The sequence below is a fragment of the Diospyros lotus genome, chromosome 10 (genome assembly GCF_014633365.1).
Source record: "Diospyros lotus cultivar Yz01 chromosome 10, ASM1463336v1, whole genome shotgun sequence".
NCBI classification, from domain to species: Eukaryota; Viridiplantae; Streptophyta; class Magnoliopsida; order Ericales; family Ebenaceae; genus Diospyros; species Diospyros lotus.
In genome coordinates, this window is record NC_068347.1 from 303,027 (window position 1) to 375,115 (window position 72,089).

Genomic DNA, 72,089 nt, shown 5'->3' on the forward strand with positions numbered 1-72,089 from the left:
GTTGGAAGGATGTGCAGGCCCCATTCTCTAATGTTCTGTTTTAGGAGCTTACCAGCTGAGATGTTCCATGGTCTTGTTTGATCTTCTCATCGTAATCATCTACCTACATTATTGTTGCATCCATGGTTTCCTTGGCATAACCCTTGCCACCAAGTTAGAGTACTCATTGTGTTATCTTTATTTCCTCTTTTGTTTTGGTTTTTGTCATAATTATAATGGGTCATCAATAAATGAACACGTTGATACTTTCCTGTTGATACTTTCCTTAAGTACAATCTACTATCTAAAAACTAACCATATTACTCCCGTGAGGACGCACGCTCATACTTTCCTACATATACATAGAAATAAAAGAGAGAGAGCTATACTGTATAAAGTTCATTTTTAAAGACAGATTAGATTATAGAAGACAAATAAAGTTGTCTCTAAAGTTTTAAAAAGCAAATAATAGTTTTTTGCCACTAAGAAGTCACCAAGTAAATACATGACTACTTATTATTAGGTTGTGATACCATGTCATTACAATAATATATTTTCTAAAATTAAGCATTTATAAAGATTTTAATATATTTACATCAACTAAAAATATATTTCAGAAAACATATTTTCTAAAAGTATAAACATAATACAAAATTTTTAGTTTAAATAAATATATTAAAAATAAAAAAATATCGCTCTTGAAGCCAACTAGTATATCATTCTGGTGATAAAAAATCTAGCAGCCACTAGCTTAAGTCGTCTCTGTTTAAACACTAGCAAGCTCATGTACTGTTATTTCCATGTCCTCCTGTTTGAAGTTAGTTAAAAATATACTTAGGACAATGCGTGTTAGTTGCACAATCTGGAGTTCATTTTCTTTGATTTCTTCTTTCTTCTTCGTTCTCTGTTCAATTCTTAGTTTCGTTTACATTCTCGACCCCTTTAAACATATTTCACGATATATACAGCTTCCTCTCTTAATATACATGCATCGTTGTTGTATTACACTTGATAACCCAGTTTTGGGTCGTTCCCATTGCAATCTGGCTGCTAGGCACCCAGAAGCCAGAATTGAAGCTATAATTAAGTTCTGCTATTGCTTAATACCGACTTGCTGCTATTGTGTGTGTATAATGAACGCATCAATTCACCCGCCAGTAAAAAGCTTCCCCATGGCACGTGAAAAGTTTACCCTTGATGAATTGCAAAGGGCAGATGATCCAGAGACAGCAAAATGGAAGGAACACAACTACTAATCAATAAGGGAAGAAAATTAACTAGAACAACAGTTGTCAACTCTTCCCTGGAGGGAGAATTGCAACTTGCAAAGGTACATGAATGGTTGAAAATATATGTATGTTGTGCCTTTGGTCAATGTCTTGAGCTGTAGCAGCATTTCAATCTAGATGCAGCTCCAATGTCTGATAACAAGGTCAGGAGGGAAAGCATACTAACAGTAGCAACAAGAAGTGTCTTTCAGAGGAATTCTCATCACGGGAATGGTGCCAAATAGGAGAAAAGAGAGAATCATGGAGTCTGTTGTTCCTTTTTTGTTGTTTCCTTGAACGCGCCCTTCTTCCTCATCACCCAAAATGCAGTATAGTAACGGTTCTGCAATTGGAAGAACAAACTTTAAAATCAATGATAAAAGAGTTGCCGCTAAAAGCACAAACCTATAACTTACACCTGCTGGCGCTAGCTTGGCTACAGGGCCAAGCAGGAATAAAAATGGAGGGAGAAACTTCCTCCGTCCAAACAGTATGAATGTTCTATGAAGTCCTCCACACCACTAAATAATCAATCAGCTGATTTAAATTCAAGAATAGGTTGTTTCCAGGTCCAGCCTCAATCTCGTATGAAGCCAATCCTTTCTTTTCTCCAAGGAATGCCAGACAGCCTACTAAAGCTCAAGAAGACCTCCGAGATACCCAGTAGAGTAGGCCAGCCCAGCTATAGAGTCCATCAGCGATTGTTCTCAGGTGCTGGAACTGCTCACAAACCAAGCCTTCCACAACGTCCCAGTATAGGAGACCATAATAGCCAAGGTACAAAAGAGGCAAAATGAAAAGATGCCCACACATTGATTGTCAAGCTCTTCTAGGAAGACTTATAAAGAGTAATGATAAAACGTAGAAGATACTAGGTAATGATAAACGTCTGCTGGGAGAAGGCATCAGAATTTAGTGATTTCTGGAGAACAAATTGAAGCCAACCTAAGGAAGAAGTCAATCGGAGGCCGATGACTGTTTGAGTGGGTCAGCACACTGGTTAGGTATAAAGTTGAATATGCCCTTTTAAGTATGGAAAGCTGTCTGGATAAAGAAAGCATGTTAGCTGATGTAGTAGGTAAAAAGCTAAATTTGGCTCTCCCACCTACCTAGCCTGCTGCTATACAAGGGAAGCTTATCTAATGAACTAAGACAACAAAGTTATGCTCCACATTTCTGTCTTTTGCTACATGTTCATATTAAATGTTACAGGAGGTCTCTTCTTAAGGGCCCGTGGAAAAGACCTTGAGTGATTTCAGAAAGTTAAGGAATTTTTCTTCAAAATTTCAGACTTCATTCCCATGGCAACAACAGTGTCATTGCCTACATCACCTTTTTTCACAGGTGAAAATTGTGATTTCTGGGCAACCCGTGTGAAAGCTTTTTTTATAGCCTATGACTCATTGGAATCAGTTGAAAAAGGTTATAAAGCCACCTTTTCCCGAGAATCCTACCTTGCAGGAGATCAAGCAGCATACTTAAGTCTATACCAAGAATTTTAGAACTTTATCTTTCCTTCATTCTGCTGTGTCTAGGACAATCTTTTTAAGGCTGGTTGGTGCTCAGACAGAAAAAGAAGCATGGGATAAGCTAAATGAAGAGTTTGAAGGTGGTGTCAGGGTTAGATCTGGGAAATTAAAAACTCTCAAGGGAGAGTTTGAGATGTTAAAGACGAGAGATGGAAGTCTATTAAAGATTATTCTGCAAAGTTGGAGTTAGTCAATCAAATGAGATTGTATGGAGAGGACTTTCAGGACAGCAGGGTTGTTGAAAAGATGTTGATTAGTTTGCCTGAGAGGTTTGAAGAAAAAGTTTCTGCAATTGAGGAATCATGTGATCTGAAGAAGATCAGTTAGTTGCAAGCCCACGAACAAAGGGTCTCCATGAGGTCTGATGAGGTTACAAAAGTAGAATTTTAGACCAAACGTTAAGGAAAGAATCATCAAGATGCTAAAGTAAAAGGTTGTATTTGACAAGCCTGGAAAGGTAAAGCTCTTCAGAATTCCAAAGAATTTTTTTAAAAAAGGCAAATTTCCTCCTTGTGGCACCTGCCAAAGGATTAACCACTTGGAGAAAGATTTCTCGTACAAAGGAAAATCCCTGTACCAGTGTATATACTGCAAAAGGCATGGACACACTGAGAGATTCTGCAAAGTGAAAAAAAAAAAAGTCAAAATCAACCAGCACAAGAAGCTAATTTTTCCCAAGATTTGCCAAGTGAAGACTATTTGTCTGCAGCAACTAAAGGCTCTCAATTTGTTAATTAAATTGAGAAATACTCATGGTTTCTGGATGGTGACTGTACCAGCCACATGGCCAGGAGAGTTTGTTCAGAAGCCGAGGAATGGAGCCATTGTGAAATCAGAAGGCAAAGGGAGTGTTGCAATTCAAACTAAAAAAGGTATGAAGCTCATTTCTGATGTTTAATAAATCCCTAACCTTGACCAAAATTTATTGGGTTGCCTAAATTCTCAACAAAGGTCATTTAAGGATAAATTATGTACCATTTATTATCCTTATGATCTTGAGATAGCTAACGTTAAAATGGTATATAATAGTTTTCCTTTGCAATGGGATTCAACTAATCATCATGTCTATAGCCCAAAGACTAATGACACATGGACATGCCATAGGAGATTTGGGCACTGCAACTTGATTTCTCTTAACATTTATGGAAGCAAATGGTATGGTGAAGTATATGTCAGAAATTTCAGTAAAAAAGGAAATTTATGAAATGTTGTCAGTTGGGAAAGCAACACAGTGACTTTTCACGCTCTAAATGAAGACTCACCTCCTGATTATGAAAGGTGAAATGTTTCCATATTTTATCCTGCTAGTAATGAAGAAGCATCCAAGTTCAAAGAACAGAAAGCTGCTATGAAGAACCAGACCTGAGAGCACGCTGGCAGGCCACAAGCTAAAAATGTAATTGGAGTTAGATGGCCTTGCAGGACAAAACTGAGTCCTGATGGTACCATCTTCAAAAATAAGCTAGACTAGTGGTCAAGGGATATGCTCACCAGCCTGGTCTTGAAGTGGAAGGTGTATCATATGGATGCAAGATCGGCATTCCTTAATGCTTGCTTCAAGAAGAGATTTATGTACAGTATGCATAAGGTTTTATTGTGCCAAGACATGAGGATAAGGCTTATAGGTTGAAAAGCACTTTATGGGCTTAAAGAGGTTTCCAAAACCTGGTACACTAGGATAGAGTCCAACCTAATCCATGAAAGATTTAGGAGGAGCAAGAATGAGGCAACTTTATATGTTAAATCATGTCATGATGGGAGGAACTAACAGTTTCTCTCTACATCGATGACTTGCTGGTCACCGGAAGTGATTCTCACCTTCTAAATCAGTTTAAACGTCAAATCCAGCAAGTTTTTGTAATGTCAGACTTCGGTTTGATTAAGTATTTTCTTGGCATGGAGGTTTGGCAATTCAGTTCTGGCATTTTCTTATCTCACAAGAAATATGCATTGTGCAAGTTAAGGAAATTTCATATGGAGCAATGCAAATCTGTTGCTACACCACTTGTTCAGAATGAAAAATTGTCCAGATAATGGAGCTGACAAAGTGGATGCAATCTTATACAGAAGTTTGATAGGAAGTTTGTTACAGTTGGCAGCTACAAGGCCTGACCTAATGTTCTCAGCAAGCTTTTCTATCAGATTAAAGCATATGTCATTTGAAGCAAGAAGGTTTGCAAGTTGAAAGGCTATGTGGATAGTGAATGGGCAGGATGCCTTGAAGACATTAAGAGTACATCTGGCTATGTTTTTTTCTTTTATTCTTTCTTTTTTTTCATTTGGATTAGGTCCATTTTCTTGAAACTCCAAGAAAGAAGTAGTAGCACAGTCAACAGCTGAAGCAGAATACATTTCTGCTGCTGCAGCTGCCAACAAAGTGATACGGCTTAGAAAATTGTTGTCTGATCAGGGGCAGGAGCAAGAAGAGGCTACAAAGATTAGGTGTGATAATAAATCAGCCATTGCCATAACTGAGAATCCTGTCCAGCATGGGAGAATAAAACATATAAATGTTAAGCTTCATGCTATTCGAGAAGCTGAGAAGAAGCGGCATGGGAAATTGATTCATCATAAATTAGAAGATCAAATTGTTGATGTGGACTAAAGCTCTTCTAAAGAGCAAGTTTGAGCTTTTAGAGTCTCCAATTAAAATCTTGAGTGTTAATGTGCTGAGATTTTTCTTAGGTACTCCAAGATGGACCGTGCTATTGGTACTCCATGAGCTACACCATGAGCTGCATAATGCATCATAAATGACAAAAATACCCCACACCTCACCGCCTCATACTGCCTTGGGTGAGGGGTATTTTAGTCATGCGCCTCACCGTTTCATGTCGCCTCACCACTTCACGTCACCTCATCGCCTCACTTCATCATCTTAGATGAAGGGTATTTTGGACATTTTAGCTACATTATGTAGCCCATGGTGTAACCCATGATGTACTAATAGCATTTTCCCTCCAAGGTATGTTGTGTATCTTTTGTCTCGTGTAATCTTTGTATGTAACTTTGTAGTCAATGTTAGGTAAAAAGTATAACACATGCTGAGATTTTTCTTAGGTACTCCAAGATATGTTATCTTGTAACCTTTGAATGCAACTTTGTAGGCAATGTTAGGTACAAAATTGTGTATGCCCTTAAAATATAGGAAGTTGTCTAGACAAATAAAGCATGTTAGCTGATGTAGTAGGTAATAAGCTAAATTTGGATTTCTCTCCCATGTGCGTAGCTTGTTGCTGTATAAAGGCAGCTTATTTATTGAAATCAGATGTAAGGAAGTTTTGTTCTAAATTTCTGTCTATGTTTTTCTTCCCATTCATTTTTCATTTACAATCTACATGGATACTGCAAGGATAGTTCTTCAACACCCACATGACAGGCATCTTTCGAGAGATTAACTTGAACAGACTTGTATCTCTCTCTTATATTCCAGTTAAGCATGAAGAATAGACATTTCTTTATGCTAACCACTCCAGAATTTATTGTAACCGTAAGAAATTTCATAGAAAGTTAAGGTGAGTAAATGAGAAACACAATATGTTTGAACCACAAGAAACATAAATTTAGAATGTTTCCCCTAAAAATGCAAGCAAATAAATATTTTACTCCATATTCTTGGAAATCCCGTTGTATGTGCCCAAGCATGCATGACCAGTTAAAAGTTCAGTCTAAGATGGATATCACGATTTGGCAGGGAGAGATGATGGGTTCCAATTGATTAATATTGAACATAGAAAAAAAAAAAAAGGGTGTAATGGTACATATCCATGTAAGGGTAGAAACTTACTTGCATCATGGATTGAGGGTTTGTGGTATAGGTTGTCTCAATGCTCTCCTCTTTCTGTTGTCCAAAATTGAAGAGTTAGGACACAGTAGTAAGTAATGCCATATAATAATGCAAAGACACCAGAACAGTACCTCCAACTCAAATCCATAATGGAAAGAAATTCTTTTTACATCTTCTAAACTTAATTCAATTGACATCTCCTACAAAGTAGTAACAGAAACCAGTATATCAGCCCATTAATCCAGCCAACAGAGCAGGACAGAATATCTTGAGCAACAAGGAATAGAATCTTACATCTCCTTGTCCATACATGTCAGCAAAGTGGTAAAGGAGAGGCCCCAAGTTTATCCAAACCTATAAACCAACCAAATAAGGATACATTTGAATGATAGGAGAAACTTTGAAGAAGCTCATTTAAAGATCTTACCCCATCATATTTGAGAACTCTTGAAATTATCTCAATGTATTCAACGATGTTGTGTGCTGTATCAAGGAAGAAACAGGTCACAACTGCATCCCACACTCCTGCAACATAGGGTCATAATTATATCCTTGCAAAAAATATTGTATATAGCTAGCATATCAACACCTTGGACAGCAAATCAGGCACCTCCATGGTATTTGGAAGTAGAGGGTGTTCAAATTCCGATCTAGACTGGAAGACCGTTTCGGACCAGTCTGTGGTCCACATCTTTGGAAAAATCAGTCCCAGTATGGTCCCAATCTTGGAAAGAAGACCAAATTAATTCAAATTCAAATTCCTATGCTAAATTTAATTTGCTTAATTGACTAAATGAGCCCAACCCAATACCCACTAACCCTACCCATATCTGTCAAGAGATTGCCATCTCCATACCTCCATCAACAGTCCATCCCTCTCTTCCCTACCATCATGACAGTAGCCACCATCAGCACAGTTGGCCTCACCCTACCATTGTGCTACCAATCCATCATCAACCGACACCGTCTTCTCTTCATCTACCACCGTGGAGCCATTGTCGAGTCAGATTCACCCCCTCCCCGCCATCATGCCACCATCATCGATTCACACCATTGCCCCATCATTGAGCTGTCATCTCCACTCCACCAACTCCAACCGTCATCAAGCCACCATCTCCATCACACCTCTCATCTCTGCTCTCTCTTTCCCTGACGTCCCCTCATCTCTGCTCTCTTGCTCAGTCAAGTGTGAATGGTGCAGACTGACAATTGCCACAATCACAGCCACTATTCGGCTGCTGTAGCACCACCACCTCCAACCACTAGCTCCTACCGACGACCATCAAAACTGGTAAACTTAAAACTCATTTAAAGGTGGGACCGAATTGGACCAAACCAATCTAGTCCAGTCCAGTCTTTGGTCAAAGATTTTTTAAAAATCCAGTCCTAGTCCGGTCTAGACCAAATGAACACCCCTATTTAGAAGGGCATAAAAACTTTTGACTAACATATATATGTTACTTGTTAAGGTTTGCCTAGAGTTTTCTGATTAGAAGATCAGTGGAGCGTTGATGGCTTTCGGCTGGAAGCTATTAAACAGTTAGGGTTTTTTAAGCAAAAGTGTAATTAATGTATCTTTGGGGGTCTAACTGTAAATTCCCTATAGTTATTAGTTATATGGGGGGTTCTACCTCCTCTATAAATAAGAGGGCAAGGCGGCAGTCTAGGATATCTTCTCTCTTGTCAAGTTCTCGGTTACTATTGTGAGTATTTTTTGTTCTAGAGAAAGTGAGGCATGTGTATTGTGTTCTTGAGCTTTCTTGGAGTGAACAAGGGTTGTCCTTGAGCGATAGGATTGAGAGAGGGCTTGGGTTTTGTACTTATCAGTTTCTTCTCAATAAAAGCTGCTCGATTAGGATGTTGGACTGCAGGATGTAGAGCCAATTAAATTGGCTTGAACCAGGATAAATCTATTGTATCTCCTTTATGGTTTGATCTTTTCAATTCTGTTAATTTCTTTTCTGTTGTTCATTTTTCTGTTCTTATATTTACACTGCATCCGAGAGTGTTGGAGAGGGTTTTCTAGCCTAAGGGTATAATCTAAGAGTCTAAGGTTAACATTACTAACTCAAAATGTTAGTTTATTGGTTGTGATGAAGGATAAAGTAGAAGAAAAATAGAGAAGAGAGAGAAAGAGAGATTACAGGGAAAAAAGGGGGAAGAGGTTTCTTTGAGAATTTTAAGCTTGGAAAATACCCCCAAAACACAAAAATTTACAAGAAGCACAAAGGCTCCTCTAGGAATTTACAGTGTGGAACTTAAGGAAAATTCTAATTCCAATGGCTAGCGGAGGCCCATATTCTACTTCTTCATCTACACTTGAGAAAGGCACAATGAGCACATCTCTAATGCACAAGTCACTAGAGGGTCAGACCAGGAACCATGCTCCATTCTCAAGCCTAAGAGAAAAGGTGGCTTGACCAGGCCAAAGGCCCGAAAGTGTAGACAATACTTTTGGGGGAACAAAGGTAACCAAATGTGGATCAGTTTCAAGTTAATCCTGTGTTGATAAGATGGCTACTATAATTTGAAACATGGAAAAGTCTATTTTAAAAGAGTCAAAAGGAAAAGACCCATATCAAAAGGAGTTATAGTGGTGAAGTGAGCAAGTACAACAAAAATAAGACCAAGAGAGTGTCAAGCCCCGTAATTGAGGGTTGGACAAATCTGGTATTTTGGTTCTCAATTAGAAACAGAGAGTGAGAAAAGAGAGAGATAAGGGAGAAGGAGGGTTTGAGAGAAAGATCTTTCTGTTATTACTCAACATAACCACATCCACATACCTGCAGGCCTTATATAGTGCCTGCCTTCTAACCAAATCATAACCATCATAACCAAAAGGGAGTGATCTGTTGTACAGTTAGCTAACTGACATCCTAACCAATTAACCACCCAGCTAACTGACCTCCTAACCAATTAACCCCCCAGCTAACTGCTAATACAAGTGGTTATAACTTTCTAACAAAATACTTGCTTGCCCTTAGGGTCGTGACAGATAGCTTGCTACAAGACTTACATGCATGCCTGAGAGAAGAAAATTTGAAGACGTATATTTTGACTTTGGAAAAAAAAGAAGCAAAAAAGGCAGTTATTACAGTAAAAGAGGGGAAAGAGATATATACAAGTTGGCAAAAGCAAGAGGAGGAGAAATGAGGGATTTGAGTCAATTAAGGTGCACAAAAGACAAAGACCAAAAGTTGTTGGTAAATGAGATAGTGATCAAGGAAAGATGAGATGAATATTTCTCGAAGCCATTCAATGGATGCAAAGAAAAACATTATGTTATGATAACAAGTTAATTATGAATAAGATAGGAATTACATATTTGTAAACATATTTTCCCAAAAGAAATAGAGAAAGCCATTAAAAAGATGAAAAATGATAACGGGTTGGACAAAACAATGGTGCAAAAAAATCATATGAATGCATGCAAGAAGGAATTTTAAGATGATCGTGCCCAGTTACAAAAACAAAGGTAATGTTCCAAATTGTGAAAATTACGTAGAAAACAAGCTAATAAGCCATGCTAGAAAATTTTGGGAGAGATTGATTAAGCAAAGGTAAAAAAAACAAGGCTATTGAAAGGTAATTAGTTTGATTCTTAGTATGTCAGCAATGAAAGCTATCTACTTGCTTTAGGTCTCTGATGAAAGGATCTAAAAATAAACATAAGGATTTACAGTGTTTATCGCCTTGGAAAAAGTCTATGACAGAGTTCTTAAAGAAATACTTTGAAGGGTTTTAGAGAAAAAAGGGGGAGTAATTGTGTATATGCAAATTATAAAAGACATTTATTACAAAAATCGTGTATTAGGACTTCCAGGAGAGATATTAGGCCTTTCTAATTATAACTATATTACATAAAAATCTGCATTGAGCCCTTATCTTATTGTTCTAATGGTAGACACTCATTAACCACATCTAAGAAGAGATATATTGGCATGTGTTATTTGTAGAAGAACATTATCTTAGAGGATGAGACAAAAGAAATGGTGAAGGCTAAGCCATACAGGGACAACTTAAAATTCAAAAGGTTTGAAGTTGAGCAAGTCAAAAACTGAATATGTGGAAAGTATGTTTAGAAAGAATAGAAGTATGCATGATATCATAATGAGAGTTGAAGATCAAGTCATTTCAAGAAAAGATTGAGTTTAGATATCACAAAGCAATTGTTTAAGGAGATAAAAAAAAACAGAAAAGAAAAATTGAGGATGTTACAAACAAAATTAAGGTAAGATAATTGAAGTAATTAAGAGCTTCTAGTTTCCTATGCAATTGTAAAATCTCTTTAAAGTTAAAGAAGTTTTTATCATACGAATGTGAGATCAGCTTTGTATAAGGCATGAAAAGTTGGGCAATTAACACACTAATCCATGTAAATATGAGCATAATTAAGATGACAATATCATGGTAGATGTGCAACCATGTAAGTAAAAATAGAATTAAAAATGATATTATATTTAATAAGGTCAAAATGAGATCGATTGAAGATAAGATACACAAGACACATTTAAGATAGCTTAGACATGAAAGCAAAAGACTAATAGATGCACCTATAAAGAGAGTAGATGGAATAAAAGTAATTTGTATCAAAACACAGAGAAATTCTTAGGCATAATATAGGATGTAACAGCCTTACTGAAGATATAGTTATAGATAGAGATGATTACCAAGCTAGAATAAATATGCCCACTCATTTAGAACAAGTTAGTTATAGATACCAAGCAAATTAACATGATAAGACCTCTTCAAGAAACATGAGCATTGTTAGGCCAACTAAAAGCCTAAATTAAAGCATTAACTTTTGAAAATAGTAAATACATAAGATGAGAAGAGTTTCTTAAGTGATCGAAACAATAGATAATGTGGTACTAATAATTTAAAATTTGATAACTTTACAAGAGACTTTCATCTCTAAAAGCTATGAGGTGCTAAAAAAAATGAACCATGCAGAGAACAAGTACCAAAACCAAAAGTAAATGGATTATTTGATATCAAGAGATTTAGTGCCTTTTGTATTATTGTTGTCCAAGACTTCCATTATTGGTTCTCTTATTCTGCAGTCAATCAGAATACAGTAAGGAAGAAAGTACACAGCTCATACTATCACTCCTACCTACTTGGCTTGGATCGCTGTAGACTTCAACAAAATCACCACCACACATAGAAAATCCTTCAGTAATCCCTGCACTGTTCCCAAGGGAAGTAAATAATAATTCAAATGGCTAAAATATTTCAGGTGCAGCCTAGCATCAATGCCAAAGATATTGCAATTTGGTAATGCATGAGAAACATACACCAATGCAGCCACAAAAGACTTTCTAGAAGATCAATACTATTATACTATTGCTCCTGCCTATGTTGGTATGTCCAGGGTCTTAGAATGGGGCATGACAGGTTTCTGCCCTTTGGTGTTGCTTGGGAGCTAGGATGGACAACCCAAGAAGTGTAGCAGGTGGATCCTTTCTGTTTGTTTTGGACCATATGGAGAAAGGAATGAGAGAACTTTCATAAAGAATCCAAGATAACTTCAAGTAAAACTAAAAAGAATGTATTCCATAACTTGTTAATCAACATATTAATCATATCATATGGCAACCGCATTCCATCAATAAAATGTATCAACATAAAAAATCATAAAAAGTATTTCATATCAAAATAGTAAGAAATCAGTTGCATTCCATCAATAAAATGTACCAACATAAAAATCGTAAAAAGTATTTTATATCAAAATAGTAAGAAATCAGTTGTTATATTAATCAAAAATTGGGGAAAAAGTGTAATCCTTTTGGTTTCATATATAGAAGTACATAGAAAAAACCAAAGAACTCCTTCAGGAGGCAAACCCTATACAGGAGCTCAAATGAACTAACATCTCTCTATATGAAGTAATTCCAAGAAGAAGGGGAAACAAAAAGTGCTCCTGTTAATAACTATAAATCTGGGATGATTGAATAGCTACAATCTTGAGTCAACTGATAGCTGTAATTGTGTTATTATAGATCCCGATGTAATCTTTCCTCGCTTGAAATAATAGTATAAATATGAGGTATAAAGTTTATACTAGGTATAGAGTTGCAGACAGAATAACAGCTTACAAACGTTTCTTCATCATTTTGGCTTCTACAACCTTTTTACATGTTTTCGATTAGTCTTATTTTCCAACTGCTCCCTCAAAAAAAAAAAAAATATGTAAAGAGATCTCAACAACTTCAAAGACTATTGTTTCTTTCTCTCAGATGCACCATGGCATACAAGAAAGAGTGATGTTCCACAAAATTCCAATCTCTTTTCAGACATCTCTTCACCCAAGTGAAAAAGTGTTAAGGACAAATCCCCTATCTAGCAAGCAACTAGGCAATGTCATAGAACCATCTCCTTGTACATGAAGCACCAATAAGCTATTACCTATCTTTCCATTCACAACTTATTAATGGTGAAAATATAACCATATGAAGCTGTCCAAGTGATGAAAGCTACTATAAATGGTCTTCTAAGGAATGCTAGCTACCCTTCTGCCCACATGTGCATTATAGGACCGAAGAATAAGAGTTCCTTTCCTAGTTGGATTCTATAGATAGATAGCTGTCCTCCCTAGCAGTAAGATGTGCTCATCATTAATTAATCCAAAAAATAGCACCCAGAGTCAAGTTCAGAATCTTAAGAGATTTTGCCCAAGGAGCAGTCACCAAACTAACCCCCTTTAAAAAAGAAAAGAGTCCTTCACAAAAGCATTTTGGTCTCTAACTCATAAAGGTAGAAAACAACCTCAAACAAGGTTTATAGTCCCATCAACCATCAAGTCAAATCATCACCTTTGACCCAAACCTAACTTTAAAAACAATGTTTTTGAAGAAAACATTGCACACCTAAAATGCTCCCCCAAATGCCCACATTGGCAAGAGACCTAAAGTTAGTAAGTTCTCGTGCGCTAAGTACTTCCCTCTCTTCCACTGAGAATAGTTGCATTTAGCATCCGCCATCCTCTTCCACAAACTATGTTTGACAGTGAGTCTAGAATTTCTTATAAGAGGCCAAGTTTCCCATACCTAGACATCTAGCAAAGACCAGACAATGGATTTTACTTCAATTCACTAAATGACACCTGGATTCATCATCTAATCTGTAAAACCCAAAATATAACCACCACCCCACCAACACACATGCACACAAAAGAACAATGGGATAGACAGATAAAGAGCACCTTCACATCCAGAACATAATACATGTGTAAGTATCATCAAAATGTGGATATAGGAAAACAGATAATCAATTTTTTAAAGGATTTATTCAGAGCAAGTTGAGAAGTGTTCTTGGTCATGACAGATCATATCTTTGTCAAGAAACGGAAACCAAATAAAATAAGTGAAAAGGCCATATAGCGATAGAAAAGAAAGTAACACAACAGAAGAATCAAACAAAGATCACAAAAAAATAATAATAATAAAGCAGGAGATAAAAATGGCAGAATAAATACCTAGCTGGATGAATATCTGGAATTGGAACCGGACGAAGCTGATCACTATCCGACAGTGAATTACAATTGCTATGAATCCAAGGATATATTGTCCACTCCCCAGCAGTCTGTGTCCTAATAATATAACAAATAAACTTTAAGAATTATCATATTTGATCTTAATGAGAAAAAAGAGGATGAATGAAACTACACATAGATTGCATGATTCCTTACTGGTTAAGAATATAATTTGAGCAAATCATCATGTAGTATGAGAACTCATTGCCCTGGCTTATAAAACCTGGAAGAACAACCACCACCACAAGCCTTAATCCCATTAGGTAGGACATATAAAAACTGAAAGATGAAGAGAAATGTCAATCACTGTGGAAGGAGTATTTCAACATGGACTGTAAAATTCAACATATACATACCTAGACAAGAAATTTCCAAAGCCAACCTACCAAGACCAGCACCAGGAACTAAACAGGCAGGAGGGCTTTCAGAAAGGATGATAAATAAGAATTAGGAAAGGGAAAAGAAATTTCTTAACAATTAAGTGATCAAAACATGAATAATAAGCCTAAACCTTGAGCGGTATACTTGCCTTTCCTTCCGTCGATCTGGGAATTGAACTTGGAGCTCTTCAAGAATAGGCTTGTAGCACTGGTCACGTTCTTTCTGTCCCTGTATGAAAATAAGAAGTTAAAGGAAGATGTATTCAACTGGTGAACGCTGACCTCAAATAAAGTTCTATCATTATAGAATTAAAAATCAGAACATCTAGAAATTAGCAAGAAATAAGAGAATACCTCAGCTGCCCAATCTCTTACAATATTCCTGATAATGCAGCGAACCTGATCATAGCCCGAAAAAAAAAAAAAAACAAAAAAACAATGGATCCATTAATCACAATAAATGGTACTTCCAAAAGCTTTTTAATAAGTTGTGAAATTACAAAAAAATTACCAACATCCTTTTCTTCTGAAAAGGAAAGTTGGAACAAAAGTACACCTAAGGTGTTGAACTAAATAGCATACTTGAGAACACAACAAATGCGAAAGAAACAAAATATCAGTCAAGGTGTTTCATTTTGAACAAATAATACAACGTAATTATTGATAGCAAAATGGATTGAATGTTTATACTGCTATAGGTTGTAAGAAGCCTACGTAGTTTAAATGGAGAAAAAAGACCAAGCTCAAAAGGTTCTCTTTAGCTTTCTTTCATCACAGTAGTACAGTGGGGCTAGATGTTATGCAAGTTTTTCGTACTTTCTGTGAGTCATGACTCAATTATTTGGATGAAATTCAAGATTGATAAAATGACTCGTTTTCAAGTTCTTTAAATTGCTCTATAGCAATCCTCTAACCAGGCCAGTATGGATAAATAAGTGTGGACCGCAACATAAGGGTACCTTCCACTTTCTTCTTTTAATGGTTCTCCATTTGAAAGTGAAAATCAACCACAACCTCCAAGAGTTGAGTAATTCCTGCAGTTAGTTTCCCTTGTAGCCATCTGTCATGAACCTAGGGTTCATAACAGGCTGAAATTGGCAATCGAAAGGATCCGATTGAATTAAGGTCAAGAACAGAATGTATAGAGGGAAAAATTGAAGAAGAGTGGGGGAGAACTTAGAGAGAATTGAGGGAGAGCAGAAGAGAGAAATGAGAGGGAGATTTGAGAGAATTCTTAGAGAAAGAATGAGAGTTTTCAATTATCAATTCAAGCATATCCTCTCCTCGTACAATAGGGCCTTTATATAGGCATAGTAGCTACTTAACTAATTTCTAACAACATCCTAACAGCACCCATGTGCTTCTAACAACTTGTAAAAATATCCTAACAAGTTCATTGCAACCCTATTACAATGATACCCTTCTATTATTCCTTGGGTCATGACACCATCTTCTTCACGTGCTCAGTTGCTTTTGAAATTGCACTCACTAATGCCTCCAGAAAACATGCTTAAAATTTTTTACGCGGGTCCTTGTCACATTGCGGGCCGTCCTGTCGTTTTAAAATGCTAGGAGCCGAGCATGAATATCTCTAGAGAGACCCACACATCGGTTTTGATATGGATTAAAATCCATAATCCTCCTCTTGAAGGATTGTCCCTTAAAGGTATTTTTGTTATTGCTAGTTCTATAGGCCGACCCTTGTATGCAGATCCTATGATCGAGGAAAGAACTAGATTGGGGTTTGCCAAAGTGTGTGTCGAGATGAGTGTCAATTCTAGCTTCCCTAAATTTATTGATGTTCAACAAGGTAGGGATGATCTAACAGGTGAACCTAGGATATCCCGTCTACCTATTGAATATCAATGGATGCCATATGTGTGTTCCCACTGTAAGGTTTTTGGTCACCCTATTTCTCGGTGTCCGAATTAGACTCAGCCAAAAGGGAGTGAAGCTAGAGTCGTGTATTTAAAGAAGAATGACCAGAATCCCAAAAACAATGAAGATAACCAGAATGTACGTGAACCTGAAGGTTTTATTATGGTTCATAGAAAGAAAGGAAAAGCTAATGAAAGAAAGGATAAGGGAGGAGGAGGTAGGGCCATCTTCTAAACCCTCGGAACCTGATTACTCCTCTATGAATATGGTGGATTGCCTTGAGTATCATACCATAACTGTTCCTTATGACCCTAAGGATATTGACGATCAAATAAAGAAAAATAATAAATATTGTGTCTTAGCAGAAAAGGATAAGGACGTCCCTTCCCCCACAGAATCTCAGGGAGATGTTGCTGAGAGGGACAACTTGAGGGACTCTAGTGCTCGAGAGATTCAGGGTGGCGTCGACTCGGAGTCCGATAGGGTAACGAGTACAAGCTCAGCAGGGAGTGGACCGAGAACAAGAGCTCAAGCAAAAAGGGATAGGAAAAAGAACAGAGAGGGGGGTGGGAAGCATCAGGGGTCCAAGAGTCCGAACCCAACCCTTCAAGAGTGTTAAGATGCAAATTGCTACATGGAATGTGAGGGGTCTGAATCTGTCCCCCAAGCAATGGGAGGTTTGTTCTCTTATCTCTCAATATAAGTTGTCTTTAGCTTCCATTTTAGAGTCTCGAGTGCGAGAAAGGCAAGCTGGGGATATCTCTCGAGCTATTATGCCCAATTGGAAATGGATTTTCAGTTACGACTCGAATGATGGAGGTCGGATTTGGATTGGTTATGATCCGTCATCCATTAATTTAGTTGTTTTGAGTAGATCAGACCAGTTCATTCACGTCAAGGTGACTGGTCTTGATATTGTCACCCCTTCTTCTTGTCTTGTATTTATGCCCGGAATGAAGAGGTGGACCAAGCTCACTTATGGAACTCTCTAAGAGGGGTGGGGTTGTTGGTGGTTAACGACCCTTGGATCCTCCTTGGTGATTTTAACATCTGTCGTAATAGTTCTGAGATGAGAGGTGAAAACACCTCTCAGTCATGGGTATGCGCAGATTTAATGGGTTTCTTTTCTTGGTTTCTCTTCAGGATCTAGCCTTTAGTGGTCCAAAGCTGACGTGGAACAATAAGAGGTCTGGTGCAGAGTGCATTTTTCGAAAGCTGGACAGAGTCCTTAGGAATGATGGGTGGCTTGCTAGTTACCCAGAGAGTGAGGCTCTTTTCCTTCAACCAAGAATCTCTGATCACAGACCTGTCGTGGTTTTCTTATCTGGTTCTTCTCGAAATAATGGTAGCCCTTTTAGGTTCCTCAACCACCTTGTTGACCATCCTCTTTTTCTTGATAAGGTGGCTGACAGCTAGAGCAGGTGGGTTCTCGGGGTCCCTATGTTTCGAGTTGTCTAGAAACTTAAGGTGGTTAAAGGAGCTATGAAGACTCTTAATAAGTCGAGTGGTCATGTCTCTAACCTTGTTTTGTCCCTCCGAGATAGTCTGCATAGAATTCAGGGAGAAATGCAGAATAACCCTCATAATCCTAATCTTCGCTAGCGGGACCTCAATCTTAATAGAGATTATTCAGCAGCTCTGGCGCAGGAATTTGATTATTTTCACCTCAGAGCTCGGATAAGGTGGTTTGCGAAGGGGAACCGGTGTTCTTGCTTCTTCTTCCAATCCATGTTAGCTTGGCAAAATAATCACCATATCTATAGCCTCCAAAAAGAAGATGGATCTGTTGTGGATTCTAAAGATGTGGCGAGATGTATGGTTTCCTACTTCCAGAACCTCTTTGGTCACAGTGCCCGTTCAGCCCCTGTGTCCCCTGAAGAGATTGCCCCTTTTATTAACAAACACTTGTCTCAGGATCAGTAGGAAGGGCCTTATTGCTGAGGTGTCATCGAAGGAAATTCAAGGAGCCTTGTTCAGCATGGGGGATGATAAAGCCCCTAGGCCGACGGATTTACTGTTAAATTCTTCAAGAGGGCTTAGGCGATTGTGGGGCTTGACGTGGTGGAGGCTATCAAGAGCTTCTTCTCCTCAAGGCCGTCTTTTAGGGCAAATGAATGCAACTATCATTAGTTTGGTTCCTAAGGTCCCTCACCCTGAGTCGCCATCCCAATTTAGGCCTATTTCTTGTTGCAACGTCTTGTATAAAGTCATCACCAAGATTTTGGCCAATAGAATCAAACCCGTGCTTTTTGGTCTTGTGAATGAGGCTCAGGCAGCATTCGTGCCTAGGCGTTCGATTGGGGATAACGTCTTGCTCGCCCAGGAGCTCATGTTCCAATATGACCTTCACAAGGAGCCTCCTTGATGTGTGATGAAAGTAGACCTAGCTAAAGCTTATGACACTGTGGAGTGGACTTTCTCTTGACTGTCCTTCGTCTTATGAATTTCCTTCCGCAGTTTTGTAGCTGGATTCGCGAGTGTGTCACTACTCCTCGTTATTCCATTAAAATCAATGGGCAGTTAAACGGATTCTTCCCTGGTGGTCGGGGCCTTAGGCAAGGGGACCCTCTATCTCCTTATTTCTTTGTCCTTGTGATGCAGATCATGCATGGTATTGTTAACCATCAGACAAGGTCTCCAGATTTTCAATTTCACTGGAAATGTGAGCAAACTCAACTGATGATGCTCATGTTTGCAGACGATCTCCTTTTGTTCTCCCATGGCAATCCTGCTTCGGTGGGTATCTTGAAATCTTGCTTGGAGAGATTCTCTAGTTTGTCTGGCCTCAAGGCCAATGCCTTAAAAAGCAGTTGCTTCATCTCTTGCAGAGATGAGTCCTTAAGGGAGAATATTTTGACTATTGCAAGTTTCCAGATAGGTGTGCTACCTATGCGATACCTGGGGAAGCCTCTTCTTTCCACCAAATTATCTTATGAGGATTGCCGACTTATCATTGATAAGGTTAAGTATAAGATTTGCTCTTGGCGGAGTAGGTCACTCTCCTTTGGGGGCTGCCTTCAATTAGCTCAATCTGTTCTTTCCACTATCTATGTGTACTAGGCCTCTATGTCTATTTTGCTGAAAGGGGTGATCCATGAGATTGAGCAATCAATTCGTAATTTCTTATAGAGTGGTGATGACGTTGACCACCAAAGAGCTAAAGTGGCTTGGCGAGAGATCTGTTGCCCCAAGGCGCAAGGAGGTCTAGGTCTCAAGCCTCTCTATGTCTGGAATCAAGCCCTTGTCGCCAAGCATATTTGGCGCTTGATCTCAGGCAATGGGGAGTCGTTTTGGGTGAAGTGGGTACATACCTATCAAGTTAAGAGGGCGTGCTTTTGGCTCCTTAAATTGCCATACGCTTGTCCATGGTACTGGAGGAAGCTGCTCTCCTTCAAGGGAGTTGTGTGATCCAAAGTGGGGTGGAAAATTAGTGATGGTCGTAGCGTGTTCCTTTGGCATGATCAATGGCACCCTTTGGGCGTGCTTATTGATCGTTTCTCTCGCCAATTGCCTCGACAATTAGGCATCCATACCTTGGCCAAGGTCTCTAATTTCATTGAGAATGGCTCTTGGAATTGGCCTAACCTCTTCCCTTGTCCGGCTTACGATCTTATTAGGAATCACCTTCCTAGTCTCCCCCGCGTTCAACGCCGAGACGAGAATTTTTGGCTCCCAGCTGCGAATGGTGTTTTTTCAGCTAGGGCTGCTCTTAAGGACTTCTAGGATCAATGCCCCCGGGTCCATTGGCATAGGCTTGTGTGGTCGTTGGAGTGTATTCCAGCTCATTCTTTTATCCTGTAGTTAGCAATTCGGGAGCGTCTTTCTACACTTGACCGTATTAACCATTTTTTTGTCTTTTCCGAATAAATGTTTCCTTTGCAAGATGAATGCGGAGAGACATAGTCACCTTTTCTTTGAGTGCCCTTATTCCAGAGAGGTGATGACATTCTTCCCCAGATCAAATAAATTCAATTGGCCTTGGCGTCAATGGGATTCTAGAGTGCTTTGGGCTATTGCGAGATGGAGTGGCAAGGGTCCGTGGTAGGTGGCGAATAGACTGGTGCTTCATGCTACGGTGTAATTCATCTGGAGGGAGCGCAATAACACGTGCTTCCGTGATCATGAGAGATCTACCTCTCAGTTGGCTCATCAGATTCAGTGCGCGGTGTGGGCCCATTTGATGACTCTCCGACTCGGACCGTTTATTTTGAGTTATGCTCTTTGTCATATTTGGCGTCTTCCGAGGGACCAGGTTCTCCCTCCCCATTGAGTTGCTGCTTGCTTGTTGCTGGAGGCTGGCTTTTGTGATCTTGTTCAGTGTCAGTCCCTTCGGTGCCTTGTGTTCAATGCTGCCTCTCCAGTTGGGGCTTGCTTCGTTTGCAATTTTCCTGCTCGTGATTTGTACATCAGGCTTGTTCTTCCAAGATGGATTGTTGCTTTCGATCACTTCCAGGCTTTTGTTTATTTTCTGTACATTTTGTCTTTTATTTTGCTTCTTCCTATGTTTTTCTTATTTTTAGCTTATTTTTCTTCTTTTGACCCAGTGGGTGATCGTTGTTATGTTCATGTCCCTGGTTTTTGTTTGGTCCGGGGTATGCCTTAGCCTTGGCTTGTAGCCGTTTCAGCTTTGGTTTGTGTTCTATGAATCTCTCACTTACAGAAAAAATGATATTTGATAACTTATTCCCCTAGGAAATCAGGTTTCCCCTCAATTAGAGGCTGAAGTTAGAGATGTCAAGTGGGCCGTGCCAGCTCAAGTTAGAGATGTAAAACAAACTGTGCTGGGCCAGCACTGTGGTGCCAGGCCCCAAGGGAGTGGTCCAATCCTACTAAGGTGGGTTGGGTTGGCCCTCTAGTTACTATTATTCTTAAATATTTTTTAATTATTTTTAAATATATAAATAAATATAATCTACGAATTTATAATAGAAATTCCAAATGCTATTTGTTCATGTTTGAATTTTGAAATATTTGTATGTATTTAGTATTTACATACATGTTTACATAAATAAATTTCGAATGTTATTTGACCATTTAGAAAATAATATAATTATGCCCATATTAGCAAAAAATGTAGTTATATATAAAATATAATTTACGTAAAATACAACACAATTAATATATGATATGCATAAATTATATTAGTATATAATTAATATATCTTACTCTGAAATGCTGCTGCTGTGTAATATTTCAAGTTTGAAATGCCTCCAAATGGAGGCTATGGGGTGTCATATGTATAAAAACATACTAGTTAACATATATTCAAAACTAAATTAAATAAATATTTTCAAATTTTAAAAATTATTTTTTAACATAAGCTAGGCCAGGCCGGGGGCCAGGAACCCCTAGGCCCGAGACAGCCCTAGTTGGTGGGTGGGGCTTGCAACTGTAGCAGGCCACCAATTGACATCACTAGCTCAAGTATCAGAAACTGGAGGGAGGCATCAGAACATATCAAAAGTAGATCAACCTCAAGTCATTTTAACTGATGGATTACAGGTCAACCAGTCAGTGGAGTGACTCAGATAATAAGTTTGTGGCAGCAGCTTTCTCAACTTATTAAGGAATGTAGAAACTTATTAAGGCATGTAGACTTCGATTCTCATACCTAACAGCAGCTTTTTATTTTGACAATATACAAGGCCAGTTTATTGGTACAAACAGGTCAGTCAATGGCCTGGCTTGGAATTTCAGGTGGCCGGGCTGGTCTGGTCCTGACAAAAGAGGCCAGTAGGCAACTACCTGTAGACCAATGTGCAAGATAGGCCTGTTGTGTTTGATGAACAGTTAGAAGCATAAAAGTTCCAAAAAAATTAAGGCTTGGAAGCCTTTGTTAACACGGACATCTCCCTCCCTCTCTTGTGAGATACTGTGAATACTGTTGGTCTTTACAAATCTTCTTCCTTCTTTTTGGGTTGGCTGGTGAGTAATGGAAAATTATATATATTTTTTCTACCCCGTTATGCATCCATATACCATTTGCGCTGTCTTAGACCTTACTTCTAACAGTGTTTTCCTTGCTCAAAAATTAAAATAATATGAAAGGAAAACCCTGTATTTATCACTTCATAAATAAGGATTTTGGATTTGCATACCATGATTCAATTCTATAAAATTTAATATGTAAATTATCCAGACATTATTATGCACATTTAACACTTGATCTCAGGAAGACAAAAACCAGGGTTCTCAAGAACCTGATTCCACAAATTGTATCTCTAAATATTTCACCAATGCACAAGCATATCTTCAAATACCAACTTTTTCTTTTTGTCACTAATTTTCATATACCAACCTCTAATGTTCAAAAAATAGCATTGTACCATGTTGAACTCTGCCACTGTTAAGTATATCAATTATCTGTATTACATTTATAATTTGGTACAAGCAAAGATCATATTTGCGGACAACAAGTGACCTAGAGATTGAATAATAAGACACAGAAATTACACATCAATCCACTTCATCAAACATGAAAAGACAAATCAAGTAAGGTGATTTTCAGCCACGAGAGAACAAAAATACCTTATCCACGTCAACTAAGGGAACATGCAACTGAAATGATGGATCTAACCAATCGGGAGGTGATGAGGATACCTGAATTTGAGGATTGAAAGGAAAAGTTAACAATAGATACAAAGAGGAAGGGAAAAAAATAGATGTGTAAATGGCATGAGTAATTACATGCATAGGCCACAGCGGAAAACTAGATTTAGAAGAAAAATGGCAGTCTTCTAAATGCTTCAGTGTTGAAATATCTCACAACAGCATTAACATGGGTGAGAAACCCTTAATAATGGTTAAACAGTAGTTAAAAATAATAACACAATATGTCCAGTAAATAATAACACAATATGCACCAAGAAAATCAGTAAAACCTTTTGCTTTTGCATCTTCAAGGTTTATAAAGAAAAGAAAAGGCTATTGGCCCCTTCCCTTTTTGCACTAAAATGCAATACAAAGACAGATTGGATACAAAAACTAACCTCTAGCACTAGAAAGACTATCCCCACAATTGATAGTACTACAGAAACACATTAATTTTGTTCTCTTCTAGTTCACTCTCCTTCCCCTTATAGGCAGTGTCCCAAAGGAATGTTTCCCACAAACAATTGGTTTAGATAAGAAGATTTCACATAAAGCTTAGGATGCTTACCTGGATAAAGAATGGCAGTTTCCTTAGCTTTACTTTCTCAACCCCACCTCCAAAACAAAAATAAGGTACGTAGATAGATAGATAGATAGATAGATAGATAGATAGAGAGGGAGAGGGGGGGGGAGAGAGAGAGAGTCATGCCGATGTAATGACAATGCTGCCTAAACCCACGTGTTGCATCTATGAATAGAATATAGTTAGGGTCAGGGTTCAAGAAGGTAGGAGAATTCTAACTTCAAAAAAAAAAAAAAAAGGATAAATTCAATTCTGTTAATATGCTGGAATTTTAAAATTGAGAATATCTGAAGGCCTAAACAACAATTAACCTTGAGTTTGCTAGTTAATTTCAAGGCCAATGGGTAGGGAAAAGATTAGGGTAAATTTAAGCTGAAATCTTTAGAGCTTTGGAGCTTAAAAGTGCACTTCAAAGAGGCTGAGAAGTAACAACACCTTGCTTTCTCTGAAAAAAAAACAGGAGAGGTCCCTCCAAAACTTGAACATAAGAAAAGGGGAAAAATAGCAAGAGGAGAGGAAAACAAGTGCTTCAGGCACAAAAAGGTTAGACAAGTTCATACAACTCAATCCCAATTGCTATCCATCAAAAAGAAAGATCGCTTATGTTTCTTGGCTGCTAGCTTTCTCACATTACTATCAAATATAAAAGTAGCAATCCTCTAGTGATCAGGACTTTCTACATTTAATAAAGTCTCAACATAGGATGCAACATAATTTGATATTTCCAACAGTATTCTGGCCTATAAATAAATAAAATGAAACCAAATTGACTCCAAACATTTCTACATAATGATCACGGCATGCTCCATGAAAGTTTCTAGATTGTCCCTTTGCAGTCCCTAATATCCATTTCTACAGAATTGCAAGAATAATAGATTAGTCTCCTAGCAGAATTTTATATGAAGCAATTGAATAAATTTGTCCAAGTGCGTGCATTCGTATAAAATGCAAGTAAAAAAAAAAAAAAAGGACCAAATCTACTCAAGCATGACTATATAAAGTTCAAGGCAAGCAACAACTCTACAGTTTGGCCCTTTTTTCTTTCCATGCTTTGTAGTCTGTACCACCCCTGAATGTGGCTTGAAGATGCAAAGATGAAGAAAATTCAGTAAAAACAGATCTGATGACTGGAAAAAAGAATGCCATATGCATGTGGAAAATATATATTCCTTGGATGGCTTCTTAGATATGAATGGGTGTCTAGAGCAGTTCCCATCCAAAGTCTATTTCATAGGAACCTGTTTAAAAAAATTGGCCAGTCTACCCCAATAAGTAACTTTCATCAATCCTAAAAAATGGACTATGAACCAAAGACAAAATAGTTATTAAGAAACATGCAAGATAGCTAAATATCCTCTTGGATGTTGGCCCCTATGTTACCTAGATCGTGGTTTGTTGTGTTGCAGAGAAGGGAGACATCAGAAGGGAGCAAGAACATGGTAACCACACTTTGTAAATGTAGTACAACATGGCAGACTTGCACAGGATACTAATAGAATTCGAGTTAATTCTAAAGCAACTTTCTTTAACCAATAACACATCTATAAAATGACACGATACAGTTTTTCCTTCAAGTAAACCATGATGGCCAATTTGGCTGGCAGGTTGCAGGTTGAGTTATGGAAACAACCTCTTTGCAAAACAAGGGTAAGGCTGCTGCATACAGACATGGCCCTCTCCCAACCCTTGCAAAGCGGGAGCTTCGCACGCACAAGGGGCTTTTTCCATGATAACCAAAATTTATACACTTTGTCATATGCCAAAACTTTGCTTGTCCAATACTTTATTGACCACATTATATGTTTGAATTGAATGTTTCCCCCTCTACAAAAACCTTCAAAGTGAAGAAGGGGAAACAAAAAATCTTTGACTCGCTAAACTAACCATCTTGGAATGAAATTTCTGGGTTGCTAATTACAAAGGGATGGCCATTTTCCATCAACCTCAACTTCAGAGTAGGATTCTGTCTTATTCTATCCACAAGGGAAATGCTACAAAAAATGATAAGCTAAAAAGAATAAAATAACCTTACATTTTGATTCAAATCATTAACAGAACTGGTTGCCTGATTGATTATAGTCTCAACATTGTTGCCACCAGCTTCACTGATGCTTTTGTCACACTCTGAGGGTGCAGAACAGTTACCCGCACTGGGTCCATTGAACTGTACAGTTTTCACCTCCTGTTTAATCAACAGCAGTCAAATTCTATACAAAAATTTAAAACTATAACTACGGCCAGCATTAACAGTTAACACCACTCTATCCAGAACTAATAAAGAAGCTACATAGACCTTATGAGGGGATTGGCATGTCAAATTGCTAGCTTCACCACAACTAGTTTCATCAGACTCCACTAAAGATACTCTTCCATCTGTCAAGTCAGATGGACATGAACAAACATTTCTTTCAACAGAGAATGGATTGCTGTCAGGGGTATTCTTCAAATTTTGATGGTCACAAATGTCAATGTCCCGGCTCATATCAATTGGGGGTTCAAATGCCTGCCAATAACAATAGTCATAGAACTGTTCATATGGTCTAAGATGCAACTCACACATTACTTTCACAGGCATATGAAGAAATATATAAACAATCAGATAACAGCAAAGATGGAATAGCAAGAAAAAACAGAGCAGGATAATGAAAAAATTTGAAATCACCTGAAGCATGTTGAATATGAAAAAAGAATTTTTCGAAATACACCTGCAGCACAATGAAACCAAATCATTAGAAATTAACAAGATGTTATTTCGGAAACATGGCCCTCTTATCTCAAGCATATAACTGAGCATGAGCTTCTTTTCCTTATTCTAGACAAAGTTGCTAAATATGTTTAAATCCTGACCATAGATCCAAGCGTCTCCAAAACACATTATGTTTCTATAAGGGTATCTAGCATTTAAAGTTGAAAGAATATGATGCTCAGGGACGGTAAGCAAACAAAGGCTCACAAGATATTGAGAAGGTGGGATATAAATGATAAAATACAATTTTATAACCCATGCACAGGACAGGGGTTTCAGTCAGGAAGAGAAGTAGATGCCCATTGCTTTGACACAGTATTTACAGAGCCTACCCAATGCTTCATTCACCTTAAAAACTTTACCACAAATGTCAATATAGCTGTACAGCACCATGCTTAGATCAGTGTCTTTGCTTCCAACCTTCCTTAACCACACATCTTATGTTCAAATTTTAGCATCAGAATTCCTTTTGTTACAGATCTTAGACAGTTGTGTGCAGAAGCAATTCATCAGAGACAGAAATTCATCCAGGAGGAAATGTCAAATGAGAAACCTCAGAATCATTTCCTTTGCCTCAAACTGCATGAATCTGAAGTTTAAATTCTCAACACCTGAATTTATGGTTCTTGAAAGAATGTTTTACTTTCGAAGGGAAAAACTTCTACAATGTGATGGTGCCTTCCTTAACTGTTTATTTCCCTTCTGGGAAATCTGAAAACCATCTTTTTTAGCTGATGGCAACTGCAGCTACATATAACACTCTCCATAAAGTGTACCAAAGCTAAGAAAATTTTTAATTGTACCCAACTCATTTATTTTCTGTGAGAATCAACATGGTAGAAAATCAAATAATGTTGTTAATCAATTATTATTGTCAATGAAAGAATAAGTGCATCCTCATAGAAATTCACCACTATTCAACTTAAACCACCTACACTCTTAGGATCCACAATATCACAACCATTGCAATCCATGTAAGCCTGCCCCATGGTTTGGCAGGAAACAAAATATAAAAGATCTGGACTATCTTATAATATATCTTTCACATTTACAACTATATTTTACTATTTGAAGATGCCCTTTCCATGTTTTACTTGTATTTGGCCTTAGTATAGCATCAGATTTGCATGGAGAAACATTTACATATTGCCTGGGCTGTGTCAGGCACACATAGGTGCTTTGAAGGAGTACCACTGGTATAAAGTAACACATATTGACTAAGTATTTGTCACTCTTTACTCCCAAGATCTTCTTGCATCCAACTAATCTGTTAGAAAAAGATTTGCCAAGGAAACTAAATCATTGAAAATTGAGAAGGGACTAGATAGTGACCAGTAGCCCTTGAAATAGATACTTTTGTGCAATAGATTCAAAAACAGACCTGGGCCATTAATCTAGAGTTGACCACACGTATCCAACTTGAATCAGAATAATCAAAGGCCATCCACCACAATAAGCTGGATGCCTCAAATAGTTCCTAGTTCAGTAAGATATTTAAGCGAGTTGGGTTCACCAAAAGATGAGTACTCATCTTCAATTTCTAACATTTGAATCGTTTCAATTCCATCTGTCAAATTGCCATTCATCCCAAAAGCTTAAGCTGTTAGGAAAGCAGCCCCTCATGCAATTTGCATGTGAACACAGGTGCTCGTGCTCTTACACACAAACCAAAAGTGCACAAAAACCTTAAGGGATTATACATACATAACAAGACATGAACAAAACCAGCTAGAACCATGTTAAATTACCACTTTGTCCCAAAAGTTTATGCTATCAGGAATGCAGCCAAGCCAACAGCTTTCTAACACCATCTTTAAGAACAGCAAGGGAGAATAATTACAATGAATCTATCACATTTATCACCATACCTCATGCAGTTTGATCACTTTCATTTGTTGTAAAACTTGATCAGTAATGCCTCAAGGAAAGTGACAAATGGCCATTGTAGATAAAAGAATATGAAAAACCATGGCAAATTATCTAGCCAAAAAAACAAAAGGCAAATTCTAAGGCTGATAACGCTGGTGAAAAGTTCCATTTCAGCCTAGATTCATTGTTCATCTGTCCCCGTGAAGACATAGAAAGAAGTTCAACGTATTATCTTTTCTTGTTCTTGAACTTGGGCAAAGGAATTACACAAGTAATATCTAAACTTATTAAAACCTACAGCAGTGTGCAAAAAGTCAAGATTGTATAACCTTCTGCAAGGCCTGCCTGAGTATCAACCCTAGCACAATGGCATATGATTGCTACCATGAAAAAAATTCTTCCAATTAGGTTAGCAGGCTTTATTGTGAAGCAATATGCAAATAAATTCTACAACTCATGAAGAAAAAATTAAGTTGAGGAAAATACCATCTCAGCTTTTGAAATTTTATAGGGAGGTGGGACAACAGAGCCTGTAAAAAAAAATGCATAAGATGTCAGTTTCCCACAGAAGAACACCCAGGAAAGGATTTTTCATTATCTTAAATGATTGATAGAAACTGCATAATATAAACCTTACATGACCCCAGGTCAAAAATTTAAAAGTAAAATTTACTACCAATAATGATGCAGAAAGGCATACAAAAAAAAAAAAAAAAGTTTCTCAACAAGCATCCATTTAAAGAAAGGTAATTTTTGTCATCAGTAAATGAAAAAAATAATAATAAATGCATAAAAGTTTATGAACCCAAGTATGAAGTATCGCTCTTCAATATGATCAAAGTGTAGGTACTTAATTGCATCAATACACAAACTACATGGTGAGGTCAAATGTATGTAACATGTCAGTATCGGATTGGGATATGATTTTGGGACATTAAGTGGAAAATTTGGTTTGACGGGATATCCATACTGGATCATTACGATTTTGGGTCATTAAGTGGAAAATTTGGTTTGAGAGGATATCCATACTGGATCATCACGATTTTAGTTCATTAAGTGGTAAATATGGATTAGGATCATCAGTGACCACAACACCAAATTACTCTCCTAGTTCGTTGTTCAACTATATAAGTGAGGGTATTAATGTAATTAATGTACATAATATACCATTTGTATATATACTCTTGTATTATATGTTGGGAAGATAGAAATACAAAATATTTTATTATTTTACATGGTATCAGAGCTAGGTTTCAAACCCTAACCCTAACTAGTACCATTGCCGCAATAGACTTCACTAGCATTGCACTGGCAGTGCATCTACTGTCCCCCTTTACTATTGTGATTTCTTATTCGTGAATCTTCTTTGCAATTCCTTTGCGTATGGAGAAGGAGTGTATGTGCAGTCTCAATTAAATGACAATTCTTGCATTCAACAACCCCATTTTGCTATGGGGTGCTAGGAAGTTTGGTGAACAATCAATTCAATGCCATATAAGATTTAATCACTACGAAGAACGTGAATAGGCAAATTAAACTGAGTTCGAATTTCAGCACAAAAGACAGTAAAGACAAAAAATAATTCTAAACAATTTTTCATTTAATATAACCATGTAATTCGTGAAAAATCAACAAAGGTTAAAAAGTAACGAAAACCTTTTTTGAACTTACAGAACTTGGTAGCTCTTCCAACAGATAAGTCTAGTGTTGAATGTCACTGGCTTTATACAATTGAATTTCGTCTCAATGGCAGAATTGATTGCATCAAGGCCACCTTGTTTGACAAAAGGTATACTCAGATTTTTGGCCTTGATCATGGGGACACTTTTTCTCTTGTAGCTAAGATCTCCTATGTTCACCTATCCTTGTCTCTCTTTTTTTTTAAACAAGTGAGCACAGATATGATATTAATTTAAACCATAAGAGAAATACAACAATCCTTAGAAAACACCGGCGAACCAATGGCCCAAAACAAGAGAGATCCATACAAACCATTAGCCCACCCCAAACACCAGCAGTTAGGGAGACCATGGCCACCCAAAACTGACTTCATAGCCAACCAACCTAGAAGAGAGAGAACTTAAATTCCAAGAGAAGAAGCCGACATAATAACCTGGTCCACAAAGTAAGGGAAAGATGGCTCCACAGCCCTAAGCCAAGCCACTAACGCTAACCTGACAAGCACAAAGTTAGAGATATCAACCACACCTGACCCCCGATCCTTGAAAACTAACATATTTCGTTCCAGCCACACCATCCATAGCGCTGCATAGAGAAGAAACTTCCATACCTTCCTTTGCTCTTTACCCCAAGCAAAATAATCCCATTAGTTGAATAGACCCCCAACCAATCTCGGACAGACCTACTCATAGCACCACCATCTAAAAATTGGCCATCATAAGCACAAGACAGTTTCACAGTGAACGAAGAGGTGGTCCACAGACTTCGGGATAGAGCCACAAAAGACACAAAGTAGATCATCCCCTTGTAGAATCTCTTTCCTGCTCAAATTGTCCTTTGTGTTAATTTTCCCCCAAATGACAGGCCACACAAACAACTCCACTTTTGGAGGAGTAAAACTACCCCAAACACGAGCTGCCACAGAATTAATTTGGGGAATGTTGGATCCAAACATCAATGAGCAAAGTCTCTCATTAAATGAGCACGACCAAAAAGAACTAGCCCCTTCAAATGACCAAAATACCCGATCCCCACTTCCACTTACCAAATGGACTTGGGAAATAACCCTTAGCAACTCAGCCCGGATATATTCTTCTCTTTCAAGAAGCGGCCTTCTCCAATTAAGGCACCAAAACCATTTGTTATTCACCCAAAACCCTAACTCTGCCACCTTCTTCCCTTTATCCATGGACACTACGTAAAGCTGTGGGAATAGGTCTGAAAGAGAAGAGATACCCACCCAAATGTCTTCCCAAAACCAAATCAAGTCACCCTTACCAAGGCAGATTTTTACCCCTTCCATGGCCACTGACCAAGCCTCATTACTATTGGTAAAAGAACCAACAATGTCCCTCCACCAAGAGATTCTACAAAGGGATGATCATTAACCTCTTCATCAACTGGATATCAAGAATGCCTATCTTCATGGTGATATAAAGGAGGAGTTGTCTGTCACGACCCTGAGGAGTAGTGTGTAATATTGTAAAATGTTAGGGTATAAATGAGGAAATTAAGGAGTATTAGAACTGTTTGAACAGCTAACTGAAGTTGTTGAGGTAGTTAGGAAATTGTTGATGTAGCTAGAGGTCCTATAAACAAGGACTATGGCACTTTGAGAGGTATCATTGAAGTGAATAATCAATTCCTCTCTTTTGATTCTCTCTTTCCCTCGTCCTTTCTTTTTGTTCTCTCTCTATCAATCTCACATTCACATACTACCAAATTGCAAGCCCTAATTCAAGGGCTTGACAAAGTGGTATCAGAGTCGGTTGGTCCAACAGTGGCTAGTAGCAACAGTAGCGAAAGGAACAATCACGGCCCAGTGCAATCGAGGATCAAGAAGTAATGGCTGAAGGAACACGCCTAAGGCAATTGGAGTTGAGGTTGGAAACCACGGAGTTCGACATGAATAACACCCAAGAGGCCATGCGCCAAACGAGGGAAGAATTGGCCGAGTGGAAGGAACTCATGCAAGCGACATCAGAAAAGCAACAAGAAATAGTCGAAAGATGCCAAGAATCAGTCCAAAGGTGTCAAGAAACTGTGGAACAACAAGGGCAAAGGATCAACAATAAGTTAAATATGTTGGCATCTCTGCCCCAATTCCGGTTGTCATTAGAATTTCCACCAAGACAGGCGTCAGCACCGAGCTTGCTGCATCGAGGCAATCAATCGAGGGCGAAAGGAGTTCTAGAGGAGGCGGAGCAGCAGTTAGTTCAAGAAAACCTGGGAAGGAATATGCAATCGGTGGTGCACGACCATGCACCCATGCCGAAGCTGGAGATACCACTACTTGAGGGAAAGAGTCCAAGGTGGTGTGAACGATTCTTCTAGCTCTACCAAACTACTAAGGATCAAAAAGTGACTCTAGCGGCAGCCTATTTGAATGAAGTAGCAAATTCTTGGTACCAGGGGTGGGTCCAAGATGGAGGGCTGCAAGTGGGGTGGAGAGCTTTCTCGGATGGCCGCTATGAACGCTTCGAAGATAAGAAGATGACAGATGTTATTGAAGAATTTAGTAAGCTTAAACAAGAAGGTACTATAATGGAATACCTTGCCCATTTCAAAGAATTGAGATCATTGGTATGTACAATTCAACCCAGACTTACCGAACAATATGTGGTATCAATTTTCGTGAGTGGGTTAAAGGAGGAGTTACAGCCCATGGTAAAGATGATGACACCAACAACAGTTGGTCAGGCGGCAGAAAAGGCGAGGCTTCAAGAAATGACCTTGGAGACCATTTTCAAGAAACACAACATCCCTTATAAGCCAAGTATCATAGCCGAACAATATGGTGGAAGGAGCTCTAGACCCTTGATCACGTGGCCTAACCAATCAGCGACCAAGGCAATAGCAAACAGCAATGGAGGGAAGGAAAGTCTGATGGAACAAAGGAGGCAATTGGGGTTGTGCCTCAAATGCGGCGACAAATATGGCCCTAGTCATCAATGCAAAAGACAACTGATGAAGATGAAGAAGTAGAAGAAGTGGTAGAAGGAGAAGGATTGCAAGAAGATGAAGAAGAAGTACAAAGGGAGACCTTACGTCTGGTTACCACCAAATTCGAATGGCACCATCTGACATACCTAAAACAATTTTCCGAACCCATCAAGGCCTATAGGAATTCACTATTATGCCATTTGGCTTGACCAACGCCCCTGCCACTTTTCAAGCCTTGATGAACTAGATTTTCTTACCCCATTTGAGGAAATTCATCCTCGTTTTCTTTGATGACATCCTTGTTTATAGCTCACACTTTTGACCAACTCCTATCACACCTCCGCACCACATTTGAGATCCTTAAGTCTCACCAATTGTTTGTTAAGCTCTCCAAATGTACTTTTACTGACAAAGAAGTTGAGTATTTGGGCCATATTATTTGTGGTGATGGAATGAGGACAAATCTGAAGAAAGTGGAAGCCATGAGAGAGTGGCCTAGGCCTAAGGCGGTAAAGGAGTTGAGAGGATTTTTGGGCCTAACCGGTTATTACCGGAAATTTGTTCAACACTATGGTATGATTAGCAAGCCACTTACTAAGCTACTCAAGGAGGAGGGATTTCAATGGAATCCTAGGGCAAAAGCAGCTTTCATTGCCCTCAAGAAAGCTATGTCTATGGCCCCAATCCTTGCTTTATCAGATTTTTCCAAGTCTTTTGCAGTGGAGACAGATGGGTACAAGAAGGGCGGCCCTTGGCCTTTATAAGCCAAGCCCTTTCCCAAAAACACTTGGGCTTAAGTGTTTATGACAAAGAACTATTGGCAATGCTAAGAGCTATTGATAAGTGGCGTCATTATCTAGAGGGGAGTCCATTTGTGATCAAAACGGACCGCGAGAGCTTGCAATTTTTAGCTCAACAGAAGTTGCGCACACATCTCCAACGAAAGGGAGTTTCTAAACTTATGGGTCTGTATTTTACTATTCAATATTGAAAGGGTAAGAAGAACGTGGTGGCCGATGCCCTCTCAAGACGAGATGAGAACGTAGCATGTCAGTCTATTATAGCTGTACTGCCAGAGTGGATGAAGGAGTTGGAAGAAAGCTATGAGAAAACTAAGTGGCTCAGGGAGATTTTAGCGCAACTGGTGGTTAATCCTACTGCAGTCCCTGATTATACATTGACTAACGGGTTGGTGAGATACAAAAGTCGATTGGTGGTGGGAGATGACACTACTCTAAAAGTGAAAATTCTTAAAACTCTCCATTGCTCTCCAATAGGTGGTCATTCAGGAATTCGTGCCACTTATCAAAAGGTAAAGCAATTATTCTTTTGGCCGAGGCAGAAAACAGAAGTATTGAAGTTTGTAACGGCATGTGCAGTATGCCAGCAACGTCAACACAAGCAGGTGGCCTATCCTGGTTTATTACAACCCCTTGGCAAGCGTGGGAAGGCATTTCTATGGACTTTGTAGAGGGCCTCCCTAGATCAAAAGGTAAAGATGTGATTATGGTGATAGTCGATCACCTGACTAAGTTTGGGCATTTCCTCAGCTTATCCCATCCATTTACGACCCGAGAAGTGGCCAAGACATTTTTAGATAGAGTGGCCAGCATCCATGGTATCCCTAAAACCATTGTTTCGAATAGAGATAAGGTTTTCACAAGTTCATTCTGGCAGGAGTTATTCAAGAAGCTATGAGTGGGGTTATGTATGTCAACGGCCTACCACCCTCAAACGGATCGCCAAATGGAACAAGTAAACTAGTGTTTGGAAGCGTATTTGCGGTGTATGTGCTTCAACCACCCCAAGAGTTGGAACAAATGGCTACCGTCAGCCCAATGGTGGTATAATTCCACCTATCACAGTGCCATCAAAAGAAGTCCTTTCGAAGCTATGTTTGGATATAGACCTACTTTACTGCTCGCACTATCAAGGTCTCAACCTACTATGGCTAATGTGGAGCACTACTTTCAACAAAGACAACAGCTACTAAAGGTCCTAAAAAGAGAATTAGTTACTGCTCGTAACCAGATGAAACAGGTAGTAGACAGAAGACGCAGTGAGAGGACTTTTGAGGTAGATGATATGGTCTACCTCAAGGTACGACAGTTCTTACGGCAGCCCTATACTTCTCTACCAATTTCTAAGCACAGTCCAAAGTATTTTGGACCTTATCCAATTGTGTGTGGCCAAGGTACATCTAATGGCGTACAGGTTGCAACTACCTGAAGGAGTGAATCAACATCCGATATTCCATGTCTCCTTGCTCAACATGGCGAAAGGAGTGGTTGTTTCTGCTAGACAGGACTTACCCCTAATGCAAAAGAGGAAGAGGAGAAACAGGTACTATACCAAGGGCAGCTACCTCTAGTTCAAGTGAGAGTGTAGTGGTCTCATTTACCACCGGACAACACTACATGGGAGTATCTCCCAGATCTCCTGAAGCAGTTTCCCCGAGCTGTAGGCCTTCTTTGAATTCTTGAGGACAAGAATTGTTTGAAAGGGTAGGGATTTGTCACGACCCTACGGAGTAGTGTGTAATATTGTAAAATGTTAGGGTTTAAATGAGGAAATCCAGGAGTATTACAACTATTTGAACGGCTAACGGAAGTCGTTGAGGTAGTTAGGAGATTGTTGATATAGCTAGAGGTCCTATAAACAGGGACCTACGGCACTTAGAGAGGTATCGTTGAAGTGAATAATCAATTCCTCTCTTTTGATTCTCTCTTTCCCCCTCCTTTTCTTTTTGTTCTCTCTCTCTATCAATCTTACGTTCATATACTACCAAATTGCAAGCACTAATTCAAGGGCTTGATAGTGTCTACTGAGCAACCTCCTGATTTTGTTGCTCAAGGGGAGAATGGGCTAGTGCGTTGCCTTGAAAATCCTTATATGACCTAAAGCAGTCTCTTCAAGCTTGGTTTGGTAGATTTAGTTCAGTTGTTCTGGAGCTTGGGTAAACTCAAAGTGCAGTTGATCATTCTATATTTTATCACTCTTAGCTTGAGGAGACAAGGATGCTTGGATGTAAGCCTATAAATACCGCTATGGATATGAATATCAAATTATGAATATCAAATTGTTTCTGAAACGAGAGAGCCTATGCTTGACCTGGACACTACTATTGATTCGTTGGCAACCTTAATTACCTCACAGTCACCCATCCTGATATCACATTCACTGTAAGTGCAGTAAGTCAATTTCTAGATTCACCTTGTGACAATCACTAGGATGTAGAAGATGCCCTTGATCACAGTATATTATATTGAGATCACAGACACAACCAGACTGATTGTGGGAAATATATAGATGTCAATTGGGTGGGAGAAGGTATTGACAGATAGTCCAAACCAATACGGGTGAGGATTATTCCTTGGCAAGAATCATCTCCTAAGAGGATTGGGTTACTCTCTTTTTTTTTTATGGGTTTTTTTTTTGGGGGGGGGAGGGGGGCCTTCCATACCAAGAAATAAACCCACTTATCACTAAATTCACAAACACATTAATCCAATGTCCATAGTAACAAAATAGTCTTTGGCCCTTCCCCTATTCTATTATTTTAGCTTTGTATTTTATCCCTCTTTCACACCCTTTATTCTTGTTTATGCTACCCCTCTACACAATTGTTGAATTGGGAGCACTGGAATGCACTCAATCTTAGCCGAATTCAATCCCACACACACAGAATTAAATCAAAAACAGAAACAGAATAAGAATAGAATTAAATGACAGATTAAAGATACGCAAACCACAAGAAGACACAACGATATATCCTAGTTTAAATCATCTAAAGATGATCCTACATCAGTACAAGAATCCCTCACGAGTACAAATGAAAACCGAGATTACAAAGGCTATCTCTCTCTAGACTTTTCTCTCAATCATAAGCTGACGCAGCGTGTAGCGCGAGTGTGAAGAAAACACACCAAAATAAACCCTTGAAAGAGCAAACTTCAATGGCCGAAGCTTGGCTTTCAAGAAGACGCAAAAACAAGACTGTTTTGCTAAGAAAACCCAAACAGGTTGCTGAAATTTGATTAAGAAAAACTTGATTACAAACTCTAGATCCTAGACATATTTATAGTATTTGGCTAATCCAAATCCATCTAATATTTGGAAAACAAAATCCAACTAGAATCCTAATAGAAATAAATCATAATCCAACATGAAGTAGAATCCTAAATCAAGTAGAATTCTAAAAACTTAAGAAGTATTAAAATAACATAAAGTAGAATCCTAAACCAAGTAGAATTCTAAAACTTAAGAAGTATTAAAATATTGTTCCGGCGTGGTCGGGTTGGCTTTGGGCCGGGTCTTGATTGGTGACCGCATCACAAGCACTCGTATACTATCAGAATGATACCTCAAGCGACTGCCCCCTGCCTTATATTTACAGACATATGGGGCGGACCATACAAGGAATATAAAAGACATTACAATACCTAATATACCCTTATGCACAAGTTACCATTAGAACACACCCTAACTAACTAATCTGCAGCTTGAAACTAACTTGGACTCCACTGATTTCTTCAAGGGCTAAACTTGATGCAAACAAACAACAAAAATTCTTATACCAATAGCTAGAGTCATCCACACAAACAAAGACCATAATTATCTCACAAAAATATTTTAACTTACTCCAGTTTTTCTTATTAGTTTGTAAATGAGATGCAATTCACAAGGGTCATAGAATTAGTGCTCCTCATAATAATACCCATGTAATATTGCCAGAACTAACTTCATGTTTTTCTGAAGACTTTAGAGAGAAATTTAGCACAAGAAGGTATAATGTATGCAAAAAAGAGAAAATAAAAAATGAGATTATATGTAATAAAATTGGAGTGAGTCGAGTGACATGCAATGAAGATAAGATGCAAGAGACACAATTAAGATGATTTGGGCATGTAAGCAAAACAGTGATAAACATGTATGTGAGACAAAAAAATAAAATAGAGGAAGTTTGTAGCAAAAGGAGGAGAGAGGCAAAAGGAAACTTAGTGAAAAGTCCTTAAACGTGACATGGGATATAATCACCTTAAAAGGATATGGCCATAGATAAAGATGGTTGGGATCCAAAACTCATGGAACCACTCCCACTTAGTGGGATTAAGATTTGTGATTGTTGTTGTTATAGAGTACAATGCATGGGAGATATAAAAAAATACTACGCAGATAAGTCAAACAATGTTGTGACTGAAAATTTGATGCAATGGGAGTGTCTAAGACTTGGTAGGACAAATGCAAAACAAACAAGTGAAATAGAATTGCAAGACTGAGGAGATATTAGTGATAGGAGAAGAATGAATATAAAGAACAAGAAACAGAAAGGAAAATGCCAAGAATTTAAGGTCAGAGAGGAAGAGAGAAGCAAGTAAGAACAAAATAGGAAACCAAAATCAATGACTGGAAAAACACCATGAACCTTTGGGAGAGTTAACAAGAAAAACCTTAAAGGCCTTTTCAAACAGAAACAGAAAATCTAGAAAAATGATAGAAGGCCATGAAATAAGCACATGACTAATCAGTATACCATACATCTTCACAACCAACCTCAATACATAACCAGGATTGATGACTAGTGTATTTAAAGTGCTGGGGAATCAATATTCCTTTATTCTTTGATAAGTTAAACTTGCACAATAAGCCACATATAGTAGGTGAATTTTTAAGTTCACTGCAGTTCCATACCTTTACTGCAAATTTCTCAATATTCCATGATATACAGATATAGTAACAAATTTTGATATCAAGATAATATTAAATAGAATCAAGCATCAGAACTAACAGTAAAAATACAACACAATAACAAGACATAGGTGATAACCAAATAAGCCTGTGTGGCAACTGGTTCATTTAAGAATAAACATAACAGCAATATATCAGATAACCAGACTAGCCCTTAACAGTAGGGCTGGATTTTATTTTATCCCATATCAAATGTTTCAGTTATGACCAAACCAGTTACCCAATATGGAAAATAGAACACCTTGTGGGCAGGTGGAAGCCTTCGGAAAGATTTTTCATAACGTTTGACATCCTCCTCTGCAGCATCAGGATAGCTGTGAGATATGTTTTTAAATGATTAGGGAATAGGATTCGAAATACCATTTTGTCCATATAATCTTGGCAATACTAATGGTTTCAGGCATAATCAAGCCTCAAATTCAACAAATAAATTATACACTAAATTAAATAATCGTACAAAGTATTAAAACTATTTATCCTAACATTCAATTATAAAGCACTGACCTCATCAGATGGTATGTTAGGAATTAAAGCACCACGTGAAGCTAGCGCAAGAACTTAAAACAAATTTAGAAAACCAATGAAAGCAAGCAAAAGAATGGAGGAAAAAACAGAACTTTTATAATTAGGGGATGAAAATATTCAACAAACATAGTTATTGGATCACACTTTACAGAAGTTAATGTATGTCCTGCGCAAAAGATTTTGTTATAGTGGCTCCAATTGTGACTGATGGGTTTAATCCCCTTCTCTTTCTCTTTTTTTTTTTTTTTTCCTGTATTGCTCCATGGTGAAGTGCCATGGGCGTATAGACACAACACATAAAAGCAAGAATAAGAATTGAGAAAAGAAAAATAAAAATAAAACCTTCTTGCAATAGGGTCTAAGAAAGAACAATTATTTATCACATAGTTGAAGTAAGCTAAACCTTCAAACAAGTTACGAAAATCACAGAAATGCAGCCTTCGATTCTTAAACCCAATCAACAGAGGAATAGACCACTCTGGTTGGAAGTAAAACTCCTAAGTGATCAACTATGTAAGTTGGAAACTTCGATCCGACCAATAACTAAACAACTAAAAGCCTGAAGAAGGAATGGGTAAGCCTAAGAGAGTGGAGCGGCGTATAAACGGCAAAGATGTATGCGTAAAAACATACTTGAGATAAGCGCTGATAATACGCCTGAGAGATTTGACTTCCAGGGCCTCCTCTTCAAGCCTTCGCCTTCGTAGTTCCTCTTCCGACGACTCCACCACCTCCACTTCCCTCTTCCACATTTCTTCCTCCATTTATTGGTGAAATGTTCCTTCTTCCAAACCTCGCAGAGACCGTAATCTCTGTTTGTTCGCCCACCGCGTGTGTGTATATATATATACACATATGAAAGGGCTGGACGCATTCTTCTTCTGGGCCCCTGTATTTATATCCGATCGCACTTTGGCCCCACGCATTCCAACAACTTTCAGTCCACGCCCTCACTCTTTTCAGCCAATTATCTTCTTGGTCACCATTAAAATAAAAACATTCAATAAAAGTATTTTAGATTTTATCAATTTGTTTTTAAAACCATAAATGAAGTTTGGAATTTTTATAAATTATTTATTTACCAAAATACCATATTTCGTTCTAACCACATGTGAAATAAAAATTTATCTAAAATAATATAATCACACGTGACATTAATAACTTTATCATACTATTATTACTATAATGTTTATTTTTAAATTTGTTTGGCATTGTATTTAGAAGCGAGGTAAAGTGTGTTTGCTTCCAAATGCAATAGCCATGGTATTTAGACAATTTTTCTTCATTTTTAACTCAAACGCGTTTAATATTTTTTAAAGTAAAATTCAACTTCACAATTTTGACGATGTGAAATTTGAGAAGTACAAATGCACTTTATCTTTTTATATTTTTTAATTTGGCAACGTAGTGTTTGAGTAAATGGAAAAGGAGAAAGAAAACAAAATAAGAAAAAAAATGATAGTGATTTAGGAGAATGGTAACTAACGAAAACTTTCAATCATGGCAAAAATTGTCGCCCTATAAGAGAGGTGAACAATCATTCTCAATGACCAAGTGAGAAAATTTGATTTTATATTTGGGGCAAAATGGTCCAAAGATGTAAGAAAATTAATCTCACTAAAGTGATATAATTTATTATGTAAGGAAAAATAAAATTATTCAATTTAATAGTATAAAATAGTCTCAATATTTTTTGAACCAGCCTCAGATAGTATCCCCAAAAAGGTTATATAATGTTAAGTGGTACAATCAATCTTCCGTTTTATCATTCAAGTGAAGAAGGGGAGTCTCGGGATTCGAAGTATAGAAACAAGAATGAAAATGCGACATGGGGATGGGGGAGAAATTCCCTACAATAGTAGTATGGGGGGTTAATAATTTGGATTGAGTGGTAGTTTATATTTATTTTTAAGTAATAATAAATTTAAAAACAATTCCGATATAGCGTTGTAGTATTGATGCTTTTTGTCTATAGGAACTTAAGACCTAATATGTTAAGTATGGCCCCATACAACGGGCGGCGGACCCTTGAGGACCTAATATGCAGTTGCCATCCCATTTGGATACACTACACATATGATTCCACCATGTTAGCAGAATGTTACAAAGTAAATGTGTCTCCAGCATTCCTATTTTCCAGTTCTGCTCATGCGTCTAGAAGAAGAATCAATGTCCAACATAACATACAACATGCGCTGGAAGCAAAAAAGGATCGATATGATATGATCTTCCATTTGATTGATCAACTACATGTATGTATATCGACTACACATAGCAAGCCATCTACTCTCTCTCAAATCTAATCATATGTAATAGGCAATGCGCAAGCTTTGCTTTATATGATCTTATAAAAGGTGAAGAACATAACAACATAACTAACTAAAAATTTTGTTGTGGATTTGCATGGTAAGTTGCGACCCTCCCTCCCACAACCACCTGGTTACTTCTTCTTCAACCGTCGGCTATCGCTTCATTCAAATCTCAATGTGAACTTCTTTGGTTCTGTTTACAAGGCATGAGAGCATGTGTCAGCAACTTTCAAACACCTAAATACACCCCTACCTGGTTACAAAAAGTAAATCTGGCCTATGCTTCACAAATAACAAGTGTATACAACAGAAAATCCATTCACTTTTTCAATGTTGTCATAAACTTTAACAGAATCCTAAATTTGAAGTCTGAATTGTTGCACGGGAAGACAGATAAAGAGCGCAAAAGGAGGTCAGCAGCGAAGAATTAAAAGGGAACCAAATACAAACAATTATTCTACTTTATTTATTCCTATAAACATGCAATATAGCATTCCAAATTTTGTTAATTGTATCAATCCATTGCTATGAATGCCTTTTCTTTTCATTTTTACTGGGGGTGTCAACTCTCAAGAGGCATATGATAAATAGCATTGTTTAGAATCAGTACACGATTAAACCAGCCAGCTCAAACACCCAATCAACTGGATTCACACCATTGATCCAAGGATCCTCTCACTCTTCTCTTCTTGTCACAAGGATCCTTTTAGATAAAGATTATAAAGCCTTCAAGGTCCAGATTGATGACTCCTAAAACCACTGAAGAAATAGAACCTAGAAAAAAAGATTTAGCACTTAGATCCCCAAAAGTGTGGCTCCCTTTTGGCACCCTTCTAATCTCCTTTCCCGAAAACCTAACACTTAAGAATATCATAAACAAGCCTTAATTAACTGCGTGGAGTTGACAACATGTATTCTAGCTTGTCAATCATGGTTTCAAAAATGACCAAAGGACTTAAAATGCTGCCTTACAACTTAACAACAACAAATTTCAGTACATGATATGATATTATATATATATATATATCTGAAAAATTAATATGATGCTGATTTGACTGACTGAACAGGTTAAGTTACAACACCCAAGTTAATTTGGTCAAACAACTAATCGAATCCAATCAGTTCAACATCATGAACTGAATACAGAATAACGACCTAAGAACCCATCCCAGTTGGATTGGATGTCCCTCCCTAGGAAAGTGTTGTATCTGTGAATTTGCTCATTTACTTCTTGTACATGAAGATCTACCATACACATGCTTTCTGATATCTTTGGGATGTTTGAACAGAGACTTGGCATTTGAACTTCATAAAATCCAAAAAAGGCATGATTCAAAAGTTCGACATCATCTCCTAATTGAAATTGATTTTAAAATTAGGAACTTGCATTGAACATCCCATCATTTCAAAGGCATCTGGAATAGTGTATCTCTCGAGGTTTTAAATTGCTGATGCGTGTAATAAATACGACAAACTGCGAGCTGACCACCCCTAGGGTAACTACCGACAGTCTGCTGTGTGGACTGGACGACAAGGTCAGAAACCTACTCTAACCTATTGAAATCATTTGTAAAACAAAAAAACCAAGAGTATGTAAATGAACTGTTGATTGGGCAGTACAACCTGTTGACAATCCCTCAAACTGTTGACTGGCTCGTCCTAACTTCCCAAAACTAGTGCACTCAGCCAAGAAGCAAAAGACTGCACAGGGCATGGCCAGGAAAATAACTAATGAGGGTCTTTCACACACACCTAGGAATTCGGGCTAATAACAAAGACACAAATTTAGTAACCAGTAGAAAGTAGAAACTGATACCTTAGGCTAACACAGCATAATTCCCTGGCAATTTCTAGTATAAGGGTCACGGTATTGGACCTGGGAAGTCAAGGGTCCAACATAGCAACCTCCTGGTGAACCTGTTCAAATCAGTCATAAATGTACATGGAAAGCTCCTGTCTGGATGTGTCCCACACCTATTCTACAAATTGTCATCACATGAATATCTAAAACACACTATGTCAGCTTGTGCTTTATAGCCTTAGTTGTTTTCATTAAGAAAACATAGAATCCCAAAAAACTCGTGAAAGACAGTTCTAAATAGTGAAATCCTCTTTCCAATTCTGCAAGAATAAATTAATTTTTGATATTAGGATTTAGGTTTTATTTGAATTTAGAATTTGGATTTTAGATTTAGATTTAAGATTTTTATGAATTTTATTAATTTTGTTAGAATAAATATAGCTAGGGTAACTACAATAGGATATTTAGTTATTTATCTTATCTGTTCTGGGCCCAAAAGTTTTGTCTATGTATTTGGGACTGGCCAGTCATTTTGAACCAGGAAAAATTCTTAGAATTTCCAGTGAAACTGTCCTTTTGACTTTTTTGAGTGTGGAAGGAGCTCTGAAGTGACAGATTTTACAAGTGTTGAATAATCCATTTTCTGGCCATGTCCCTAGTTTTTCAGTCAAACAGGCTGTCCAATATGCTTTCAAAATATTGACAAAAGGTCACAGCCTTATAGGTAGGAAGTTGTATAAACAAAAACGGTGTAATATGCTTGTTAAAATCAGTAATGGTGGCCCTACATTGTTTTATACTGAAAATTTAATTTACTCTCCTAATCAGAAGTCAGGACATATCCCATTTCGATTGTGTTAACAGACAACTCATCTGAACCATCCAAGTTGCGTTATCTCCACTCCACAACTCATGCAGACAAGACAACAATATTTTTGGTCAGACCATAAAATTAAAGCAGATAATGTTAATAGATATACAAATGTGCATACATAAAAGTAAAAAAATATAATTATAAAATGTATATATACCCACACTTAAAAAGTTCTCTTTTGAGAATACAATATATATGCACAAACACGAAGATCCAAACCATGACATAAGAATTAGCATGTGTACTAAATCTAAATTGTCATGAAACAAAATGAAGTTCAGCAATCTACAACGGTAGAGTAAAAATTTACCTCAAAAAATTTAGAAAGATTTCCCATCCCCAAATCCACCAAAACGACTTCTCCGAGTATTACTTAAGTCACCACCAGTTTGGGTAGAGCGAAAATCACCAAATCCACCAGAATGACTTGAACCAAAGTTTCCAAAACCACTTGAACGATCTGAACGCCCTGCATCTCCAAAACCACCCAAGCGGCCCGATCCACTGCCACTAAAGTTCCCTGAATGGCCTGAACCAAATCCACTGCCCGATCGACCTGAACCAGGTCCACCATATCCAAAACGACTGGAGCCAGAACCACCCATCCGACTAGATGATTGACTGCCATACCCTGTAGAACGGCCACCCCCTCTACCTCCCTGAGAGCCAAAGCGACTTGAACCCATGTCACTGAACATGTCGCTGCTTCCACCCTGGACAGTAATCCTGGGGAGCTGAAACCAGAAATTACATGGACATTAGCATGTAGATACAAATATCTGCTACAGAGTACATGAAAGTTAAACATGCACAAAGATCACAACATAGAAATTCATATTAATCCATAATGAAATGGGATATTGTCTAACTCATGCAGACTAATTTCATACATAGATTAGTCACCAGAACGATACAAGAGGAAATACTACCTGACATACTCAAAAACACAGTTTATGGTAAGAATGCCTATTTCTAAATAATATTGAAGGAGTAGTACGTATGTGCTCATATATTCATCAAGAACTAGACAATTGCCAGATCCATATCTCTCAAGTTTTAATTTGTCCACATATTCAGACTTAACGCCTTACTGCAGAATTAGACCAACTTTACAGTCTCAGTTGTCTTAATTACCTCAATAGAGTTTTAAAGGAGAATAGCTCATAATATAGAAGGAGATCTAAAATTGAGCATATTACCTCCATAAATTTGCATCCTACATCTCGCTCGATTGTCCTAACATCCCTCATTTGATTTGATGAGTACATGAGAATTGCAGTACCCTTCTTCCCAGCACGACCTGTTCGGCCAGACCGATGGACAAAGATCTCTGAAGTGCTTGGCAGTTCATAATGTATAATCTGCAAACAGAAGGAAGCCAATCAAGGGACAAATGCAAAATACATAAAAGAACACTGCAATGACACAGAAGATAATTAAACTGCAAGGCAGCTTATTAGGAAATCAGCCAATTCTTGAAGTAATTCCAGTGTCAGGAAAGGGGAGCTGCACTGACTAGTACACTTGAAAAACACCCTTCCACACGATTCAAGATCTAGCAAAAGGTTGTAAAGTTGAAAGTTGTATAAAAATAAATGTTTCAGCAACAAGTATCAAAGAAAACACTCTTCCCACAAATCCCAGACAAACTTTCAAGATTAGGACAACTGATTGCTCCTCTCCCTTTAGGCTTTGTTTGAGAGATTTTTAATAATAAAATGGAATGCAAAATATTTTCTTCTTGTTTGGGAGAAAAACGTATAGAAAGTAATGGGAAATGTTTCTCCTTGAGAGCAATGGAAATGGTAGAATGATAGAACAATAAACAACAAATGACCATTATACTATTTAAATGAAAAAATGGTGTGCTTAAAGCAAGCACAAATTTATACCTTTATAAAGCTTTTAAGGTTAATGTTGTCAAACACACAAAAGTAAGTTTTCTATCCATTCTCCCTCAATTTGAGGGAAACAAAAAAAATATATATCTCCCACCTATTTTCATCCATTTCCATTCCATTTCTAATGTCTCTATCAAATGAGGAGAATGCTCTTCCATCTATTTTCATTCCATTCTATTCTTAATGTCTCTCCCAAATGAGAACACATACCATCCATTTCCATTCCATCCCCCTCTCCCAAATGACTGTTAATATCCAAGGATGCAGTGGTGAATTTTTTTAATATTAATACTAAATTGGCAACAGCTCCAGTTTTGAACTGATTTTCAATTTTCTTGACATTATTATGATAAATAGCGAGATAAAAGGAAGAAAGAACAATATTTGAGACAAAAGTGAAAAGGGGGAAACCTCCTTGAACTAGGGTTTATACAAATTCATGACAAAAATATCATCTCCGCTAAAATAAAGTAAGGACAACAAAGCATCCCTATCAGCCCAAGATAAAAACTATACAGGAGAGTTAGTTTGTGTTTTTCGATCTCCACATTCTCGAAAGCACACTGATTTATCCGTCCACATGCAACACTCCAATCACACAAGAGCCATCATCCTTGATAATTTTAACAGAACACAAGTTCATGGCATTTCCTTTTTCTCTGTAAGTAAAGTTGCTCTACTTCTCATTCACTTGTAAATGTTTTCTCATAGCAATTAGAATACGAAATAAGAACAAACAAGATTAGAAATACAACCCACCAGATCAACATTGGGAACATCAAGGCCACGAGCAGCAACGTCAGTGGCCACTAATATGTTAAAGCGACCATCTCGGAAGCCTGAAAGAGTTCTTTCCCTTTGATTTTGTGAAATATCTCCATGCAAAGGTTCGCATTTGAAACTTTTTTGCATGGAATATGCCAATCTATCAGCATCACGCTTGGTTTGAGTGAACACAATGCATTTGCCTCCTTTTGCATGTTCCTAAGGTGCATATGAAGTACAGCCATTGACAAAGGTAAAAGATGCTCAAAATTAGCAACACAGTCCTTGCAACGAATAAAATCAATTGAAGGACCAAGCAACCAACATACTAACCAAAATCGATATGAAGATGGACACAACAAAGGAAACAGAGCTTTGATTCGTACCGTTATGAGAGGACCAAGAACTGATGGTTTCTCATATATCTCTGAAGCAATTGCATATAGTGATATTCCATCTGCCAACTTCTGAACAGACTCTCCTACCTGCAATATATATGTTGCACAAGTTCTCACACTTCAAATTATAGTGGACATTTTTTTCCCGTCACTCAACATATGTTTATGACTTAAGAAGACCAAATATTACTAGCAACCATTCCAAATTATGCAAGAAAGCAAAAAATAAAAAAGAAAAAATAGATTATTTCTACAATGTTGCAACAAAATCAGTGGTCCCATTACTTTTTAGTTGTTTCCTAAAGTAGAAAGCTATTGATTGTCACACAATACAAGAAATGATAAAATTAAAAAAGAAGTTATAATAATAAAGTTGGTATAGCACTATTGAAGATAAAATGTGCAGCAAGAGGTTTAAGATGGTTTGGAAATGACACATCGACTAATAGATACATCTATGAGGAGATTGAATGAAATGTATTAAACCATAACAAAAATGGGAAATATAACTAAAAGAAAATTGATAGAAAAGTCTTCAACATGTCATCGTGACACATAATAGCTTCATAGAAAATATGATCATAGATAATTGGCCAGCTGGAATCCATGTAGCTAACCTCATATAGGGGAATTAAGGCTAGGTGACGCTATTATCGTTTCCTAGAGTAGAACGTTTTTAATCGATAGCAAGAAAAAAGATGCAAGTTGATGTCAAGGAATATGGAGCAACAATAATGACGAAAAATCCCTAATGAAGTTAATAGGTGAGAGCAAAAACATAAAAATAAAAACAAAAAATGATCCCATACACTTACAAGATCAATTGTTAGTGGATTTTTCAGATAATTTAAGGTCAGTTTCTTTATCCAACTTGGCATTGTTGCCGAAAACATCATGCTCTGACGTTTCTGTGGCAGATGTTGTAAGATAGTCTCAACGTCCTCCGCAAAGCCCACATTAAGCATCTGATCAGCTTCATCCAGAACAAGAAATTGAATTTCAGATAAGTTCAAAGCACCTCTCTTGATCAGATCAATAACCCTTCCAGGTGTACCAACAACCAAATCAACACCATGGTCAAGCTGACTCATTTGTCGTGAGATGGGCACACCTCCATAAACACAAATCGAATCCAACTTAGGGGCAGACTCATAGAATTCCTTGTCAACTTGGCGAGCAAGCTCTCTAGTTGGGGCCAAAATTAATGCCAAAGGATTCCTTCCACATCTATATGTTAGCAAATAACACTTTTTATCAAAAAGTGAGAAGGACAAGCATGAAAAATACTAGAATTCAAAATCAGATGAAGAGAAAAAAAAAAAAAGCATAGATAACCTCCAGGAAAACATAACAGATACATCATCAGTAAACCATAAAACCCCCCAGGCCCCCAAGCCTAACAAAAGCAGAATAAAATAAATCTTTATGAAGCACAATTTCAAACATTCAAGTTGATCAGGCTATTGAAGGTGACAAACCCATGCTTTTCATTGAATCGAATGATCTTATCCATGATAGGAATCCCAAAAGCTAGAGTCTTCCCTGTTCCTGTCCTAGCACGGCCAATCATATCACGTCCCTGCATGGCTGGTTCCAGCACAGCTTTCTGTACAGCACAATGGTAAAGAAAATGTTTCAGCAACTTTCTATAGATACTTTGTGTCAAGAGCATGGTAAGCTGAAACTAGATAAAAATGATAACGATAGAAGATTTTCAAGTGGGACAGAAACAGCAATATGAGGCAATTTAAGAAGTAAAACATCATCACATCACAAACATGAAATAACGAAAACCTCACGGCAACATGGAGAGCCCAAAATTAGAAAGAGAAAAAAACAAAAGAAGAAAGAGCCAAAAAAGTTGAGAGCTTCCAACTAATTTACATCACCCATTCTTTACCTCCGACGTCTGCAATTTCCTGTATAATTCTAACACGCAGATAGGTTTCATTTGAGAAGGCATAGCATACTGAAAATGCAGCCACCATATTCTCTTCCTCTTAAGACAATTTTGGCATCAAGATTATAAATTTACAATCTCTACTTCATTTACTTTGTCCAGTAAATGTAATTCATCACTAAAAAATTGCAGGAATATATCAGGATCAGCATGCTAAAATAAGAAAGAAGAAATCAAAATCGTGTTTAAAATAAGATGCGTTAAAAACGAAATGCAATATAACCTGAATGGGAAAGAGCTTGGTGATGCCCTTCTTGGCCAAAGCAGAAACAATCTGGTCAGAAATTCCAAGCTTCGAGATCTCAAGACCATCATCACTGCTGCTGCTAGTATTAGACCCCTGAAACTTGGAAAAGGAGGCGGACTTTTCTTCGTCGGAGAAATCAGCCACCGCATACCCCGCCTGCGATGACGGCAAAGAAGCCCTGAAATTCAAGAAGGCGGCAGCAGAATGAAAGCTCCTGCTGCTGCTCCCCGATCCAAATGGACCAACACTCCCACAGAGCCGCTCGATCAACCACGGCTTCGGAATTAGGGCACTCCCACCAAACGGCACATTTCTGGATTCAGTTACGTCGCTGTTCTGATGATGACGAGGAGGATGGAGGAAAACATCGACGGAGTTGGTCAATGCGGCGGCCAGGGTCGGCCGCTTCGACACCGACTTCCTCAACAGGACTAGACTACTACTCATCTTCTTCTTCTTCTTCTTCTTCTTCTTCTTCTTCCACTCCTCCCCTTGCTAATTCTAGAGAGGGAGAATAACAGAAACCCTAACGCGGGTGCGGAGAGAGATGGAGGTTTTGCTAGGGTTTAGTCAGTCGGGGGAAAGGAAATGGAAATGGAGGCGAGCAATGGGACCACGCCAGCTATAAAACGACTAGGGCGGTTTGGGAATTAGGACAATGCTGCCAGGAGATTTTTATCGGGTAAAATTCTGTAAGTGTACAACCGAATTTTCATCATTTTTTTTTTTAAATCACACAATATTCGTACCGTAGTAGTTATAAAAATTATTTTTGTCATTTGAGAAAATATTAATACCATTGAGATTTAATATTATATCATAATTTTTTATTTTATTATTATTTAATCTCAATTAAATATTAAAAATAATCAAAATACCTCAATATATAAAAACCCTTCTCATCTCCTCTATTTTCCTTTCTCTCTCTACCTCACTCTTGTAGATACACCTTCTATTATCATTCATTTCACTGCGACATCGATTCTCACTAACATTTTTTTATTATCATTTTTTTATATTCTTAGTAAATTTATTTTTCCCTTCTTTCAATCCATTTTTTTGTTCTAAGTTTGACAAAACCTAAATCGAGAGTTCAATTAATTAATTAAAACTTTTAATCTATGTTTATTTTAATTTCTCGTAAAATTTTTATTAAAAGGTTTATCCAAATTTAAAAGGTCTCCATCATCAAGTATAGAAATAGTCAATGGCAACCACTAGTTTTTTCTTTTTTGGTTTAATTTTTCAAAACTATAAGAAAATGGATGGAAATGAAGCCTATAAGTACCATTTTATCCCTCTCTTTAACAAATAAGAGAGATTATTATTATTATTTAAATATAGGGTGGTTCTTGTAATTAAGTCATAGATGGTTATTGCAATTTCCCAATCTTCTTTATTTATTTATTTTTTTGTTTTTATAGGAAAGGTTTGGATGTAAAAAAAGGATATATGAAAGGATACGAGCGATTTATTTAAAATTTTCGTAAGGTAAAAATAACATGGTGAAACTTTCTCACATATAATGTGTAATATCCAGTAATTAATATTAAGGGTATTTTTGGAAGTTGTTGGGTCAAAATGAAATATGTCAAAATTTCAGGCCAATGTGTAATATTCAAAACTTGAACAAAAAGGCAAGAGACAACCAAGAGGAAACTTGGAGGGTAAAAAAATGTTCAAAGAATTATGGGACGTCAAAATCAAGAGATTTGTAAAGGTTTTGGGTTAAAATTTTACAATTAGGGGCATTCGGGCCAAAGTGCAGAATCTAGAAATTGGTGGAGGGTGGTCAAAACGAGGATTTTTCTAGACTTTAAAGGGTTTATTGACACATTTTAAACTTAAGGGGTTTAATGGAATAGGTGAGAAGTCTAGGGTTTGAGTGAAATCGGCAGAATCGTGAAATATCAAAGTTTAGGGGGTGGAAGTGTAATTATCGAAAGTTGGGTGTGAAACCTGCAAATCACCGGCCAACTTTGCGGCGGCCGTCGTCGGAACTTACAAAGGGTATCAAAATGATCTCCAGGCCATGATGGTTCGATTGAACCTAGCTATGGCCGAGATCTATAGCAAATCGGTGGGAATTAATTTTTTAAAAAAAAATCGAATCTGGCCGAAAATTTCGAAGTAATTTCATCGCGATTTGGTTTGATTTTGGGGCTTCTAATGATCATATTCGAAGCTTGGGAGGTAGGAAAGCTTCCTATTGGTCGAAGAACCGGTCGAAATCGGGTATAAATAGGGTTCGAGTGGCCGAGGGTTTAAAAATAAAATCGAAGATGGTTGGTCGTGTTTCGGGAAGAATTGAGTCTTGGGAATAAGGGGCTTTTGTTCCTTGAGTTCTAGGGAGTTTTCTGGAGAATTTGGGAGGTTTTGGTGTAAGTTTTAAGGGGTTTCAGAAGCTTGGCCAGAAAATCGGGCTTCGTCGGAGCCGACCCTGTAAACGGCCGTTTGAGGCTTTTCCGGTGGATTTTTCCGACGATAGAAGGTACCCCTAGGATCGCCTCCTCAAGAGCTTCAAGGCCATATAAGTGGTTTGGCCGTTTGAAGTTATTGCAGACCGCCGTCGCCGGAGAAGGAAGCCGGAGAAGACGAGGCGCGTGACCAGCACGCGCGGACTTTAGTCGCAGCCCACTCGCTTGGCGCGTGAGGGCGCGTGGCGCACGGTATGTTTCTGAAATTAATTTTAATATTTTTGTAAAATTATTTTAGGGATATTCATGCAAAAATATTTGGAGAAAATAGGTGTTTGGCATTTACAATGGATTTTCGAAAGAAATAAAGGTTTAAAAAAATAAGGAAAAAAAAATAAGGAAAATTGAGATAAGGATGGGAAAAATAGAAATATTAATGTCTATAGTCATAATGGCAATCAGGGGACGACTTGTCTATTAGAAGAAAGGAATTACACGATTTCCGAAGTGCAACACACTTTTCGAGGCAAAAACCAACTTTTTTCGAATTAAGGTGAGAGGTTCGAATCCAGTCTTACTATTGTTAGAGAGTGTCTTGACGTGTTGGTTGTGACTTCAGGTAAGTAGTTACGCCTTTAGAACTTGGGATACATCGTATAGATGTTTACTTATGTATATACCGTTTGAATGGAATAATGAATCGATTGTTTAATTTCTTAAAAATATGAAGCATGGTACGCTTTTCTTTTCATATCACCGAGGTTTTTTCTTAATTTTTGTGTTATTATTATCGGGATGGGGTCTTCTTGAGAATGGGGCAAGGTTAATCCCGCTGATCGGGTGACACGGTAGGGCACTCAGGGATTAAGTATGTAGCGGCAAGGTCAACCCCAATGGTGTGTGGAATGGATTTTTCCACGGGAGGTTGAGAATGCCAGGAAGATTTCTCATGTTAAACATAATGCATGTGATTTTTGTCTTAAATGTCATATTCTTGTGTTACTCATGCATTCGGTAATCTGTATCATGCCATCACTTAGATGATTTTATCATCTAATTTGGGTTATGCCCCTGGAACGTTCAACGTTCCAGCCAGGGACTGCTGCAAGGACAAAGATGTGGCCGGTTGAGGGCAATTAGTGATGGGAGTATTAGCTGATGTATCATTTTCGGTTATTGGAAATTATTTTAATAGATGTACGAACAAGCGCATGATAGTGTTATTTTTCATTTTATTATGTTGTATTTCGTATCTCGCAATGTATGAACATCGTGGTAGGCCACGGTATTTATGTTACGATATTATGTTCCGCTGCATATGTTATGACTCGTTTAGTTGAGACTATGGATCTTGTTAGCTGAATGGGCAAGACTGGAGTTCTCTGGGTTTTTACCTGCATGTGAAGATTGTTCTTGGAATCACCGCGAGCATCGGCTATTGCATGTGACGGGATTTTTCATCTGCATGTGAAGATTGTTTCCAATGGCACCGCGTGTGACAGACTTAGAAAAAAAAAAAATTCCCGAGAATTTCTTATAGTGACGCGCCCGTGAAAGGTGGGGTGTTACATAATATTACATGTATTCATAGATTCAAAATAAAATATAAATTAGATATATTTTCACAAATTTAAAACATAATCTAATATCTTGTGCCTCTAACTCGACCAACTTCCTAATGTGATATTTTTTATTATTTGACGTATCAAAATAATCTAAAATAATATTGCAATTCTTGTGTTTTAGCTTTTTTGTTTGTATTAATATCTAATTTCTTTGTTATCTAATTATTGTAAAGTTATTTAAATATGAATATGAATTTGTTATAATTAAATATATTAGATATCTGAGTACCCATTAACTTATGGGAATGGAAATGGAGAGTTAAAAATAAGAAAAATTAAAGACAGATACAAATATGGGGACAATGATAGAGATGCGGATAAAGGATCCTCTACCCATTATACCCTTACCATTGTCATTCCTAGAATCAAAATGAATGAAAATTATAAACGGTTAATTATCAAAATAAAATATTTAACTCTAATTATGTTTTTAAATTTTCATTGGACTTTTAAATTATTTTAAAATAAATAAATCATACATCCTTTAAATTTTAGATCTTTAACTTAAACACCTTTTGAACTTTGTTTTTTTCAAATTAATTTTTGAATGTTTTCAAAATAACTATATGCTCCATCCATTACAAACGATATTAGGTAAATTAATCGTATACCGTATGCATTTTGGACATTTCACCCCCCCAAATATTTCCTGTACTTTATTTGTCATCAAATCGATCTCTAAATCCTAAATGTCGACAATGTCTTTTTGAAATAAATAATATTAATTAAATTAAAATTATCTTAAATCTTTATTTACTTAAACAAAATTAAATTAAATTTAATGTAAAACAAAAATTTTACTCTTTTTTTATTAATTTAAGATCTTATTTTAATTATAAATCATCGATGATAACTTATATAAAAGTCCCATCAATAATACCTTACAAAAGCTCCAACATATATGCAAGGAAAATTTTATTTGCAGTCCAACAAATTACTCTTCGCATCCCACTTAATGCAAAATTATGTATTAATTTTTAATTTCTCATTTTAACCCCAATCCATTACCTCCTCCGACCACCGTCTCAGCTCTTTATTTTTCTCCCACACCATATACACATATACACACACAAACACATACACCATATATATATATATACACACTCACACACACACATATATATATACACACACGGTTTCATGGCCGTGGCCATGGCAATCGCAGCCATAGAAGCTGACCCACCTCGCAGAAAGAGAGAGAGTGGGTCGACCATAACTGACCCACACACACACATTTATATATATATATATATACACACACACACACGCATGGTCGTGGCCATGGACTCAAACCTTTGCACCTTGCGGTGCAAGGGTTTCCATGGCTGTGGCCATGCGTGTGTGTATATATATGTGTGTGTAAGTATATATATATGTGTGAGTGTGAGTATATATATATATATATATATAAATGTGTGTGTGTGGGTCGACCATGACCGACCCACTCTATTTTTCTATTCGTCGCGACATACACATGTGTGTATATATATGTATGTGTGTGTTTCTATATATATATATATGTGGTGTATGTGTGTGTGGGTCGGCCATGGTAGTCGGCCCATTTTTTGTCTCTCTCTGTGTGTATGTGTATATGGTGTGGGAGAAAAACAGAGAGGTGAGGCTGTGGTCGGAAGAGGTAGTGGGCGGGGCTAAAATGAGAATTTTAAAATTTTTATAGAATTTTGCATGGGATGAGGCGTGGAGAATAATTTATCGGGCTGAGTATAGAATTTCCCTATATACAACTGTGCACTGCATTTGAAAAAGACTCTTTAAACGCTTCACTCTTAAAAGTTTTCTTCCAATTAGCATAAATATGTTGAGTGCAATTTATATGTTTCGCATGTGACACCAACCTTTTAATAATAGAATAATCTTAAATTTATAATGCCAACATTTAAAGGTATTACTGGCAGGAGATAGTCATTGATCCATAATTAAAATCATCGTTGTGAGAGAAAAAAAAAAAAAGTGTGAAAGATAGAGAAGGAGAGAAAGGGAAGGAATAAGAGACTTATCGTCACTTCCATAATTATCAAAAGAGAAAGACTGGAGTGGATTTGAGCGGCAACTATGGTTTAAATGATTTTTGTCCAAACTCTATATAATCAGAGTATAAATCCAACAACCAAATATCTAAATAGTTTTTGTCCAATAATTTTTTTAGTTTACAAATTTAAAAATCCATTGTTGACTCAATATAGAGATAGGAAATGCGTGGGTCGGGCTAGACCAGCCCGCATCCCGCTTGGCCCACTCATTTGATGGGTCGGGTCAAATTTGACTTACAAGGGAGACTGGCCGGGCCAAGAAAATGAAAACTTGGGCCTGGCACGGCCTTGTGGCCCTTAATAAATGGGCCAAAGTGGGCTGGGCCGGGTCATGGGCCTGCTGGGTCGGCCCGTGGGCCTGTTGGGCAAGGCCGGCCTATGAGCCTGGCTATTTGGGCCGGCCCGTGAGCCATTTATTTTAAATTTTTTTATATATAATTTTTTAAATATATATTTTTTATTTTTTCCTAAATGTAACTAATATTTTTTAAAATATGTTTAATAATGTTTACTTATAATTTTGATCTTTGTAAAATTATGATGTTTATAGTAAACATTATATTTACAAAAATTACACTAAAATTATGTTTACAACAAACATAATTTTTAATTATTATGTTTATAATTATTAAATACAAACATAATTTTTTAAATATTTTTTTATTTTTTGATGGGCCGACCCACAGGCTATTTTGGTGGGCCGAGCCAGGCCGTGGGCCATATATTGCTGGCCCAGCATGGCCTTCATTTTGTTAGGCAGGTCGACCCAGCCCGTTTGCTATAGTAACGGGCCGACTCATGCCCGCCCGACCCATTTCCCATCTCTAACTCAATAGTAGATTGTGACTCGAGTGTCAACTTTTTTGACATTTGTTGGCATGACAATCAAATTGATAGTCAATTAGAGATTAGGTATCAACTCTTTTAATGTCGTCACGTCGCAATAAACTAAATAATAGATTATATTTCCTGTTACAATTGATTTTTTTTACTTTCATTTTTCTAAAATACTATGTTTTTATATATGTTTCTTTAAATTTCCACCAAAAGGTTTCACAAAATAGCTCAAAAATAATTAAATCCATGATCATATATTAAATCCATGATCAAATATAAATATTGATGGTGGTCTTTAGTTTTATGGGAGTAAAAGGAGATGAACTAACTGAAAACAGAGGATTGACATAGTTTTGTCTTGCATATGATTGATATGGCTTTAGTGCCTTATCTCCCTTGGTTGTTATTTGGTACAACTGAGTCACTCAAACAAAGAAACAATACAGCATCAAGATACACTTGGAAAATTGGGAAGTAGATGATCTTCTAGTAAATCATCTGTGGGGGATTGAAGGGTGTGATAGAAAATTTAGGTATGATAGATCTAGGCTTTTTAAAGACTAAAATACACATAATGTAACAATCAACATGCAGGGGGCTCAAATTAAGGAAAGATTGGATTGGATAGAGGTTTGTGTACGACAGAGTGGAGGCAACTTATCTAACTCAAACCATAGGCCACTGCTCTTAAGAATGGAAGGTGAAAATGGTACAACACCTAGACCTTTTCTGATTTGGAGCAATGTGAACAAGGCATGAAGGCTACTAATAAGTGGTTAAAAAAGCTTGGCAATAAGCCAGAATAGGAGAATATGTTGAACAGTTTTAAGAGCCTGTTCAACATATTCTAAAGGAAATCAAGCAATTGTTGGTCGCCAAATAATTCTAATAAATGCTCAATAATACTGTTTTGGAGTTGACTTTGATGGCACGAATTAACCATTTTATATGGGATTAAAAACATGGTTTTGGCATAATGTTTAGAACATGTTGGAGGATTAGATCTAGAATTTGGAAACATTTAGGAGTATTGTCAAAATGGTAAGAATTGGGCGATCCAAATTCACCAGTGTTGGTGGATAAATAGGAACATTATGAGGGGTACTTTAGTCTCTTACTAATGATCCTTAATGCCCAATAAACAATAAGGTTTGACCCTTTTGAAATTAAGTACAGAATAACGAGCATAAGGAGACTACAAGGCAATTTCCTTTTCAAGGCTGAAGGAGGCTAATTCTTGGGCTGAAAGACCCTGATCTTCTAAACGGGTGCACAAAGTATTTACAGGGAGAGTTAAACCAACGGGTGCACCAAGTATTGAAAGACAAAATTATCCTTGAAACCTTAGCCATGGGGCTCAAATACATGGGCAATGGGGTCATTTAGTCACCAAAGATCTAATGATATATAAGTTGGAAACCCTAGTCTTTCTCTCCTAAAACCTCAAGAGAAAAATCAAAGAAGCGAAACAGAGAGATTGAGTTATTGGTATAAAGAATTGAAAGAGTTCTTCGTTCACGTAAGAACCAACTCAGCCATTGGGTATTTATGGCTTATAAAGATGATTAGAGGCTATGAAAGTAATTATTGGGTTGATATAATGTGTGGTTTAGGTGCTAAACTCACTAATCTTGGAGGTTTTGTTGCGTTTAACATGATGATCTCTCATTGTAAGTTCTTCTCCCCTCTTTCTATCCTTGTCTCACATTCATAAAGATAGCCTATGTTGGAATGCATGTTGATTATTGTTGGCATATTATGATGCTATGGGACATTGTGGGGTCTCGCGTGAGGCTCTTAACGCAAGAGAAGAGATACTCGTGGTGCATTGCACTCTTGCTTGGGTTAGCAGAGTTATGTCCCTGTTTTCCTCAATGGTGGACCTTAGCATAAGCTGCTTCCATAATGGTAAGAATTGATTGAATTTTTCCTAAAAGATATAGATGGGGTCGATCATATCAAATCCTCCTAAAATGCTAGGATTGGAGAAAATCCCTAGAAAAAAAGATCAGAATTGCCCTATAATAATAAAAACATTATCTCTCCAGATTACAAGTGAATAAACAACCTCCCAAAATTGGCTTCTTCAAGTGTAAAAAAATAAAAATGGGGCTTCTTGTGATCCTTGTGCCTGGCAAGACCATTTTCACTCGTATTTAGGTTATGTTTGGTTGGTTGAAATGGAAGACTGAGGGAATAGAATTATTACAAAAGGTTGTTTGGTTATAAAAGAATGAAATAATCTATCATGAAAAGACTTTTCTTCACAAAATAAATGGAAACCCTTTCTTTACTTTTAATTACACAATGTCACATATATAAGCTTGTCGCCAACTCTTACTTGCTGACTTTTGCTTGCCATCGACGTTTGTCTGCCACCATTGTTTGCCTTTGCCGCTATTTTCATTAATTTTATTTTTATTCAATATTTTTATCTAAAAAAAGAGAAATAATTTTTAATATATATTTAGTAATTATATGATGTTTTGGGGAAAAATATAATTTTTAGAAGATTTTTCAATTTGTTAATATAAAATGATATTTTTGTCAATTAATTATTTTTATTATTCTATTCCATCAAAACGAAGGCACATCAAACATAATAAAGAAATAAAATAGAATGGTCGTTTCATTCTTACTCATACCAAACATTGCGATAAAATGGATTCCCTTCCATTCCCATCTCATTTCATACCAAACATAATGATTATGTATAAAGAAAATTTAAAATAACAAAATAATTTATAATCATCAAAAGTTTTGATTACTGCATTAATATTTTGTGTTTGTATTAGTATGAGATAATTACGAAGATTACTTAAAGTTTGGTATAATATTTACCCATTTTTTTATTAAAATCTATTAGAACTATCTTCAACTTGACTATGTAACTTGGTTGGTAGTAACTTTAAAATAAAATTTGAGGTCAACTGGTGATTTTATCAATACTTTTTAAGAAGTATGATAATTATTTTTGTAACATTTTTGTTTGAAGAATGGGTAATAGGTAAGTTTGCATGAGATGACAGAAGATTGAAATAAAAATTTCTAAAAGTTGATGAAAACGAATATTCAACATTGAAGCATTAAAGACACTATCATTCACATTCGTATGTGACATTTACTTAACCAAAAGATTGGGACATTTGGAGCTTTTTCTGTCTGTGAGTTGAACTTCTTCTCAACTTCAGCCAGCGCAGCGCACATGGATTGGTAGGTGTTGGTAGGTATAGGCTCAGGTGTAACAAACAAATAAAGATTATAAATTGGTGTGTGTTATTGCTTATATATGATCTGTTCCTTAAACTATTACACTCATAAAACATTTCTCATAAAGTGTACTCTTTGAATAGTCCTTAATCCTTTCCATCTAAGCACCAAAGAATACAAGATTCAAACAGTAATATCATAACTTTTCTGGGTAGATGGTGATGTTGATGTTGATGTTGACGAATGGGGGGTGGTGTGGTGACAAAATTAATGACTCTGGTTTTAAGGTTTGGTTAATTAGGTTATGGGTTACCTGATAATAGTGTGAAACACGCGCAGCCCAAACGGGTAGTTAGCTACTCTTCTTGGTTTTAACTGAAAACTTGTGCTTAAGCAGCTTACCTATCGGTCTCAGGCTGCACCAACTAAATCCACCCGGGAATGGTGGTTCCTTTTATTATAATACTCTCGTCTCTCTGTCTACATATCATCCTCACGTGCTATTCAAACTTGGAACTCACAGATCCATCCATCCATCATCAACTCTGCTTCACACTTAACAAACAAGCTTACATTTAGCGGCAGCGGCAGCAGCAGAGCAATCAAAATGGGGTCTGAAGAGTACCAGACGCTGCTGCTCCGGTTAGACTCCCACTCGAGTTTGTCGTCCAGCGGGGTGGAGGGCCTGCTCTCGCAGGGCCAGCCGGCGTCCCTCAACTCGTACCTCCGGCTGGCCGGATGGGAGTCCAGGCTTCTCTGGCAGCTCTCCGGGGCCTCCATCGCCGTCTCCATCTTCAATTACATGCTTAGTTTTGTCACCCTCACCTTCACCGGCCATCTCGGCGCCTTGGAGCTGGCCGGCGCCTCCATTGCCAGCGTCGGAATTCAAGGTCTCGCTTATGGGATCATGGTTCGTATATATTCAAAATCCCTGTCCCGTTGGTTTTTTTTTTTTTTTTTTTTGGGGGGGGGGGGGGGGGGTGATATATATTGGGCTGAACCTGAAATTAATGATTAATGAGTGAAACAGCTGGGCATGGCGAGCGCCGTCCAGACGGTGTGCGGGCAGGCATACGGAGCAAAGAGATACGGAGCCCTGGGGGTGATATGCCAGAGGGCGGTAGTGTTGCACGTGGGAGCAGCCGTGCTGCTCACATTCCTCTACTGGTTCGCGGGGCCAATCCTCAAGGCAATCGGCCAATCGGATAGCATAGCGGACGAAGGGCAAGTGTTCGCCAGGGGGCTGATCCCTCAGCTCTACGCCTTCGCCATAAGCTGCCCCTTGCAGAGGTTCCTCCAGGCGCAGAACATTGTCAATCCTCTTGCTTACATGTCCGTGGGAGTCTTTCTCCTCCACATTCTCATCACATGGCTGGCTGTCTACGTCCTCAACTACGGCCTAATAGGAGCTGCTCTCACCCTCAGCCTGTCCTGGTGGCTTCTCGTCATTTTGCAATCACTCTACATACTTCTCAGCCCATCCTGCGCCCAAACTTGGACTGGTTTCTCTCGAAAAGCTTTCACTGGGATTTGGCCTTATTTCAAGCTCACTGTTGCCTCTGCTATCATGTTGTGGTGCGTACTATGACCGGTTTCTCTCTCTCTCTCTCGCTCGCTCGCTCTCAATTATTCATTAATTAATTGATTGGCAATGTTCTTAATTAAAAAATCTTAATTAATTTCATCCTATCCTTGTAGTTTGGAGATATGGTACTTCCAAGGGCTCGTGCTTATATCAGGCCTCCTTCCCAACCCAACAATCTCTCTCGATTCCATCTCCGTTTGGTATTATATGAACCTCTCTGTTTCAATCTTTATTGTCTAATTATTCAATTAGTCTGTAGACTCTGAATTAATTTAAGGGGTTGAGAAAATGTATATATGCAGCATGAATTACCTGAACTGGGACATGCAGTTCATGCTGGGGCTGGCCGCAGCAGCCAGCGTGAGGGTGAGCAATGAGCTCGGGGCAGGGCATCCAATGGTGGCGAAGTTTTCGGTGGTGATAGTGAGCGGGACCAGCATTGCCATCAGCATAGTGTTCAGTGCCATTGTTCTGATATTCAAGGTGGGATTAAGCAAGCTGTTTACGAGCGACTCGGAAGTGATTGAGGCAGTGTCCAGCTTGACACCATTGCTTGCCATCTCTGTTTTCCTCAATGGCATCCAGCCGATACTCTCAGGTAATCAATCCATCATCAGATAATAACTATGATTTCATAATGGGTATCGGGTGGGTAATTCTGGGTTTTTGGTTTTGTTTGTTTGTTTGTTTGATTTAATGATAATTAATCAATAATGTACTTGCAGGTGTGGCCATTGGGAGCGGATGGCAAGCGGTGGTGGCATATGTGAATCTGGGGGCGTACTACATAATTGGACTGCCAATCGGATGCGTTCTTGGCTTCAAAACAAGCCTTGCAGCTGCGGTAATTCATAATCTCCCTCTGATCTCCTGTCACTTCATATCTATACTATACGATACGGTAGTAGCAATCCAGTAACAAATTAAGAACACACAGAGCAATGATATATGGTGTTGTGGGTGGGTGGGTTTGAATTAAATTAACCAAATATTTGATGGAATGGCTTTAATTGTTTGCTTGTTTCAGGGGATATGGTGGGGGATGATCTTAGGAGTGATGTTGCAGACAATAAGTCTGGTGATTCTAACAGCCAGAACAAATTGGAACGCTGAGGTAAGTAACATTAATATTGAATGATAAAACTAGTAAGTAACGCAGTCGTAGTGAATAGTGATGGATCCATCACGAAAAGATTGTTAATATTCCATTTGCTGCTGCTGCTGCTGCTGCAGGTTGCCAAAGCTGCCGACCGCTTGCACCAATCTGCAGAGGTAGACGTGTTGCACCTTGTCGACCCCGATCCATGATCGCCGCCGCCGGCCGCCAGCATTCGTCGTTATCGTGGTGGTGGTGGTGGTGAAGTAACCAAAATAGGGGCGAGGGCATGCATGGTGCATCAACTCAACAGTGCCCATGCTTCCATCCGAAATTACTCTTGTTTTCTTCCCTTTTTTCCTTGTTTCGGGGTAATTGATTTAAGATGCTAAGATGATGGCAATTTTGCTCTTTCAGCTGCCAGTATCTGTTCTATCTACTCTTATTGCTTCCAAGTTCTAACCATCTTAATTTTACGTCCTGTTTGGAGTGAATGAATGAATGAATCTTATAAGAATATATTATAGACAATAAAAATAAATGAAATTTAAGTTACAGATTCACTCCAAATATAAAAATTTATTTGCAAATAAATTTCAAATCTTATTAAGTTCATTCATTCCAAAAAGACCGAAGACAAACGTATGACAGAAAAGGGGACTCCAGTATCTAGTCCCCGCACACTAGTGCAATTCCCAAGTTGCTCACTAATTTCACACTTTGAAAGGATAAGTGTTGTGATATATAGAGGAAAAATAGGTAACTTGGCTTAAATAGAATTAGGTTTGTGATCTTAAAATAGTGATAAATTCACTCAATCAACAAAAGAATTGTAAATTCTTGCCACATATATAGTTTTTAGATGGAAAAACTCTAAAACCTTGTAGTAGTTGCAACTTTGACTAATTTGATCACTCTTGTACTCAAATGGCACCAATTATATATCAAGTTATTTCACATTTCATTTTAGGACATATACGACACGATTGTATTTAACAATTTTATTTTTCAAATTGTTGCAACTTAAAGGTCAAGGAACAAAGAGTTGGCATAGTTGAGAGAGAGAGTTCATGCAAAACTCTACTTTGAATTCCGTTGGTTAAGACCAAGAAAAAAAAATTGTTAAAGAGAAACTCGAAATACATACACGTCTATTGTGTATTGACCCAACAATTTGTATAAGAATATTTCATAGTAGAATATATTTGATGATATACAAGAATTAATGTTTAGGTTAGAGTTCGCTCGATCTCTACCCACAAGTTAAATCTCACTCGGCCTCAACTTGTAAAATATGCCATGTTTGGCCTCAGTACATTAGGGCTTTTGCAATCCAAATAGAAATGTTTTTAGAGACATTTGAGAGACCATATCTTGTTCAAAATCAAATGTTTAAAATTTAAAGATTTGTTTAAATCTCGAATAATTTAGGATATATCTATTCTCTTAAATCTTAGGAGTATATTCTGTAAGAACAATCTTAATTCTCTCATCTCGAGTAAGTATTTAACTCACTCATAGTATTATGATATCATTAGCCATCTAGCCTCTTTTCTTGTTTTTCGTCTAATTTAAATATTAGAGTAACTTTTTTATTACCTTGTGATTGAGATTTTTGTCATTTGGTATGCTTTTTTCTTACTAAACATATTGAGGTTCAATTTTTAACATCATCAATATATTATTTTGGTGTATATAATCTAAAATAGAACCAAATTAAAGCAAAGTGAATACTAGACACATATATGCCAACACCACGTAGGAGGAGGGTTGGGGAGAGCGAGAGAGAGAGAGAAGCAATTAAACTGCGTGCATGTACGTACATAGTTTAAGCATATACATACATATATATATATAGCTCTCTCTCTCTATATCAACATTAATATTAATGATAAGAGCGAGCTTAATTATTAATTCAGTGGTACAAATTAAGCTGCTGCCGGTCTCTCTAATGGTGATTTATTGATTTAGCAGCGCCTAAGTTGGTGATTATTCAAACTATATATACTATATAAAGCTGAGGATGATGATGATGATCGAGCGTCCCTGGGTCTGAGACCATGCTGATGCATTATCGCATGGTGCATGACACAGTACGTAGTAGTCATGCGTGGGCGGTGGCGGCGGCGGCAGCTGGCGCAACACTGGTTCCGTCATCGTCGTCGTCGTCATCACCGTCGCCGTCGCTATAGCGTACATGTGCAGTAAAACCAAGTGAGAAGATGTCTGCAATAGTCGGCAGCATGGACTTGGAGGAGGGGTAACCACATTGGTCGGCATTGGAAAGGGTGATGATCGACGCCATTGTTGAAGTAATAATTGAGAATCAAACTATATATAGCAGCTGAAGTACTGAAGAGGCTCAAGCTAGCTAGGTACCCTACGCTGGCTGGCTTGCAACACAGCTCCTATATATATATATGAATACAAAAAGTTGAAAAAGAAAAGAGGGGGAGGCAACTAATAGAGGATGGATGGTGTCCACAGAAGGGTTGCATGAGGTGAGCTCACGGCAGAGGCTGCCCTACACATTTGCTCGCGTGTTGGCACCCCTCCCTCCACGCTCCAACCCTCTCCCTCCCATGCCCTCCCCTTATTTAGGACACATTCGTGATATTTTTATGTAGTATCCCGAAACTTAGAGATTTAAGGGAAAGTATTTATTTATGTTATTTTGATGAAATAAAAAATTAAGGTAATTAATAATAATAATTTTGAGGAGTTAGAGATGAGTTATTGAGATATTAAATTTATGATGTTTATGGGTGAGAAGAAATGGAATTGAAAACTTGCATCCCATATTATATTAAAAAAATAATAAAAATAGTAATAACAAAATAAAAGAGAAGTCATTAAATAGTGACTAGATTTTTAAAAATAAATAAAAGAAAAATTGATAATATGGAGATGGAGAAGTTGCTCACGTGATTGCATGTGGTATAGGCTCATAGTTGATGTATATATATATTATAAGAGCAAATATATATTTTATATAATAAAATAAAATAATTTTAGTTAATAATAATATTATAATATATATTAAAATGAAAAAATAGGCAGCGCCCTTGGGCTGGGACGTGGCTGCTTCTCAGCTCTTTCTTTTTGTGGCTTTAATGTCACTTGAATTAGCTATAAAAGGGAGAAATCTTAGGCAACAAGAAGTGTATTTAGAGCATGTAAATTGAAGCTAATTTGGAGAGAAGCATGAGTAGGCACCAGAAGAAATTGAAGAGAGAATGAGGCGCGGCCGTAGCGAAAGAAAGGAAGAAATGGGGGAAAATTAACGGATTTTAGAAGTTATTTTATGTCTAAAATATTCTAATAAGTGGGTAAAATTAGTATAAATATTATATGTTTAAATTATAAATTTTATACGGTTAGATTATACAGTTTACGCAGTTAGAATTAATGAATTTAAGTCACAGTTATATTAATTGTTAGGAAATGTTTTACTTTGTAACGGGAGCACAAAAGAGGCAGGAATCAGTTGATTACAGGCAAGTTCCTAACCCTCTCCTCATGTTCTTTATTTCCATGAAAGTCTCCGTAGTTTCTCGTATTTTATTCCCTCTCTTACCATGACTCAGTTCCACGCATTAATAACAAATAATCCGCATGGAAACCACCCTATAACTTATATTTTATTTATGGGTTTATTGTTAACGGAATAAGTTAAGTAGTGATGTCATGGTATCCTCCATTTCGTTCATCACGGAGCTTCGTATCGCTCTGCTTCCCTTGGGAATGATGTCGAACTCGTCGGGGCTAGGTTCTTAGAAAATTGATTATGGTCAAGATTATGGGGTTATATTGGGAGTCAATTATGTATGTTGAGATAGCTCCCTATGTATGAGAAGAAATGAGAATAAGAATGATATAATGGTGTTTATGATTTCATGGAGAAAGTTTGTGAAATGATAAGTTTAAAGTGGCTAAGTTTAGTGTTATCTGTATATGTGTCTAAGGATATGGGGTACAAAGCCACTGACTGTCGATCGTGGGTCGTGACAGTTGATGAATGGATGTATGGGTGAGCCGGTGCATTTAGAGCATTTCGCATGTGTGTATCCTTACGTGGGCATAGTATGGCCTGATGCTTGGTTTATGGAGGCCTTGTCATCACGTTTATGCTACAAAAATTGTTGCATTTCTTATTGGTTGCACTGTATGATGAGAATGTGCGATTTTAAGTGAGGAGTATGGATGACGAGCGTGGCCCACGGTAAGACCTTGGGAGTGAGACCTACGGCGGCGCGGCCCACGATAAGACCTTGGGGTGAGACCCATAGCGACAGAAAGACCTTAGTAGTGAGACCCACGGCAACAGTGAGACCCTGGAACGAGACCCATGGCAATAGACTATGTTGATAGTGACAGGAAGCGACATATAAGGGAAATAGTATTTGGACTTGGGCGCCAATGTGTGTTTGATGTGGACCTCAAGAATTCTTTATGTGAAGTTTATTATATGTTTATGCATCTGAAAATAAGGTAGGTATTGGGCATGGCATGACATGATGTTGCATTGACATGAATTGTATAGGGGAGTTATGGGAAGAGTTCTGTCTATATCTTATATTATTTCTTTCTAGAACTTGCTGAGTCTTGTGACTCACGTTTGCTTTCCATCATTCCAGGTAGGAGTATCCTGAGACCGTGGTTGCACACGGCGAAGTTGGGTCTAGACCGTCGAGTCACGATAGTAAGTGCAGGGCTCTCCCAAAACTAGATCCTGCGTGTCGTGTGTCTGGGTTAGAATAATGTTTTTATATTTTCAATTAAGTGTATGTTATATAAGCTTCAGGTGGGCCCAAGTGATGAATAGTTATATAAAGATGATTATGAGATAATATATGATAAAGAGATTATGGTTTTAATTAGGGTGGTGTCTGAGTTTTTAGTTGTGTTATTATTCTATATCACTCAAGTAATGACCATCTCACGGATCCTCTATACTAACAGGAGGGCTCTGGGAGGCGGACCGTTAAAGTTATTACACTATACATTGATGTGCTACATATATTATACAACCAGATTAAGGACAATTTTCTTTAAATCTTAACATATGATCGTTTGGTTTTTTACCTTTTGACGTTTGATTGATAAACAAAATACTTTTATTAATTACATCAAATAATATATACCAATTCAAAATCCATCATTTTCCTTTATTTGAGTGTAATTAAAAATGTATTTTTTCTCATCAAAAGATCTTATCTTTACATATATATATATATATGTATATCCATAAATAAACACGTACACACACAAATACACATACATAAATGAATATGAATCAAAATCTTGATGAAGGATAGAATGATGGAAGAACATCAAAGTAGCAGCACTCACCAAAAACAATATCGTGCGAGAAAACCAATATTTAACCTTTTACCAATTGTGTTAAGATGAAGCCGTGAATTCAACAAACTCAACGACCCCACATAACTACTTTAGGTGTACAATGAATGGGGGTGGGGGGTTGTTATGTGGGGTTGTTGAGTCATATATAGTTTGATGAGATAAAAGATGAAGAAATGATGATAGCTACACGTTGTTATCATTTCTACTCTCTCTACGGCCAATGACAAAGTGAGTAGGAGATGCAGCCAAAATGACCCGAAGAAGGAGATTTATATAATGCTAATAGCTGCTTCAATTTTCATTATGACAAACTTATGTGAGTTTCTCTCCGCATGCAGCAATTCAACAATTAACAGCACAGCTGCTCTCTCTCTCTCTCTCTCTCTCTCGTGCATGCATCAAATAATCTTCCACAAGCATGACTGAGCCACGAGCAAATATGCAAACTACCAATTTAACTATTCAGTTGAATTTCACAGATTCAGTACCCCACAAGCAATCCAGATGGATGGTATGTGAAAAAGAGTTCATTCACGCTTCATTCCTCTGAACTTTCCTCTGGGAATTTTGCTGAGCATACCCGTATCCAGCTTCCGATAGTGGTGCTGAAGCTGTCCTAGGATGTTGTACACAAAGCTGTCTACTTCGTCTTCATACTTCTCATACAGAACCGGCAGCGTATGTGCAGCAACAAAGCCTTCACCGTCACAACACAAGAAAAACGATAATATTAACACCAAAACTACTCAATGACAGCATGCATGTCATCAAGCATTACTACTACATGGTAGATCCCAGAAATGATTCAATTTAACCTTTCAAACTTCGTGTACCAGAGCTCAATGTACTTCAAACTTCTCGGCAATCATCTTAACCCCCAAAACAGAGGAAACGAGCATCATTTCGTTGATACTACACTTCTTTTTCTCTTGTTAGGAATAGTGCGTATTAATCAACTTCTTTATATCAATTTGAGTTTGGATGAAGTGAAACCCATTCAAACGTCAAGATTTAAAAGAAGAACGGAAAGTTCAATAAATCCAGTTTTTACTTTTCTCCAGTGGTTTTATGGGTCCAACAAATTGGACTTCATCCAAAAAGAATACTCAGAATGAACAAGAACAACATCTTTTCACTCTCCGATTCTAAGCAATGTGAGCAACATATTACTGATGCAGAAATGCAGCCAGGTGTTATCTATGATCATTAACATACAATTTCTTATACTGAACAGGAAAAACCAAAACGGACTCTGAATCACCTAGGTTGAAAATAATCTAGATCTGATCAATTCTTTCCCCCAAGACTTCAACATCAGAGTTTCAAATTGAAGCTGATCAAATCCCAAACATCTTAAATCAAAATTTAAGCAGTAAGTTTGGCAATCTAGAAATTCTGGCTTCTGAAGTTATGTATAAACATGTAATCTTACATTCAAGACAGGTGTCTACTGGTGACATCTGCTGAATTATTTCTACATTAACCCTCAATGTAATCCAAGCAGGCCCCCATAGAACCTGAAATATATTCTAGTTTTTAGTGTAAACTTCCTCAATATGCTTACTGCATGCAGACAGAATACCCAATTAGAATCTTATGAATACATAATTAGATCATCAATGGTCACAAATGCTTAACTCATAACGTTGGCCAAATAATATACATCAAGTTGTCTAACATTCCATACTTTACCCCAACTTGACTCGTTCAATAAAACAAAAAATACAAAATGTAAAATGATTAACATAACAGGGGAACAGCCTCTCTCTTTTCTTTATTTTTTCTTTTCTTTTTTGCTTTTACGTATAACTAGGAAAAAAGCATTTCAATAGACTTGAACAAGAGAGTCTGAGACCTCCACTAACTAAAACTCTAACACAACATAGGCTTAGTTGCTCTACACAGTTATGAAACAGTTTAAACTGATACAAAATTAACCTAAGAAGAGATATCAATCTGTAAGGCAACTATCAAATGCTTTGACAAAAGAAAGTAAGATGTCTCACCAATATACAAGACGGTCAAAAAATTGCAATAACTTCCAATCATAGCAGCAGCACACAAGCTTAGTACAACCTGGAGATTTCACAAAGGTAAATTCCAGATGGCACTTCTGTGATAAAATATTCTTCTATACCATCTCAATCTTAGCATCAAAAGAACTGAAAGATTAAGCAACTTCAAGCTTATGTAAATGCTTTGAATTGAGTTAACTTTTTGGTATGTCACGGGGTAACATTACTTCAAGGTTATATAAGTGGGTCAAAGTAAGTAGATTTCCAGACTTTTCACTATGTAATCTAGGAATATTACTTCAAGCTAATTATATAATTCAAAGTGAGTACACTTGCAAAATTATCAGTATGTGATGGGGTGATATAACTCAAATGGAGAACCATTAATGTTGATGTAAACAAAAAATGTGAGAAGAAAATCTCCAAATTCATCCCAAGCTTCCATTCACAAAAAAATTGGAGCTTCTAGAGAAATGGAATTTAAAATTTACAATGTAGGACCAAGTATGATGGAATATCCAAAGATGAGTGTAGGAGGTAAATTTAAGACCCATAAGATGGTGGAATATGAACAGAACCTGTCATGAAAGAAGTTTTAAGAAAAGTAGAAAGAGAGAGAGAGAGAGAGCTGGGGGAACCTCTATCAAGTAAGAAATAGATAGTTTCAAGGTTACAGGGAAAGGGAAAGAGAAAAGGGGAATGAAAAGCATATCTTTTCATTGACATGCTGCTGCTGTATGAAGGCAGAGCTGCAAATAAACCAAAACAATACAGAAAGAAAAAAAAGAAAATAAAATACTTCTTTAGCAACACATCATCATGTAGAGTGTCTCAAAATATGTAGAGAAAAAATTCTGTACAGGGTTGGCCTCCCTATGGTATTGTTCTAAATGAATCATTATTTGTCAAAATAATAATAATAATAATAATAATAATAATAATAATAATAATAATAAAAATAAAAATTTGGAGTAGGAATCTTCTAATTTTTCCAGAATTCATGGAGTAGTAGTAATTTGCATGCATATGCATAATAGCCAAGAGCAAAGTAAACCAGGAAAGATGGGGCATTAAATATACCACTAGAAACTGCTTAATATTTCCTTCACAAGCTACATCCTGAAGAAACCCTAGAGCTTGCTTAACCTCGGCACCAATCGTCTTGGCAATGTTGACAAATAATTCATCAGACAAAACGAGACGAGGGACTTTAGATGGAGACCTTTTGCTGGAAGACAAAACAGTGAACTTAGTTCCTTCATTGCATATTGAAAAATGTAGAAAATAGGAGAACAGTAACAATTCTCTGCATTCTCATATCACTATATACGGGATTACATTCCCTATTAATAGGGAAGAGAACTACAACTTCGGAAACTATAGTTTTAGGGAACTACACAAAATGGAAACATAATGTATACACTGTATAAGGAAACAAAAGATACAAATAAATTAGAAACAAAACATAAATTAGAAATAGATCACTTTCGAAAAGCCAAGATTGAGATTTGTTCTGATTTAGGAAAGATAGTAGGCATCCGTGACTCTCACTCAACACTCCCTCTCAAGCTGGTGAATGAATATTTATCATTCTCAACTTGCTTACAAGTTGTTCAAACTGCTTGCGAGATAAACCTTTTGTTAAGAAATCAGTTAATTGATTTTCTGAAGAGACAAAAGGTATACAAATCTCACCAGCTTCTATCTTTTCTTTGATGAAATGGCAATAAATCTCTGCATGCTTAGTGCGGTCATATTGCACCAGATTGTGTGCAATGTTGATTGCTGATTGATTGTCACACATTAATTTCATAAGACCATGACCAAGGACTTTTAGATCACACATTAATTTCATAAGACCATGACCAAGGACTTTTAGATCTCTTAGCACAATTTTCAGCCAAAGCAACTCACACAAGCCAAGAGCTACTGCCCTAAACTCTGCTTCAGCACTAGCCAAAGTAACTCACACACCTTGGTTTTTGCTTTTCTGCATGCTTAGTGCGGTCATGTTGCACCAGATTGTGTGCAATGTTGATTGCTGATTGATTGTCACACATTAATTTCATAAGACCGTGACCAAGGACTTTTAGATCACACATTAATTTCATAAGACCATGACCAAGGACTTTTAGATCTCTTAGCACAATTTTCAGCCAAAGTAACTCACACAAGCCAAGAGCTACTGCCCTAAACTCTGCTTCAGCACTAGCCAAAGTAACTCACACACCTTGGTTTTTGCTTCTCCAGGACACTAAATTTCCCCCCAAAAACACACAATAGCATGTAGTACAAGGGATCCTCCGCAGTTAGCATCAGTGTATCCTCTAACTTCTAGTTCCTGCCCTGACAATAGACCTTTCCTTGGTGTTGATTGCAGATAGCACAAAATCCTCCGTACAACTTGCATGTGCTCTTCAGTAGGGTTATGCATGAATTGACTCACTAAGCTAACAACAAAAGCTATGTCACGCCTGGTGTGGGATAGGTAAATAAACATTCCTGTTAATCTTTGGTAACTCCCTTCAACCAACGGACTGTCACTTGGTCATAATTTCAGGTTAGGATCCAAGGGTGTATTTGCTACTCTGCCA

General features: G+C 37.5%; 4 protein-coding genes across 7 annotated transcripts in view; 1 reads left to right on the forward strand and 3 right to left on the reverse strand.

Moving 5' to 3' along the window:
- Positions 1–1,154: 1,154 nt before the first annotated feature.
- On the reverse strand, positions 1,155–39,869 carry LOC127811011 (uncharacterized). Of its 3 annotated transcripts, none has more exons than XM_052350689.1 (18): positions 39,674–39,869; positions 38,757–38,829; positions 28,631–28,674; positions 26,192–26,234; positions 25,823–26,032; positions 25,562–25,711; positions 22,884–22,955; positions 14,832–14,876; positions 14,627–14,706; positions 14,454–14,518; positions 14,254–14,320; positions 14,041–14,154; positions 11,680–11,753; positions 6,991–7,088; positions 6,858–6,917; positions 6,695–6,763; positions 6,564–6,617; positions 1,155–1,590 (listed from the first exon to the last, which is right to left on the reverse strand). In XM_052350689.1, the coding sequence occupies exons 1-18, from the start codon at positions 39,802–39,804 to the stop codon at positions 1,507–1,509; spliced, it is 1,533 nt and encodes a 510-aa protein (XP_052206649.1). In that variant the 5' UTR covers positions 39,805–39,869; the 3' UTR covers positions 1,155–1,506. The 3 variants fall into 3 exon arrangements, with proteins under 3 accessions (XP_052206649.1, XP_052206648.1, XP_052206650.1); XM_052350688.1 differs by having other exon boundaries at positions 38,736–38,829; XM_052350690.1 differs by lacking the exon at positions 38,757–38,829 and having other exon boundaries at positions 39,674–39,822.
- A 1,367-nt stretch (positions 39,870–41,236) lies between these two features.
- Positions 41,237–49,905, reverse strand: LOC127811845 (DEAD-box ATP-dependent RNA helicase 53, mitochondrial-like). The gene is made up of 8 exons (XM_052352032.1): positions 49,272–49,905; positions 48,567–48,694; positions 47,904–48,315; positions 47,077–47,175; positions 46,685–46,909; positions 45,224–45,385; positions 44,335–44,758; positions 41,237–41,542 (listed from the first exon to the last, which is right to left on the reverse strand). The coding sequence occupies exons 1-7, from the start codon at positions 49,740–49,742 to the stop codon at positions 44,345–44,347; spliced, it is 1,911 nt and encodes a 636-aa protein (XP_052207992.1). The 5' UTR covers positions 49,743–49,905; the 3' UTR covers positions 41,237–41,542; positions 44,335–44,344.
- A 10,011-nt stretch (positions 49,906–59,916) lies between these two features.
- Positions 59,917–62,571, forward strand: LOC127810891 (protein DETOXIFICATION 41-like). Its single transcript, XM_052350479.1, has 7 exons — positions 59,917–60,345; positions 60,466–61,010; positions 61,134–61,220; positions 61,323–61,618; positions 61,746–61,864; positions 62,048–62,134; positions 62,254–62,571. Exons 1-7 carry the CDS (start codon positions 60,043–60,045, stop codon positions 62,326–62,328), a joined length of 1,512 nt encoding a protein of 503 aa, XP_052206439.1. The 5' UTR covers positions 59,917–60,042; the 3' UTR covers positions 62,329–62,571.
- A 5,149-nt stretch (positions 62,572–67,720) lies between these two features.
- LOC127811714 (reticulon-like protein B8) overlaps positions 67,721–72,089 on the reverse strand; it is a 10,590-nt gene continuing 6,221 nt past the window's right edge. For both annotated transcript variants that reach the window (XM_052351849.1, XM_052351850.1), the window contains exons 4-6: positions 70,576–70,723; positions 69,487–69,556; positions 67,721–68,177 (exon numbers count right to left, since the gene is read on the reverse strand). In XM_052351849.1, coding sequence (XP_052207809.1) covers positions 68,008–68,177; positions 69,487–69,556; positions 70,576–70,723 — 388 coding nt within the window. In that variant the 3' untranslated portion in view covers positions 67,721–68,007. The remainder of the gene's footprint in view (positions 68,178–69,486; positions 69,557–70,575; positions 70,724–72,089) is intronic.

Excerpts from the sequence above, each read along its gene's own strand:
- LOC127811845 (XM_052352032.1), bottom strand. The coding sequence starts at position 49,742 with ATGAGTAGTAGTCTAGTCCTGTTGAGGAAGTCGGTGTCGAAGCGGCCG. Across the intron at positions 48,316-48,566 it reads CGATTCAATGAAAAGCATGG|ATGTGGAAGGAATCCTTTGG; the intron begins GTTTGTCACCTT and ends GCTAACATATAG. Across the intron at positions 44,759-45,223 it reads TAGGATGCAAATTTATGGAG|CTCCCCAGGATTACTGTCCA; the intron begins GTAATATGCTCA and ends TTCTGGTTTCAG.
- LOC127811011 (XM_052350688.1), bottom strand. The coding sequence starts at position 39,804 with ATGGAGGAAGAAATGTGGAAGAGGGAAGTGGAGGTGGTGGAGTCGTCG. Across the intron at positions 26,235-28,630 it reads AAATTTCAAAAGCTGAGATG|GTGTATTTCGAAAAATTCTT; the intron begins GTATTTTCCTCA and ends ATTGTGCTGCAG. Across the intron at positions 22,956-25,561 it reads TTAATGATTTGAATCAAAAT|GTATCCTCATCACCTCCCGA; the intron begins GTAAGGTTATTT and ends CCTCAAATTCAG.
- LOC127810891 (XM_052350479.1), top strand. The coding sequence starts at position 60,043 with ATGGGGTCTGAAGAGTACCAGACGCTGCTGCTCCGGTTAGACTCCCAC. Across the intron at positions 60,346-60,465 it reads GTCTCGCTTATGGGATCATG|CTGGGCATGGCGAGCGCCGT; the intron begins GTTCGTATATAT and ends TGAGTGAAACAG. Across the intron at positions 61,011-61,133 it reads GCCTCTGCTATCATGTTGTG|TTTGGAGATATGGTACTTCC; the intron begins GTGCGTACTATG and ends CTATCCTTGTAG.